Raw genomic sequence first — 67,988 nt, 5'->3', positions numbered from 1 at the left:
CCCGACTGGTAGATACCCTAAGCCTAAAAACTAGCTGATTTTATGCAGCTCCTTTGCATCTTCCTTTTCCCTCTACCCACTCTCCCCATCAATGTGTGTGTGTATACCAAAGAACAAGGTTTTAGCCTTATACAGAAGCAATTTTTTCCAATTTTGGGCAAAACTAGAAGGAGGTATTCAAAATAAATATATATGAAATATTCCTCATTTGTATATACTAAATAAAAATAAAATATAAAATAAATACTAAAGATATAAAAATTGGAGCAGGCATTGAAAATGAGGGAATAGCTATACAACAAAAAGCCAATACGCTCTTTACACTTTATGAACAGCGTATAATAAACTTGGAAACCCACACGCAGCTCTCACAATGTTGGCAGCAAGAGTTGCTCTTAAATAATTTCGAGACACTAATGGAGCTTATCTCTAAACGAAACAAGCAACCGCAAACAAGTCTGGCCAGCACGTAGAAGAAGAAGCACCAGCTGCCGACTGACTGACTGACTGACTGACAGACAGAGTGACTGGGGCTGAAAGACTGCAGACTGCGGAGACTGTAGAGACTCCTGAGACTGGCGCTTGACTTGATTAGCATGTGAGCCCTAAGCAAGACAGTCGCCACAGTGTGTCAAACAGTTGAGCACGACGAGCTGGTCACTTACCCCCCCCCCCCCCCCCCCCCACACACTTCACCTTGACAAACCCCTCGCAGCGGGGGTAGCTGCTGCTGCTGCTGCTGCTGGCCAATTGACCATAGCGGGAAAATCGCACTATCTGCAATTGGGCAAAGCAAGCGCAGCGCTAACTTGATTAGTTCTGGCCAAGCTCTCGGAAATAAAGCCATGAAAGCCAAATAGCTCAAAACATGGCCAAGAGCTGTTGCTGTTGCTGGGTTGACAGTTGCTGACTGAAAAGTTTTTTAATTACCGCCGCCGAACGCAACCGTCAATCACAGTCCCAAACACTTTGTTCAATTGACTCCTGCTCCTGCTCCTGCCTCTGCTCCTGCTGCCTATCCCTGCTTGCTCCATGGCAATAATAAAGTCGTAACGCGTTTACAATTATAAGGCGGTACGACAACAAAGCCAAACGGCACACATTCTCCGCATAGCTGAACGAAGCCAGAGAGCACTTCAGCATTTTTTGAGCAAGCGGCAGTCAAGCTGGAGTGTCTACTGTACACCGACATTGTATCTACACAGTTCGCATGCAATGAATTAATCAGCGCTTTTTTATGATCTGAGATTAGACAAGTGGGAAGAGGGTTTATAGGGGGTAGGTGGGGCTCAACTTCATCCACAGCATAATTGCAATTCGTACAGCTAATTTAATAATTTGCAGCCGAGTCTTACACAAATTAAGTTTGTCAGCTGTCAATGCGCGGAATTTGTTAACAACATTGAAAACTGACAGTGCGAATCATCATAAAAGTTATTAATGATGAGAAATGAGTTATGAACTGACGGATGTGTGTAAAAAAACAACACAAATAAAACAACTACAGCCATGAAAAAAGTCAATTGCAACAACGAATAGCGAGTGCTCTGACAAGGCTCAATCAATATAAGGAAGTGAAAAGTGAACGACAAGGGAAGTTGAAGTAATATATACGATATATATCGATAAAATACATGCTACTATAAAACATTTCCATTTATACTATTCACATTCTAGCCTAAGCTTTGTTTTGGCTCACAAATGGAATTAATTGAAAAGTAAAATGGGTGAATTAAAGTTTCCTTGAGCTTAATAAATTCTGTACTTATCGATATTTCGATATTCGTTACATTTTTTTTTCGATATATTTACTTAATTTATATTTCGATTTTTGTTCAAGTTTTTTTCAGTAGTAAAAACAGTGAATTATTCATGAGTAAGCAAATTAGTCATTTCAAACGTTTAAAAATACTTGGAAACGATAATACTTGGAAACTTGGAATACAAAATCTATCGATAAGTGATGTAAGCATTCGATGAGTTCGAATGCTTATCGATAATTCGTTATCAAATTACACATTACATAAGATTGCAAAGATTATAGCGATAATAATCAGTAACATTACAACACCTATCGATAAATGATGTAATTTAGTCTCAAAATTATGAGAATTTCCAAAGTTTATAAAGACTTGTAGACAAACGATAAAATATGCTAGCAATAAATTGTGCGTAATAAAACTTTTGATGACCCCTGTGCCTATCGATAATCGGCACATGGAGTAAATATAGTTTTGTGTATTTTATTTTTTTTCTCTGAGCTCGATGATTGTTTGCCTATCGATATTTGTTAAAGATAGGCATTATTGCAGAGCTCCTATATAATATATATAATTTTGTAAAATCGTTTTAAAAGTTGAAGAAAAATACAGGTTTAATTGTTATATAAAGGTTACATTGAACTTCGATAAGTTGTGTGCCAACGGAATGGAAAACAATCGAAAGAATAATGTACAATAAGTTTGAGCTTGTGTGAAAAAGGAAACAGAACTAAAGACACTTGGGATATTATATTGAAATGTTCTACTTTTTTACTGTCTTAAACAAATCGGCCAACATAGCTATAATGCCCTTACTTGTAGATCTACCCTGTCAGTGACATGGCAACACAGTTCCTAATGATCATTGTCTCGCTCTGCCGGCTACCCATTAATGATGTTGTCGTCTGGAGCAGCGGTTGCAACTTCATTCGGCGCAAGAATGCAACTAAATCAATCAGAAGCACACTAATTTGCCATTTAACAAGGTATTTGGACAATTTTGATATATGTATTCAGCCAGGCCGAGGCGAAATGTCAACGGTAGCATCAACGACAACGGCAACGACAACGCCAACTTAGGGACGGGGCCATCAATCAAGCAGCCATTGAAGCCCCCGGCACGGCAACGATGGGCACCTACAAAAAGCAGGCAACACACAAAACGAGAAGTCCGAAGTACTTCTTCGAGACATTGGCACTGGGAATGCATTGTGACGCTTACATTTTGGAGCTAACCATTTACTTAATTGTCATTAAAGCGCATTGTATATTAATTAGCAAAACATGAAATTAACAAAAATGTTGGAAAATTACCGAAAAGGTCGCTCGCTGACTGACAGCAGCCCCAACAACTGGCACCTGATACCAAATATATAGTTTTGATCTGAACATGTCAATACATGGTCAAAAGGGGGGAGGAAGCGGGAAGGGGAGGGCGGCAACTCCGGTTGCGGTTGCTACATTGCAGCCGCTGATGATGATGAAAATGAAGTTGCCGCCCAATTTAATTAAAATTCCAAACGATCTGCACATGAAATGGCCAGCAAAATAAACGCAGCTCGTGGAAACGTGTTGATGAAAGATCAGCTGTGCCTCGACTTCGGCTGTCTCTCTAGGCAGATGGCCGATGCCATCGATTTGCATTGAGTACGCTGCTGCAGCTGCTGCTGCCGCTGTTGCCCAGACCAGACCATGGCCATAAGGCACGCGGCCAGACCGCAACACTACGCAGCAGGGTATTAGGACCAGGCTGCTTATTTATAACAGTTACAAAAATGTGGCCTTTCTTAAAAGCTCAAGCACATGCTGAGAGAGAACAACCCGATGTCTTAGAGCTTATTTGGTTCGTCGAGCTTTTAGCTTTAAGTGTGCTTTATTGTTTGTGTTAACGAAATTTTTTGCACTTAAAGGCTTGTGGATTTAAAAGTGAGTTGCTTTAAAATAAGCATATAGCTTATAATTTGGAGCTTTCGACCTAAAATAAATATGTATATATGTAAAATAGCTAAACTTTATAACAAAGCTCATGCATATGCTTATACAGAGAAAAGTATTGTCTCAAGGCTCATTCTGTAAATAGAGCTTTTTAGCTTTCATTGAGCTTTGATGTTATTGGTAAATGACATTAGTTGACCTAAAAACATAGTTGCGTATTCAATGGGCAATTTTGCACTCGCTTATCATAAATAAACTTAGAGCTTTAATGTGCTTGCATAGAAAATAATTAAAAACGTAGCTTATTATTCGAGCTTCAGCATTAGGTGAGCTGTAGCGCTTCATAAAGTTATGCATTATAAGAGTTTTTTTTCTTTTTTAGCTGCAATTAATTGTAATCAAAGCTTTAATGTGCTTTCAGAGCTTTTAGCAATTGATTCTTGAAGGTTTTAGTCTCTGTACCGTTTTTATCTCAATCGATTTTTGACTGTTTAAGTAGTCTCTCGAATTTCTAAAAAAAAATTGATTAAATATCTGTGACTTCAGAGTGTATCAAGTATTTGTTTTGTTTGTTGTCTTGTGTAATTATTAAGCTACAAGCAAAGCGCAACCGCAACAGCTAAGCTCAGTGCCGACTCGGAGCCTTCATGGCTATTGAAAATTATAGAAATTGGCGTAATAAAGTGTACGATAATTGCATGTTTAGTTATGATTGAATTACGAGCTTCTAATGCGAGACTAATTCGCTGTGCATTTCTTTGCCCCTCTAAGCAGCTGCCCGCTGGTAACTCGGCCAAATCGCTGCCTCTTGGATTATGGGCATATCGGAGGAGGTCAAGCTGGAGGAACTACCGCAAGAAGCCAAGCTAGCACACCCACATCCGGATGCCGTGGCCGAACGTGGTGTGGCATCCGCCTCAGTCACAGCTTCTGGTGCGGTGCCCAGCGGCGCCAGCGGCGGCACCAACAGCCCCATCTCGGATCCCAACAGCGATTGCGAGGCGGATGAGTATGCGCCGAAGCGCAAGCAGCGCCGTTATAGAACGACCTTTACCAGCTTTCAGCTGGAGGAGCTGGAGAAGGCCTTCTCGCGCACCCATTACCCCGACGTATTTACGAGGTGAGTGAGAAACCGAATGACAAAAGATAATAACAAAATAAACGAAATTTGCATAAATCGATTTAATAGTCCGTCTGTGGCCGCAAAAGAAAGAATATCCGGCTATAAAATGATATGATATGATACCCCCTGTGAGCTGTTCCAACTATTTGGAGCAGCATGCAGTCTCAAATTACGCTGACAAGATTTTCAAATCGGTGTCAATTGAGATCCCCTAGGGTACAAGTAAATTCAATTAACATGCAGAAATGCAACAAGATATAGAAAACTGCATTAATAATTGCCATAAATTAGAAACACGCCTCTGACGGACCGACCAAACGACCAGAACTGACTGCAACCAGCCGCTAATTGGATTTGCACAAAAAAGCAACAACAACAACGAAACATTTGTAATAACAACAATTAGAGCAACTTTTTGTGGGCACTCGTCGGGTTTTCATTTCATTAATGCAACCAGTTTAAATGCTTCACAATTAATTAGGCAAATAAATCACAGTATCTCTGTTTACACTTACCTCGATTGATTGACATGAGAATCATATAGAGCGGCGACAACGGACAGTTTAGCTGCAATGAGAATCGCAAAGAGAGGCGTTAGACAGAAGTGGTGTAAATTAGAAAAAAAAACATTGAATATTGATTGCGGTGCGATAAATAACTAATTTACATGAAAATGTAATTTCCATATAATTGTATATATTAATTATTTGTTCATTAATTTGATCATTAATTGCAAGCACAGCAATCAAAATGCAATGTTTTTTCTACATAAAAGGTATATCGCTTTACAGTTTTTTGCCTGACCAATTTTTTCTTTCTTTACAGAGAAGAGCTGGCGATGAAAATTGGATTAACCGAGGCGCGGATTCAGGTAAAAGCCCAGCACCCTAGCCGTACAACCAATTGTGGTTCAGTCCGATTAGCGTGCTTTAAGCAAAGTTAACAATGTTGAAAATTGAAAAATAATGGAGCATGTCGCCCCTAATGAAAACGCTTCTAGACATCTTTGGCCCAAAGCCATAGATTGGAGCGAGCGGAAATCTTGCTGCCAATTTTTAGTGCCGAGTCATTATGAGCTGATCCGGTTGGGGCCTGGCTTTGATCTGGTTTTTTAATTACCGCTCATGCTAAACAACATTATTTGTTTACATACATATTCTAGCGGTAATTGCCACTTGAGGCCCCAAAGGGACACAGACTCAGGCTCCAGCTACAGCTTCCAGCTTCCAGCTTCCAACTTCCACTTCAACTTCAGTTTGGACTCGGTCTTGGACTGGCGCTGCAATCAGCCACCGTTCTCGACACGAATTCAGATTGTTATGTTAAAAACTAATTAAATGGGCGTTTTCAATAGTCACGCCCATTAATTGGCTGCCAGTGGCAGGACACAGTAGCCTGTATTAAACACATAACTCAACTCTGGCTCAACTCTCTCCCCTTATTTTTTTTTGCGCCCCACTCGTGTAGGTCTGGTTCCAGAATCGACGCGCCAAGTGGCGCAAGCAGGAGAAGGTTGGACCGCAGTCACATCCATACAATCCGTATCTGCCGAGCGGCGCCGCCAGCATGCAGCAAGTGGTGGGTGCCGCCCTGCCGCCCAATCCATTTACCCATTTGGGCTTCCAGCTGCGCAAGCCATTCGATGCGCCCGCCAATTTGGCTGCCTTTCGCTATCCGCACTTGTCGGCGGCACCAATGATACCATCCGGCTACTTCAATCAGTTCCAGCGGTAAGCGCGACAGTTGATTATTTTTGCTTTTGGTATTTTAGCTAAATGTTTGCTTGTCCCTTTTGCAGTGCACCGCCGCACATGCTGCCGCCGGGCATGGCGTCCATGTATTCGCCCTCGAGCTCCTTTCAGTCGCTGCTGGCCAATATGACGGCTGTGCCGCATGGCCGTGCGCCGCCCATGCCCGCTCTGGCCGCCAAGCCGCCCATGCTGGTCGGCTCACCGGATCTGCATTCGCCCAATAATCATATGCTGGCCTCGCCGCCCAACTCGCCCAGCTCACAGCTGTCGCAATCGCAGTCGCAGTCGCAGCCGCCGCCGACGGGCCAGCTATCGCCACAGCAGCTGGTTGGCATCTCGCTGACGCATCAGGCGCCGCCGGCCGGCTCGCCCACACAGACGGCGCCCGTCGCTTTGACCTTGGCCCACGGCCATGGGCACTCGCCGCAACGGCAGCTGGCGCCGCCGCCAACGCGTGCCGCCACGCCGCCCGAGGATCGACGCACCTCGTCCATAGCCGCACTGCGGCTGAAGGCGCGCGAACACGAACTGAAGCTGGAGCTGCTGCGTCAGAATGGCCACAGCGGCGATGTGGTCAGCTAGCCAAGCAGCTATCGTACAATCCAATTGGTTAACTGTAGTCCTAAGCTCCTAAGTTATTCGAAAGCGGACCTTGCATTTTATGTTTGTAACAGAATTCACGGAATTTCCATTAATAAAACCAAGCACAGACGTCAAAGTGTTTGTGATATACACACAAATAAATCCTCTCTCCATTTTTATTATTCTCTTTTATACCCTCAGTCCATTGAAAATGGGCAGAAATGGTATAATTTGTGCAAATGTATATAACAGGCAGAAGGAAATTATTTCGAAAAAGAAGAGAATATATATATATACTTGGGTGCCACACTTAAACCCTACAATTTTCATAGAGATCGAACTACAAATTTCAAGTTAGTCATGAAAAGGGTTCTCAAGCACAGGGTACCTCCAAGTCGATCACGCCCCACTAGAGTAGTCTTATTTGGTTTTTTAGTGTTTTAGCTGGCATCGAGAAATCACGTAATGCCCACAAATTACATTTAAGCCGAGCCATACAAATGGCCCGGCCCTAATGTGCGTAACAACACCTACTTGGGAGCAAGCGCTAACAGGGCCAGCAACTGATTCACAGCCAGTTGGACAAGCTAACAGGGAACAGCTACTAGCCAGGCTGGTCGGCTGCCATTAATCAGCGGACTGTACATAAATCAGCGCTGGCCAAAAACAAAAACCACAAGCCGAGCGGGTGCTACAAATATAAATTTATGAATAAATTAGAAACAAATTAAGTATGTTAATGAGAGCCAGCCCAAACGAAACGAAGGTACCGAACGCATCTCAAAACGAATCACAAACGAATGTCGAACGAATATCCAAGACATGAAAAAAAAAAGAACGCCGCTTAGCGATTTCTCTCGGTGGTTGTGAATCTCTTGTATACCCTGTAAAATAGCTGAAAAATGGGAAAATCACAAGGCCTAGCATAACTAATTTAATCGAACTAACATGCACTTTGTTCCAGAAGTGCGCTTTCAATCGAAAGACTTAGGCAACGAACTCGACTAAAAGACTTAGGCAACGAACTTGACTAAAATAATTAGGCAACGAACTAACTGGTAAAATTGTTCATGTTTTTAAAATGCAAACAGCATTTCAGAGACGTACCTTTGGTTTTTAGTTCAAGCTATTTGGAATATTTTACTTATAATATTAAGAATTACAATTATTTATATTTTAATCAACGCGATTATTTGAATGATAGAATCATGACAGTAAGTGTACGCATACATTAGCATCTCATAACACAAACCAGAAAACTTAATGGCTTTCGGTTAATTTTTTAATACAATTACATAAGCAAATAAACGATATAGTTAGTGCACGTGAAATGATTATCAAGAAGGGTTTATTAAATTGTGAAGAATATAGAATTTCGATTAGAATATGATATAAAAGAAATACATATAGAGTAAGTCCTAGTCGCGCACTCTCGACTAGCTCATTTTTTTCTCGTTCTCTTTTTGGTTTTCGTATATTTTTGGCTTGAATTATGCGTGGTAATTAATAAAATGGAATATTTATGATAACTTTTATAAAACACGAAGCTGCTTAATTCGATTACCAGATTTTTTTTTTTTTGGTTTGCTCAAAGCTGAAAGATGCGCCTCAAAAGAGGAAAACGGGCCACATTGCCCGGTAATTGCCATCAAAAGGTGGAACTGTGATAATCATGTTTAACCAGGGCCCTCAGGGGGTTCCTCGACTGCCTTGCTTCAATTTTCGATTTGTTGTTGTTGTTGTTATCTTCTTCAGATGTGGCAACGCTTCATGCATTTCAATGAGTTCGTCAAATGCAAAAGCTACCCATTAATTTGCATAATAATCAAGTCTCAGCTTTATGGATGGGGCGGAGCGTGGCGGGGGGCGCTGCGAGACTTATATTTAGCCTGGGGCTGAATAATGTGATACAAAATATCGGGCAACAACCGATATTAATAATCATTAATTAAGCCGACTAATTAACGCTGACATTAAAAGCCTGCATTTTAATTACGATCAAATCACCTAAACCCAACCCCCGCCCCCCTCCCATTGACCCCTCTCTCCCTTACTAACTTGTGTTTGTAAACAAAAAGCAAACAGCACAATCGCTGCAGTTGTTCATGTTTTTTGTGCTCGACTAGTTTATTTATATTGTTGCTGGTGCTTTTTGTTCTGCTTCCTCTTCTTCTATGCGGCGGGGGGGCAGCCCCCGCTTAACATCTCTATTTGCAGTTGCATTTCATTTGCACAAACATTCGTTTAAAACGTTTTTTTAATTCAATTTAACTTCAACACAACTTAATTGTTTTTCATGAGCAATGAGCACTGAACTACAACAACAACAAACATAATAACAACAACAAGCCATAAGAAACGTGAGCTTGACGACGGCAACGGCTGCCGTTTATTTATTTTTTTTTTTTATATATTTTTTGTAAGAGCAAATGTTGTTGTTGCCGCTGGGATATGTAATTGCATGTGAGTGTGCGAGTGTGTGTGTGTGTGTGTTTCGTGTGTCGGCGCAATTAAGTTTGCGTTTAATTTGCAATTATCCAAACGACTCAAACTAATTAGCGCCACTTTGATTAAACTTTGCAAAATTGAACAATTTTTTACAAGGAGAGTAACAAAAAAAAATAAATAAAACAAGTGTGCAAAATTGAATGCAGAGAAAACCACAACGAAAATTATGATGAGAAATTGCACTTTAAATATACTCCACAAAAGAATATCTTATAGATATATACGAATTCACAAGCAGCTCTCGAGGCGGCTTAAAATTTTCATTAGTTTATTCACGAATACCCATGAATATTCCCGGCTGAGCGCTTATCTAACAGATTGCCTGAGATATATATTCTTCGTATCAATACATATCATCATCAACAGCGACAACAACGTCATCGGCGATTGTGAGAAACAACATTAGCTTAATTTAATAAATTCAAACAGCACAAAACAAAAGACTTAGGCAACGAACTTGACTTGAACGAAACATAAGTTAAGCTTAAAGCAGAAAACCAGATATGAAGCTGCGCTTGTTTTTATTTAGTCATTCAGCTAGCGATACGGCAAACTTGTCAATTTATTGATCCTAAAAATGTTTAACTAAATTTAGACAGCTTTAACTGACCCACTTATAAATATGTATTTATATTTCCATTTCGGATTTCCTATTGGTCGATCGCTCGATTTCACTGTCATTCATCTAGTTCGGCTCGCTTTTTGAATGGTGTGCATTTAACTGGACATATTTACGGACTAGAAAACATTTGTGACACATTCGTATGCTCAATGAATGTTGCTCAATGGACATCATTTAACTCGCAAATATATTTAATTGAGAACTGCTTTAACTAAATGTTATATTTAGGGTTTTAGTTGAATAAAACATTCTTTGTTTTTTGATTTTTTTGAAGTGAAACATTCCATTCTGCTTGGATAAAGTTCTGAAACATTCAGCACATTCGCAAATGTCGTTTATGAAGGTGGAATTTATTCTAGTCGAAGCATGTTTTAACTTAGTAAATAAATGAAGTATCTTTGAATGTAAAGCCGTTTAAATATGAAATCCAATTCAATCTAACAAATTTCTCTCTATTCTCATACCAACACATGCTAGAGTTAATGGAACATTTCGCATAATTTCAATAGTTTAGCACATTTTGAATAATGCATTTGCCGTATTTAAATGTGATTGAAAAAGTGGTTTCCTTTTGACACATTCATGGCATTAGTCGAAATTCATGTCCAAATCTTACCCTAAGATTCGTATATAGACATGGGTCAAAATTTACCACTCCCATAACTCGGCCAAATCTCATCCGATTTTCACGAAGTTTGGCGTTTTCTTCATGGTTTTCCCTCTAGATTAATCTGGCATTCAAATCTGAACAACGATTTTTTAGTCGAAATTCATGTCCAAATCTTACCCCAAGATTCGTATATAGACATGGTTCAAAATTTACCACTCCCATAACTCGGCCAAATGTCATCCGATTTTCACGAAGTTTGGCTTTTTCTTCATGGTTTTTCCTCTAGATTAATCTGGCATTCAAATCTGAACAACGATTTTTTAGTCGAAATTCATGTCCAAATCTTACCCCAAGATTCGTACATAGACATGGGTCAAAATTTACCACTCCCATAACTCGACCAAATGTCATCCGATTTTCACGAAGTTTGGCTTTTTCTTCATGGTTTTCCCTCTAGATTAATCTGGCATTCAAATCTGAACAACGATTTTTTAGTCGAAATTCATGTCCAAATCTTACCCCAAGATTCGTATATAGACATGGGTCAAAATTTACCACTCCCATAACTCGGCCAAATCTCATCCGATTTTCACGAAGTTTGGCTTTTTCTTCATGGTTTTCCCTCTAGATTAATCTGGCATTCAAATCTGAACAACGATTTTTTAGTCGAAATTCATGTCCAAATCTTACCCCAAGATTCGTATCTAGACATGGGTCAAAATTTACCACCCCCATAACTCGGCCAAATCTCATCCGATTTTCACGAAGTTTGGCTTTTTCTTCATGGTTTTCCCTCTAGATTAATCTGGCATTCAAATCTGAACAACGATTTTTTAGTCGAAATTCATGTACAAATCTTACCCCCAGATTCGTATATAGACATGGGTCAAAATTTACCACTCCCATAACTCGGCCAAATCTCATCCGATTTTCACGAAGTTTGGCTTTTTCTTCATGGTTTTCCCTCTAGATTAATCTGGCATTCAAATCTGAACAACGATTTTTTAGTCGAAATTCATGTCCAAATCTTACCCCAAGATTCGTATATAGACATGGGTCAAAATTTACCACTCCCATAACTCGGCCAAATCTCATCCGATTTTCACGAAGTTTGGCTTTTTCTTCATGGTTTTCCCTCTAGATTAATCTGGCATTCAAATCTGAACAACGATTTTTTAGTCGAAATTCATGTCCAAATCTTACCCCAAGATTCGTATATAGACATGGGTCAAAATTTACCACTCCCATAACTCGGCCAAATCTCATCCGATTTTCACGAAGTTTGGCTTTTTCTTCATGGTTTTCCCTCTAGATTAATCTGGCATTCAAATCTGAACAACGATTTTTTAGTCGAAATTCATGTCCAAATCTTACCCCAAGATTCGTATCTAGACATGGGTCAAAATTTACCACCTCCATAACTCGGCCAAATGTCATCCGATTTTCACGAAGTTTGGCTTTTTCTTCATGGTACCCCAAGATTCGTATATAGACATGGGTTAAAATTTACCACTCCCATAACTCGGCCAAATCTCATCCGATTTTCACGAAGTTTGGCGTTTTCTTCATGGTTTTCCCCCTAGATTAATCTGGCATTCAAATCAGAACACCGATTTTTTAGTCGAAATTCATGTCCAAATCTTACCCCAAGATTCGTATCTAGACATGGGTCAAAATTTACCACCCCCATAACTCGGCCAAATCTCATCCGATTTTCACGAAGTTTGGCTTTTTCTTCATGGTTTTCCCTCTAGATTAATCTGGCATTCAAATCTGAACAACGATTTTTTAGTCGAAATTCATGTACAAATCTTACCCCCAGATTCGTATATAGACATGGGTCAAAATTTACCACTCCCATAACTCGGCCAAATCTCATCCGATTTTCACGAAGTTTGGCTTTTTCTTCATGGTTTTCCCTCTAGATTAATCTGGCATTCAAATCTGAACAACGATTTTTTAGTCGAAATTCATGTCCAAATCTTACCCCAAGATTCGTATATAGACATGGGTCAAAATTTACCACTCCCATAACTCGGCCAAATCTCATCCGATTTTCACGAAGTTTGGCTTTTTCTTCATGGTTTTCCCTCTAGATTAATCTGGCATTCAAATCTGAACAACGATTTTTTAGTCGAAATTCATGTCCAAATCTTACCCCAAGATTCGTATATAGACATGGGTCAAAATTTACCACTCCCATAACTCGGCCAAATCTCATCCGATTTTCACGAAGTTTGGCTTTTTCTTCATGGTTTTCCCTCTAGATTAATCTGGCATTCAAATCTGAACAACGATTTTTTAGTCGAAATTCATGTCCAAATCTTACCCCAAGATTCGTATCTAGACATGGGTCAAAATTTACCACCTCCATAACTCGGCCAAATGTCATCCGATTTTCACGAAGTTTGGCTTTTTCTTCATGGTTTTTCCTCTAGATTAATCTGGCATTCAAATCTGAACAACGATTTTTTAGTCGAAATTCATGTCCAAATCTTACCCCAAGATTCGTATATAGACATGGGTCAAAATTTACCACCTCCATAACTCGGCCAAATGTCATCCGATTTTCACGAAGTTTGGCTTTTTCTTCATGGTTTTTCCTCTAGATTAATCTGGCATTCAAATCTGAACAACGATTTTTTAGTCGAAATTCATGTCCAAATCTTACCCCAAGATTCGTATATAGACATGGGTCAAAATTTACCACTCCCATAACTCGGCCAAATCTCGTCCGATTTTCACGAAGTTTGGCTTTTTCTTCATGGTTTTCCCTCTAGATTAATCTGGCATTCAAATCTGAACAACGATTTTTTAGTCGAAATTCATGTCCAAATCTTACCCCAAGATTCGTATATAGACATGGGTCAAAATTTACCACTCCCATAACTCGGCCAAATCTCATCCGATTTTCACGAAGTTTGGCTTTTTCTTCATGGTTTCCCCCCCTAGATTAATCTGGCATTCAAATCTGAACACCGATTTTTTAGTCGAAATTCATGTCCAAATCTTACCCCAAGATTCGCACCTAGACATGGGTCAAAATTAACCACCCCCATAACTCGGCCAAATCTCATCCGATTTTCACGAAGTTTGGCTTTTTCTTCATGGTTTTCCCTCTAGATTAATCTGGCATTCAAATCTGAACAACGATTTTTTAGTCGAAATTCATGTCCAAATCTTACCCCAAGATTCGTATATAGACATGGGTCAAAATTTACCACTCCCATAACTCGGCCAAATCTCATCCGATTTTCACGAAGTTTGGCTTTTTCTTCATGGTTTTCCCTCTAGATTAATCTGGCATTCAAATCTGAACAACGATTTTTTGTCGAAATTCATGTCCAAATCTTACCCCAAGATTCGTATCTAGACATGGGTCAAAATTTACCACCTCCATAACTCGGCCAAATGTCATCCGATTTTCACGAAGTTTGGCTTTTTCTTCATGGTACCCCAAGATTCGTATATAGACATGGGTTAAAATTTACCACTCCCATAACTCGGCCAAATCTCATCCGATTTTCACGAAGTTTGGCGTTTTCTTCATGGTTTTCCCCCTAGATTAATCTGGCATTCAAATCAGAACACCGATTTTTTAGTCGAAATTCATGTCCAAATCTTACCCCAAGATTCGTATCTAGACATGGGTCAAAATTAACCACCCCCATAACTCGGCCAAATCTCATCCGATTTTCACGAAGTTTGGCTTTTTCTTCATGGTTTTCCCTCTAGATTAATCTGGCATTCAAATCTGAACAACGATTTTTTAGTCGAAATTCATGTCCAAATCTTACCCCAAGATTCGCACCTAGACATGGGTCAAAATTAACCACCCCCATAACTCGGCCAAATCTCATCCGATTTTCACGAAGTTTGGCTTTTTCTTCATGGTTTTCCCTCTAGATTAATCTGGCATTCAAATCTGAACAACGATTTTTTAGTCGAAATTCATGTCCAAATCTTACCCCAAGATTCGCACCTAGACATGGGTCAAAATTAACCACCCCCATAACTCGGCCAAATCTCATCCGATTTTCACGAAGTTTGGCTTTTTCTTCATGGTTTTCCCTCTAGATTAATCTGGCATTCAAATCTGAACAACGATTTTTTAGTCGAAATTCATGTCCAAATCTTACCCCAAGATTCGCACCTAGACATGGGTCAAAATTTACCACCCCCATAACTCGGCCAAATCTCATCCGATTTTCACGAAGTTTGGCTTTTTCTTCATTGTTTTCCCTCTAGATTAATCTGGCATCCAAATCAGAACACCGAATTTTTAGTCGAAATTCATGTCCAAATCTTACCCCAAGATTCGTATATAGACATGGGTCAAAATTTACCACTCCCATAACTCGGCCAAATCTCATCCGATTTTCACGAAGTTTGGCTTTTTCTTCATGGTTTTCCCTCTAGATTTATTTGGCATTCAAATCTGAACAACGATTTTTTAGTCGAAATTCATGTCCAAATCTTACCCCAAGATTCGTATCTAGACATGGGTCAAAATTTACCACCCCCATAACTCGGCCAAATCTCACCCGATTTTCACGAAGTTTGGCTTTTTCTTCATGGTTTTCCCTCTAGATTAATCTGGCATCCAAATCAGAACACCGAATTTTTAGTCGAAATTCATGTCCAAATCTTACCCCAAGATTCGTATATAGACATGGGTCAAAATTTACCACTCCCATAACTCGGCCAAATCTCATCCGATTTTCACGAAGTTTGGCTTTTTCTTCATGGTTTTCCCTCTAGATTAATCTGGCATTCAAATCTGAACAACGATTTTTTAGTCGAAATTCATGTCCAAATCTTACCCCAAGATTCGTATCTAGACATGGGTCAAAATTTACCACCATCATAACTCGGCCAAATCTCATCCGATTTTCACGAAGTTTGGCTTTTTCTTCATGGTTTTCCCTCTAGATTAATCTGGCATTCAAATCTGAACACCGATTTTTTAGTCGAAATTCATGTCCAAATCTTACCCCAAGATTCGTATATAGACATGGGTCAAAATTTACCACCCCCATAACTCGGCCAAATCTCATCCGATTTTCACGAAGTTTGGCTTTTTCTTCATTGTTTTCCCTCTAGATTAATCTGGCATCCAAATCAGAACACCGAATTTTTAGTCGAAATTCATGTCCAAATCTTACCCCAAGATTCGTATATAGACATGGGTCAAAATTTACCACCCCCATAACTCGGCCAAATCTCATCCGATTTTCACGAAGTTTTCTTCATGGTTTCCCCTCTAGATTAATCTTGCATTCAAATCTGAACAGCGATTTTTTAGTCTAAATTCATGTCCAAATCTTACCCCAAGATTCGTATCTAGACATGGGAGCTTCTGTTTTTGGGCAATTTTGGTAAATTATAAGAGCTAGAGTCACCAAACTTGACATATAGCTTCTAAAAAAGAATATGTATATGCATTTGATGTTGGAAGAAGAGGGTACAGGGTATTCCCTAGTTGGGAGCTCCATACTAGAACCTCTAACTTGTTGTTATTGTTATTTGTTGGTTTGTGCGTCTGCATACATTAAATTAAGTCTGAAATTGGCGCTGCAGCTGCAGTCAATTCCTTGGGGTACATGTGGAGCTTGTCCATCTGCAACTGCTCCTGCTCCCGCTCCTGCTGCTGCTCCTGTTTCTGTTGTTGCTGCTGTATGCGTAATTAACTTGTTGCCATAATTGCTCACTTTTGCATTTGTGTGTTGCATGTGACACGCTGCAACAACATCAAGACCAGGGCTCAGACCCAGAGCCAGACCCTGGCCACAGCCCATTGGCGAGTGCTACAAATTTTCTGTATAAGTCATTACACACCTCAACACACACTTTATAGCTAAGCCACACACACACACACTCAGAGAGAGTCACCGACTGACCCTTATAAGCGACCAAACGGTAACGACGTGACTTTTATTATGCGCACGAGACAACGCTGGCGATTTGGAGCTGGAGGGGGGAGCCTACGCGCTGGAGCTGAAGAGGTGCAGCGAGACAGTGGAGAAACATTTGGCGCCGCAGCAATTAGTTATCAAAGACGTCGCGCATTGACAAGCAAAAGTCAAAGCACTCTTCGAACCACCCAAAAAAAAATCAACAAGACTGCTCTAGTCGGCTGTGCCCGACTACAAGATACCCTGAGCCCAACGCCAGGCGGGCATTACAAGAACAGACATATTCACCTTGATTAGCTTCGGTTCATATAGTCCGATCCTCAGGAAATTTATTGAACAATGGCATATAAAAGTTTGTATATACCAAAGCGCATAGATCTGTCTGCATAATTTCATTTTAATATGAATGTATTCCTATTTAGAGGGAATTGAGCTAGAGTATACACAAAGTGGCATACTCTTTATCTAAGTATGGCATATGAAAGCCTACATAACAAGTATAAAGATCTTATAGTCTTCGAGGTATGCATAAAAAATTAAGTCTCCAAAACGATATATATTGACATTATAAAAATGTAACGAGGTATAAAAGATATATGATATACCTATTCGGCATTTGGTATTCGAGAATATATGTTTAAAATTATCTAGATCTCCAGATTTGGGTTTTTCCAAGATCAACGCGTTTAGACAGACGGAAGGCTCAGCTCAATACTATACATCTAGACTTTCTGCCTGTTACATATATTTGCACCAAAACATTATACCCCTTCCACCCATTTACAAGGACAAGGTATATAAAAAAGAAGAGCAGCAAAGCTATATGCGGATTATAGCTCGTATATATATACAACATAATAAAGGTTAATATAAATGACTCATGTGCCATGCTGAAGACAAGCCTGTAAGCTGAGAGCAGCTCCCGAGCAGCTTGTGGCTGGTCTGCCATCCATCAGTTGGCAGGCAAATGGTTGCCCGATGCCGGGCTCCGGGCAACGCCCCAAATCATGGCAGCGTGTGCCAGAGCGAGACTGAGAAGGGGGCCCTGCTGCTGCAGACATCATATTAAAACGTAGCCCAGCTAAACATTGATCCTTATCGACATGTCAGCGAAGTGACGACAAGAGAAGCTGCAGCTACAGTAGCCACAGCAGCTACATCCATCTGATCCAGCCCAGTCTGCAATTGGCAGCCCGAACAGCAGCGGCAACAACTTAACACGAGGCACAAGCAGCACGCAAGCTGTAGAAAGCGTTTTTGTTCTCTTCTGAGATCAAAGGATATGTGATTGGGTATACGAGTGCGAGGCACTAGTTATACATAGAGCTGTGTATGTATGACAGTTCAGCTGGAACAAAATGTTTTCAAATGAATCTTTACAATCTAATCTACTTTTTTGCAACCCAGATGCTAGACAAGTTGTTAGAGATAGGCATAAAAAACATATTCTTTTTGGAATATCTAAGATATCTAGGGTTGTTATTTTTAAGGAATGTTGTAAGAAAATAGACGCAGCGAAAGCTATAGAGAAGCCTTTTGTTAAAAATGGAACCAGAACTCAATTAGTCTTAAATTTCTAAACTTTTAAAATAAAATTGATTGAAAATCACGACAAAATTATAATAGCCTCTGCATGGGTATAACAAGAAGACAAATGTACTCTACTTATATAGACAGGAAGCAGGAACCAGCGAAAAATCATTCAGAGTATACTTGATGCAGCTTTGCATTGAATAAGTATTGCCTCAAGTGCATGATGTTAAGACTCTCATGGTCAATTTATAGGCACTGTATTTTTCTTTAAAATCTCATCGGAACCTTCTGATCTCAACCAAGCGAAAGTGTAGATTACAGGATTGTGCAACTTTTAGGGTATATACATTGAAAGGATGCTCACAATGATAGGATATGATAGTATAAATGTATCATAATAGAATAAACAATTCAGCCTAGCGTCTGCTTAATAAATACCTTTGTTAGGTGGAGAACGCGTTTGATCTCTCATAAATATGTAAAAAACCCAAAAAGTTCTAAATTTGGAAATTCAGTTCAACGAAATTCGACTAAAGATTTTAATCAGTTCAAAATATGACTTCGGCTACAAATTTGCACATTCACAAGCTGCTAAAAATAGACTTTGAAAACTCAAAAAAAAAAAACATCAAAATGGAAAGCGAAAAATGTGTTTGATCGAATCGAAAAATATTTGAATGCCAAATTAAACGTGAATTAAGACCAAATCGAAAAAGCTTCTGCTTATCGAAATCGCGTTAGTTTTGTCAATGGTTGGCCACATTAGGTGGGAGATCGGAATATATTATTTAAGTAATGTTCGTCTTCGATAAGATCGGTTTTAACGAACCTCGTCTGTTTTAGATGCTTGAATGCATAATTTGAATCAAATATGCACTAATTAAATATATTAAACAAGCATAAAAATCTCTAGAGGGCATTATCTACGCCTCTTTAGCTTATCTATATACAAGCGTAGGGTCTAAACTGTTGAGCCCCTTGGCAATGGCTAAAAAGGTATATTGATTTTTAGGCAATGTATGTAACAGGCAAAAGCATATCCAGGTATATATATATACGTGATCGGGTCTAGCTAGACTTGAAATTTGAAATATATATTCATACCATTTGCATAAAGTGCTCATCATTTTCATTCGATATCTTCTTCTATCTGCATTGCATCGATAAATATCGGTTTTGAGACATGGTTTTTTATGCATAACTCGAAGATTATAAGAGCTATATACTTAGAACTTGGTATAAAGTTCTCGAATAGTATAAACAGATTTAGAATAATTTACTTTTCGTATACTCCCTCCATTCCACACAAAATTCAAAAGAGTAAGCTACTTTAACAGGTAGAGACTTCCTCTTATGTATATACACACTTTTATTAGTTATATTTAAAACCTGAAAATGTATTTAATATCGGGCTGTGAGAACTGGAGCTATGAAAGAACGTATTACCCATAGAGTGTGGCTGGGGAAGAAGTTCAACCGCAGCGAAAGGATTTATGCGTTTGTGTTTAATATAATTAGAAGAAGCATCGATTGCCTGAGGATATCTTCTAGTCGAGCACTGCCCACTTCATGTCAGACCTTTGGCCATTTGCATAGGCCCCTACGCAGCCGCTAATGAGCTGGCCAACAGCTTTTTTTTCTCGTTTTATGCGTAGGTGTTTAGCGTGTAAGATTAGATTAGGCTAATCAGGTAGCGAGATCTCAACTATGGATACGAACATCAAACGCAGCTCCGTCCAGCGCACACACACACACACACACACACAGGTGCACAGATGAGCCGGGCAGATGCCGAGGCGTAGGCCCCAGCTCTGTTAGAGAGTAGAGAGCAGTTGCCACTAATTGCCGATAATTAACTCGACGGCGTTGCAATCGAAATGCGATTTATAATTTCTGTTCGCAACAAATTAAAATTGCCAATGGAAGCATTTGTGGCATGCAACTCATATGAAACGGCGCAAAATCTGACAAGCAAGAACAACATCATAAAACAAGCAGCAATGCACTAGCTGAGCATGATTGACTCAGCGATACCCTGTAGCTAAGGTAGTTTGAGCCAGACTAGCAAGCACTTTAAGCCAATGCAAATGAACAATCCCAGCTGGACTTCTCAGTATAAACGGACTAGCACAGACTTGACCTTTCTATGTATACCCAGTAATATTGCTGGCTACAGGGTATGCTGGAAGAAGAAAAAATAAACAGAATGTGAAATAAAATAGGTTGCAGCCAGCAGCTGCTCACAGAGACCGCTTGGAGACATTTTTAGGCGTGCCCGAAAAAGGAGCAGCCGAGCGGGTCACTAATTTGCCATTTAGGCTGGCATTTGCGGCATTTGTGACGGCCCGAATGGCAACAAGAAAAACCGCTAAAAAGTTCCAACTTAATGGCTTAATGTACACACAATCACAATTTGGCCCAGCAGCAGAAGCAGCAGCAGCAGGAGCTAAACAGAAATAGCCCAACAGCTGATAATTAACAATTTCAGGTGCCATTTGAGGGGGCTTTTTTTTTTTTTTTTTGTTTGTCTTTTTCACAGTTCACAGTTTTTCAATCAGAGGCCAAATTACGCCCGTGGCTGAAATCTTATTAAGTTTTGTTTGTTTTCATCATTATTTTGCACGGTCGGATCGCTGAATCGTTGATCCGTTGATTCGGTTGATTCGCTGCCCATTTTCGGCCATTAAGAGTGAAAATCTTGTGTAAATCGAATTATTTGTAATTTATGGTGTGGCAGTTGTTGAATAAATGGACGTTATTACCAGGCCAGCAACAACAGCAACAACAATAACGGCTGGCAACGGGCCAGGTCTCGCCAGGCATAGCCTAAACCAATAACCATTAAGCGTGCTAAAATCAATCGACCCCTCCCCCGCACACCCGCTGCCCAGCTAGGTGTGTGTGCGAGTGTGTGTGTGTGTGTGCCCCGACCCGGTCCAAGACCACGAATCCTCCGCTCAGTTAGCTTGCGGTTGCAATTTGCAGACGATTTGCGGTTCGACTTGCGGCTGTGCGTGTGTGTGTGTGCCTGTGTGTGTGTGTGTGTGTGTGTGCAACAAAGACACAACATGGCGTACTTGTCGAATGATGCACTCGCAGCCAAGAGCCAAACTGGTTCAAAGAGATTATCGATTTTCAATTACCCGGCGAGTGTGCGGCTAAGTAGTTTGCTTTTTTGTTTGGTCTAGCAATTTTCGTAACTGCAGCCGGGACTTGGACTTGGACTTGGACTCGGACTCGGATTCGGACTCGGGCTTGGACAGCAGCTAAGGCACTATGAGACACCAGGCAACAAAATCTGTAGATAAGCTATAGATAAGCCTTACGAGCTGCTAGACCAATATCAATAAAAACTACTAGAAAACTAGATTCATCAGTAGTTTCGATCGTCTTCCGTGCATTTTCCCCACCAGCATGTGGAATATTCAAAAACAAGTATTCAAGCTGTTCGCAAAAAAAACTTAGAACTTCGCTCATAGAAGGCTTGAAACCCAACCAAGGCTTGTTCAATATATGAAAATGAGCTCAATACCCCAAGGTAGGTTTTTTGAAAAGCGTTTTTAACGCTTCACAAGGATCTTTGAAAGCCAATTTCCGGCTGAGTTCGAGGGGAATTCTAATTATATTCACACCTATCACATAAGGTAACTAGAGTTTAAATTTCAACTTTGTATATCCTTATTTCATATTTTAAAAAATACCTTAAAGCTAAAATGATATACAATTGACTTCAAGCTAAAAAGTAAACTCAGCTGGCATAAAAAGCACCTGAAAGAATCAGGTAACGCTTAATCAAAGCCAGAACCAAAAAAAGTTCATTTGAAAAGCATCTGAAAGCTTTTATATTATAAGCTAAATGCAAGAAAGCTCGCAAAAGGCTTTAATACAAAAATTTGAAAGAACAACAAATCTAAAAGCACATTTGGCAAAGCTTTAATAAAGCGTTGAAAGTACATACATATTAAAAAAGTAGATTAGCTATAAGCTTCTGGAAGCACATTTGTGTTGGAAGCTCTCTAGATGACAAGTGCTTACATAAATTAAGTTAAAAAAAAAACTGAACGTCTGAGCTTTAAAAGCACATAAAAGCACCAAGCACCTATGAATAATGCTTATTATAATAAACTTGTAAAAATATGACTAAATGCTTAACTCTCGAATCGACTCTCGCTTTAAACTTCAACATGCTTCAAACTTGTTACATAGTGTATGAGGCTGTGATTTGAGAGTAGCGAACGTCAAGGAAATTAAACAAATTAAGTGCGACACTCGGCAGCGTGTTCCCAACAGCAAAGAACAGGTACACAAGCACACACTCATATGTACATATATATCTATATATATATGTATATATTCGTAGCTATATCTTATCTATCAAATCGTTTAACATTTATAACCCGTTTGCCGTTGTGAGTTCGTCGCGTCTATCTATGAATGAAAGCGGTTGTGATGCGACGTAATCAGCGAGCTAATCCCAGAGGCAGTTGGACGGACAGACGATGAAAGCGGAGGCAGCTGCTCGACTGGCTTGGCCAATCTTTTTTTGTGGGGAGGACGGGGGGAGCTATGCTAATCGCTTGAGTTATAATTAATTAATTAGCCAGGCGGATGGGCAGGGGCACGAGAGAGTGTGAGAGAGGGAGTGAGAGAGAGAGAGAGAGAGAGAGAGAGAGAGAGAGAGAGAGAGAGAGAGAGAGTGAGAGCGAGTGCATGCACATGCAATAGCAAGTTCGTTGCCTAAGTCTTTTGTATTTGCAGCTGGCAGACGCAAAGCGTCAGAAACTTAATCGAAAAAAACAAAAAAAAATTTCATAAATGCAGCACGAAAATTGCGCTTTTAATGACAATAATTTGCGTAATGGATTTTCATGTTTTCGTAATTGAATTTATTTTAATTTAAGCCAAATTGCGCATCGCCGCAGCACAGCAGGCCGCAGCACAGCGCACCTCAACTCGGCCGTGTATATAATTTTATGCGCTCACGCCGGCCGCTACGCTAATTGATTATAATTCTGTCAGTCGCCACCGTCGATGGTAGCTGTAGCCGGTGACTGGCCCAAGTGCCATGTCCAGGCCAGCTACTGCTCCACATTTCGCGCATTATTTTCGCGCTCGTTAGCCGGCAGAGGCTGGGTCTGGCAGCATCATCTGAAGATGCATCGCTAGCTGGCAGGTGTTTTGGCATCGATCGTTCAGGCTGTTAATAAATGCTTGTATTCGATTTTCACCAAAAGCCAGCCCAGCGAGAGGTGTCTGTAAATTGTTGTTGTTGCTGGCATCAGGGATAATACACGTGCATTATTATGTGAGTCGGCGACTTCCTGAGTTTCTGCTACCCTTCGGGCCAAGTTTGGCGCTGCTGTTGCCGCAATTTACTTTTTATGAATGTCAATGGCTTTTTAATTAATTACATGCAATTGCTTTAATGTGCTTCCCTTTTTTTTGCATACCCAGTAAACATGCTGGGGATCTACCTAAGCCAGAGCTAAAAGAATTGGTCGAAGCGTCAGTTTTAACTCAGCCTGAAAATCATTTGAAAGCTTTTGTATAAAGGGAAAGCTCCTAAAGCTGATTTAGGTTGCTTTTAAAGAAACTGTAAGCTTTAATCCATCCACATTGTGCAATTCACCTGCTTGAAAGCTCACTTATATTGTAAAGCTTTGCGATTTGAAAGCACATGAAAACTCCAAGCAAACTAGATTTAAAAGCTAAATTCAAACATTATTAAAAAAAACTTCTTTAAAGCGAACAACTTATCTTTAAAAACATACGAAAGTTCCCAGCGTGCTTTGTTTTTTCAGATGCGCGCAAAAAGCAACTTAAAGACATAAAAATGCGCTTTGAAACTCTAAGCACATTATATTGGACATACTAAACATGGCTTAGCTAACTGAAATCTATAATAAGCAGATTTTCAAGCTTTAAATAAATGTAAGGCTCAATTTTTAGAAGAAGGCTAAAGCTCCGAGTTAGCTCTTAGTAAGTAACTACAATGAAGCACTTTAAAGATATATTTAAAAATTGTATCAATTTAATTTAATTTAATAAATTAATGTGGAAAAGCTCAACCTTAGCTGAACTAAAGATTGAAGAAAATTGAATCATTAGAGAAAGCGTAAGTCCTTAGCTTCAAAACTATGCAAAAGCTCCAAGCTTGGAAAATCGGATGATTGGTATGCCAAAAAGCTCCCCAAAAGCACAAAATGATATTTAAAAGCTTCTTACGAACTTTGAAAGCACATGCTTTGAAAACACATGCAAGAGTCCACAAATTTTTGTTTACAGTCAAATATTTTGCAACTTATTTATAACTTCCACGGTTTTACCCATATAGATAAAAAAAAAAAACAGTTTGTAATTAAATAAAATACAAAAATATACTAAAACAGAGTAAATGACGTTTTTTCGAATAAAACTTTTTGACTGTTTTTTTTTTTTTATTAATTAAATCAGCTTCTTTGATGTGCATTTTATGATTCCGTATATATCGACTTCTTGAAACGTTCCACATAAATCTCCAATTAATTACAGTCAATTAATAAAAATGCGCTGCGCTCGTAAACTTTAAGCGGCTTTTATGCGCCAATAAATTCTAAGTGCGGCATTCAAATAATTTCAAATTTAAATGAAAACTTTTAAATTTTGCTTATTTTTTTTTTTCATGTGTATTGGCTGTTTTTTATTTTTTTTAACGGCATGCCCGCAGTTCATTAAAGGCGCTTAAATTGTATTTCATTGTGGGCAGCAGGCGTGGCAGGCCGTTGCGCCAGAAGCGCACAAATCCAATTTAAATGCAGCCGAAGACGCGGATCGACCAGATCCACATCCAAGTCGAACCGAGCCGAGACGAGCGGAGCTGAGAGCGACCCCCTGTGCGTCTCATTGTCGTAAATCACACATTAAAATATTTATTTGTATTTTTACTTGTTTAAAAATTAGTTAAAAGCCCGCAGTGAGACGCGGACTGAGACGGAGACTGAGACGGACGGACGGACGGAGGCTGAGAGTTGTCCAAGTGGAGCCCGAAAACTTCTTCGCTTCTTCGCTTTTGTTGTGTGAGTGAATTTTAATTTCCTTTTTATGATATTTTAATTTATTTCAGCGTAAATCAAAACCAAAACGAGCTGCGCTCCACAGTCGGCATACCCCTACTGCCCCAGAGGCTGCACTTTTAATAAATTAGATTACTTTGCTGCGCATAACGGAGGCGGCAGCGGCGACAGCGGCGCTTCCTTCGCACGAACTGCATAAATCTTGCCTGGTTCGGGCCTAGAGTTGGACGCGTCGCCTCTTTAAATGCGTGACACGAGGCAGCACGAGGCAACACGACGTGCTCGTGTCTGGAAAATGTAACCAGCAGCAATTTTTAATTTAATGAATTATTTTTTGTTGATCGACTTCCCCAAAATCAATAAAATATGTATATATATAATATAATATACATATATAATGATAATAAAATAATATATTATATATTATTTGCCCAAGTCATCTTGCACCAATATACCCGTTTACACTCTACAAACAGGGCACACAAAGCTCTGCATGCCGCTCATTATTTACGTGCTTTCTTATAATACGTGTCACGCGCCCATCTCTAGCGGCCGCTGGCGCATTTCCAAGCCGGACTGGAAATGACGCGCAGACCAAAAGATTACTTTTTCACAGCTTGTGGTACGTCCGGCTGTTTATTAATTTGACGTTTCCAGTTGCAGTCGCTGCCCCCGTTGCACCGCGCCCGTCCCGCGCCTGCAACAATTTGTATACATTTTCAGCAGCAGCGGCCATTGGGGGGCGTGTCGCAACTCCCACAGCAATTAGACGACGGGCGCTGTGCATTTAACATAAACCGTTGCCTGATGGCCGCAGCTCAATTTAAAATGCGCTCGGGCTTCATCTAATTACGCGGGCCGCCTCGTTAACGGCCAGCAGAAGACTGACAAAAGGAAAAACAACAACGCATATGATATCGAAATTGGGTAAAAGCTTTGCGTCAAAAGCTCAGCAATGGGCGCTGCTGTGCTGTCGATTGTCGACAGATGGCGCTGCCTTCACTCTTATACGCTGTAAAGTATGCAATGGAACCTGTTGCAAGTCCTTGTCGCCCGCGCTGTTAAGGCACGCAACATGTCCGCTTCAAACCAGTTGCATGCTGCCACTGGAAGTATTCATTTTGAAAACAGGGGCAAACTTAACAGCGCTGCAGCTAAATGAACACACTAACAGTGCTGCTAGGCAGCACTTACAGTGCTGTTTGGCAGCACTAACAGTGCTGTTTGGCAGCACTAACAGTGCTGTTTGGCAGCACTAACAGTGCTGTTGTGTGTCGCTAACAGCGACTGCTGTATGTGTTGGAGGAGGGGCGCAGCAGAGAGGGGTTGGGCGGAATTGTGCACTGTTGACAGCGCATGTTAAGAACAACGCCGGATAAGTTAATGTAAAAAGTCTGTTCGCCTTTAAAAGCATATGAAGCTGTGTTTTCTTTATGCCTGACTGGAAGCAAACTATCCCCCCCCCCCCCCCCACGCACACGCACACACACACACACAATTTGCATTATATTTGAAGGGGGTGGAATTTGCATAAAGGAGCAGCAGGAGAAGACTGCGCTAACTAGTTAGCGGACGGCAGCAGTTTTTACTTGCATATGCAGTGACGATAATGCGACACCACACCCCCCCCCCCTCCCCCTCCGCCCCTCACACATGACAGTGGCGTCGTGTGTCTAAGTGAGCAGACAACTGCACAGTAAATCCATGGGAAATTCTTGTCATGCGTGCGTGAATCTAATAAGTGGAATTCTTGTCCCACATTCCGCACGTTTTCAGATGAGCTTGAGAATAAAATCCCCGTCTAGTTTGGAACCGATATCCTTATTAATAGTAGAGAGCACTTTGCCGCTCAATCAGCAGCATTTTTTAAAAGCATAACAAATTAGGAAAGGAACAAGAAACAATAATATTAAATCTAAATTAATATTAACTATAATAATAAAACTTGTTCTGTTCATACAAAGTTTAGGGTTCGCACCCACGAGCATAAACAGAAGATAATTTAAATAAATAGTAAAATGCGTTTCCCCACTTTTATAGTAAACATTTATTTATTTTGTGTTTTTAATCGAAAGGCCCAAAGCTCACAATTGACATTCATATGCATGAAATACACATGAATGACTTACATGTGCATGACATGCATGTGCATGACATACAAATTCATAGCATACATATGCATGACATACATACACATGATAAACCTATGCATGACATTCATTTGCATGACATACATTTGCCTGACACTCAGATGCATGACACTCATAAGCATGACACTCATATGCCCGACAATCATATGCATGACATACATTTGCATGACACTCAAATGCATGACATTCATAAGCATGACACTCGTATGCATGACACTCATATGCACGACATTCATATGCATGACATACCTATGCATGACATACCTATGCATGACATATATGTATAGTTATAGGAATCGGGCTAAGCAGTAAGTCAGCGAGTATTCGTAGTTTATAATAAAATTTGTAATGTATCCTTGCATGCATTGGATTAGGTATAAAGGACTCCAGTTTTCCATATTCCCACTGATTTTTCTTATAATTACCAAAAGCGAACTTCTCTGGAATCCTGATAGAAAGTCTTCAAGTTAAAATTTGCCTTCCTCTTCCTGCGGCTGCTCCTCCGACTCCTTCTGCGGCTTCTCCTCCGACTCCTGCGGCTCCCCCACCGACGCCTCCTTCGGCTGCTCCTGCGGCTGATCCTGCTCTCCACTTTCGGGCTGCTCCCTTTCGCTTTGAGCGTCTGCTGCATAGGGCAATGCTCGCAGACGTTGCACCAAGTCCTCCAGTGTCTCCGCCTGGGCAGCTGGCACATCCTTGACCTGCTCCGGCTCCGTTGTCTCCTTACTACGCTTCTTGTGGGCATCCTCATGGCGCTTCGCCGCGCACAGCTGCGCTTTGGGTTGGCTTCTGCTTGTGCTCTTCGGTATGGCGCCCGTGGACTGCTGCTGCATGGCCAACTGGCTGGCGATGGTCGTGACCGTCACGCAGCAGGCGGCTTCACTGAGTTCCTGCACGGTGCTAGTGCTGACTATGGGGGCATGGTCCAAGCTGCTGGTTGGCTGCTCCTCGACGGGCAGCGTTTGCTCCAGCAGCTCCGCCTCCTGCCGCCGGCTCGCCTCACGCTTTGCGATGCGATTGATCATCGCGGTGCCGCGCTCGGATGTGTGACTCAGCCGGGCTATAAGCTCATCGCCCTCCAGTTCCAGACGACGCAATCGCTCCGCTCGATTCGCAGACACGCGCTCAATGTCCTCCAGGCGCTGCTCCACGGTCTGCGAGATGCTGGCCGCGGTTTCCTTGACAGGAACTTGATCCTGGTCATCGTGACGTTCGTGCAGCGTGTCCAGCTTGTTGGCCAGATCCTCGCCACGCTCCGTGTTCCGCGCGAGCTGTGTCAACAGCTGCTGGCTCTCCTGCTCCAGACGCTGCAGACGGGCGGCACGACGCGTAGTATAGGCTTCCTCCTCGGCGGTTAGGACTGTGCCGCCTGTCTCCTCCTTGGGCTCCTCCTCGGTGTTGCTCTCGAAGCTGGCCTCGCGACTGGGCGCACGTCTAATCCGATCCAGCGACTTCTTCAGATAGTGTCCACGATCTGTGGTGCGTTTGATGCGCGACAGCAGCTGCCGCGACTCCTCCTCGAGCCGGCCCAGGCGCTCGGAGCGCTTGCGCGTGTACTCCTCCTCGCGAGGCGTCAGACTCCCGCCGGTGGCTGGAGCGGAGCTGGCGCGCGTCAAGCGCTCCAGGCGCTTACGATTGATGAACTCATCGAGCGGCACCGCATGCTGCACGGGCGCAATCTCGTCCTGAAAGCGACACAGCTGCACCTCGAGCCGCTCCCGATTGCCGCTGGTCTCCAGCACCTGCTGTATCAGCGACTGGCACTGTTGCTCCAATTTCTGTATGCGACTGGCCGTGCCCGCATCCGGGTCCGCGTCTGTGGTTGTCGGCGAGGGCGACAGCGAGCTGACGGCGGGCTCCAATTTGCCGCGCTGTCTGCTGCGTGAACTGTGCATGGTTTTGGCCACGGCGCCGCGTGATGTTCCAGCCACAACCAGGTCGTTCTCCTCCTCTTCCGCCTCGTACTCGCTGCCCTCGCGCCAGCCGCAAGTGGGCGGCGCGCTATTCCAACGCAAAATAATCTCCTCATCCTGCTCCGGCTCGGCTTCTGCTGCCGCCGCCGCCGCGGCCTGGCGACCCGGCGATGTGCTTTGCATGCGCTTTATTTTGCGCGTGTGCTCGAACTGATCCCTCAAGTGTTTGCGACGTGGTGCTGCCTCCGCCTCATCAACGCCTGCGGCAGCTGCTTTTACTCCCACTGCTGCATCCTCGTCCGACTGTGGCCCGGAGTCGCTGTAACCACTTTCCGCCGAGTGATTGGCATCCTCGAGTTTGCGTCGCGCGAATTCGCGCCGCCAATCGTTACACTGTTCCTGGCTCTCGTCGTTCTTGGCCCGGGCTGCCGCCCATTTGCGTCGACAATATTCCAGCTCGTCCTTGAGCTCGCTGAGCAGGCGGCGCTTCTGCTGCAGCTGGTAGCGCAATATCTGCTCCTGTGTGTGCAGCTGGCGATGCTGACGCTGCATTTTGCCAACCAGATGCCAAGTTTTCGTCAGCTCCAAGCTGACCGCACTTAAACGCTTCTCCTGCGCGTTGAGCCTGTAGTCCAAGTGACAGTTGAGGGTCTTTAGACGATTCGTTTCCTTAACTAGCGATTTCTTTTCCATAATCAGATCCTAATTTCGTGTTAAGCAGAAAATGTAGCTTAAGTTTGTGGCTTATAAAACGGCGTCAAGTGCTGCGGAGCTGTCGGAAGCGTAGCATAACAACCTTCATAGCGCCAAATAAACATTTCATAGTTCTGATTGAATTCAACTGGTCTCTTTATCTGCTTCCAGTCTTAGGGCTATAAGATATCTAGGAACTCTGAGATTAATGGCCTGCTAGAAGACAACCTTCGTAGCGCCTAATCAACATTCCATACTCTAAAGTCCATAGCCTTAGGATTCCCTTAGGTGCACTAAGAATTTTATCTGGCCTTGCCTCGGTAGACTCTTCTACTGTAGTTTTTTAATTGATTTCAATTCTAACTAACATCTAACTACTCTCCTCCATTTTATTCTCATTCAAAGTTTAGGCAGCACCGAGTGTGCATCTAGTTCACATGTTTATTTAGTTACACTTTGAAACTTTTGCAAGCTTCAAATGCAGTTTTCTGTCTACTCTCCAGAGCTGGTAAGCCTATCAATATAAGCTTCCTATTGAGCAGCATCTTCCACAGCCCCAGGTCTTTGTTCCAACTAGCTAGCCCCAAAATATACTTTCTGTGTTGCCCATCAGGTAATAGATGACGTGAACTTCAAAAGGGGTGTTTTTAGCTTGAAACTTCATGTTGATGGGCACTCACTGGTCTTCCGAAATGGAGTGCCGAAATTGTTGCTCACTGGCTTTGCTAATCCCGTCTATTCCCGCCTGCCGAAAAAGTATGCAACATGTTTTGTGCTCAACCGATAAATTCAATTATGTGCACAACAACTGGCACAACCCACTTTGCTGACTCTCGAAAAGCACAAGCTAGTCCCTGCCCGGACGTCAGCAATAATGAAGCTACGCCTGCTTGGCCTGCACTTTACTAAATAAAGCGCTTAAGTGAATAATGCAAAACTTTGCAACAGCACCAGGACCAGCAGCAGCCAGGACAGACAAGGACACGAACATGGGCTGGCTGGCTAGCTGGGGACGTTGCTGCACTTCATCAGCAAACCGGATGCGACAGCTAACAAGCCCGATTGTCCGCAGCACTTGAGCAGCAGCTCGACACCCGACGCCGCACTCACCTTCAGCTTGATGTAGGTCTTGCTGACGCTCAGCTCCGGCGCTTTGCCCGTTCCCGTTAACGTTCCCGTTCCTGTTGTTGCTCCTGTAATTGTTGTTGTCGCTGTTGTTGTTGTTGTTGTGCCCGCAGTCTTGTGGGCATCCTCAGTGGCTGATGCTGGCTGCTCTTCAAACTGCACGCGCTCGATTTTGTGGTGACTCAAGAGCTCCATCAACACTTTCCAAACTTTTGGCAAGTTGCCAATGATTTCTTGGGCCGTAGCAACTTTTCCCATAATTTCGGGCTCATGGCTTTTTAACGTAGCCGCAGCGCTTGCACCACCAACTCCTCCACTGCGCCTGCGATGCTTTCTGCTGCCGCCGGTCTCTGGCCTCACGGAGTCGGTGATGTCTTCGCTCATGGCCCTGACCTCACTGCCTGCTCCTAGCTCTGGGTTTGGCGTGGGCGTGGGCGTTGCGCTGCGACTTTTGTCACTCTGATGCTCGTCGTCGCCCGATTTGGCCGCCTGCTCGACCAGCTCGAATAGGAGCTTGGGCAGCGTGGCGCCATCGCTGCAGCTGCCCTCCGCCTGGGTCATCTCGTTCAACAGGTCGCGATTCTCCTCCAGCATTTGTGTCAGGCGATCAATATCCAGATTATTCTTGCCATTGAAGCCCATTACCAGCTGGCTAAAGAGCTATCGAAAAAATAAATGGAAATAAGTGTGTGCTTATTAAGATTCCGTTTCCTATCGCTCTTCTATCGCCTTTTTATCCTACTCCGTATAAAATTCCTTACAATATGTATTCCAAGCTATTCGTGACATCGCTCTTCTATCGCTTTCTTATCGTCAATTGAGCGAAAGATCTTTGCCTAAATGGCAGAGAAATTTAAATACTAAAAGCGATGCATTTATTTTCGCATTCCTATTTTCCATTGGGCTAAAGCGTTTCACGTTTATTCCATGCCAGATATCGCGTTCTTATCTTCCGTTAAGAGAAATTGTATTAATTTCGAAAATATGAATTCATTTTGCCGATTGTGAAATTGAATTTCTTAAGTTCCTTTAGGACAAGTCCTTTGCCTAGACAATATATATTATTATTATTATTTTCCAACAAAAAAAGTGAACCTCCTTTGGCAAGACTCCGGGGCAAAAAATCCTTTAGCCAAAGAGATCCTATCCTATCCTATTTCGTTTCATGGCAGATATCGTTTTCTTATCGAATTCCTATCTTCAGTTAAGAGAAATTATGTTGATTTCATTTCGCCAGGAAGATACATTCGCGATAGTATTACAACTTTTTGCCTGGTTCCTTTGGAAGTGCTTAGCCTAGAAAATATATCGCATTCTTATTTTCCAACAGAAATAACCTCCTTTGGCAAGAGTCCTGGCCAAAAAAAATCCTTAAGCCAAAGAGATTCCATCCTATCTTATTTCGCTTAGAATTCACAGCTAGGATGGGGAATGTTTTATATATTTAGCCGAATCCTTCAGGCTTTTGCTTGGTTAACGCCGAACGAAAAACACTTCAAAATGTTACCAGTTTTTTTTTTTTTTGTGCCTACCAAATTGACTGCGCCCACTTGGTCCTTGAGCGCCCGCTTCTCGTACTTGTGCTCGGCACACTCGTCGCGCAGCCTGGCCAGCTGCTGGTTGGCTGTTTCCAGCTCCTTGAGCAGCTCTTGATTGCGCTCCTCGAAGCTTTTTGTTCTGCGAAAAGGGAAATTGAAAGTGGCGCACGGCAAGGCTCGAGGCTAGCACACTTACTTCTCCTGCTCCGCGATGAGCTCATCCTTTTTAATCGAGATGAGACGCTGCAAATTCTCATATTCCGCGGCGGCAACACGTTGTCGCTCCTCGTACAGTTGCCGCAGCTGTCGTATATTGACCAGCTGACGTTCGTACTCCTGGCGCAGATTATTGGACATGATCTTCATTTCGCGCTCACTGAACGAGTTCTCAATCTCCTGCAGTTTCATCTTGAGCTGTGCACACTGCTCCTCCTTGACGCTGAGCATCTGCTTGCAGCAGCAGATGACCTCCTTGAGGGTGCCCACCTGGCGCTGCACCACATCCACCTCGCTGCGCAGCGACAGATTATCCGCGTTGGCCAATTGCAGTGCCAGCTGGGCATTGGCCAGCTCAATGTTGGCATGCCGACTGCGACTGCTAGGATTCTCATCATCGGGATCCAGTTGCTTCTCCAGCTGTTCCTCCGCTGGCGCTGCCGCCTCGCCCTGTGTTTGCCTGCGCAGACGTTGATTTTCCGCCTGCTCCTTGGCCAGTTGCTGGCGCAGATTGGCCAGCTCCTCACGCATATCCTGCACAGCCGTTTGACGTGCCAGCCGCTTGCTGGCCAGCTGCTCCCGGAACTCCTCCAGCGTGAGCTCGGGCTCTGTGCCGGCTGTCTCCGGCTTGGTCTCCATGTTGGCTATGGTTTGCTCCGGCTGTAGCTCCACTTTGGCTGGAAGCTCGGCAGGCAGCTGCTGCAGTATTAAATTCTCGTGCTCGATCTGCTGCCACCAGGGCTCATCGGGCGGGGCTGGCAACGTTGCGCCCACGCTCGCCGTGGACGGCTCTGAATCATGTGCTTCGGGCTGCGTTGACTCGGCATTGCCCATTCTTTTGCAGTGCTTTATTCTTCGCAGCAGGCCAAGAACAAAGAAACGATCGGCTGTCTGCCCTGTTTCTGGTATGTGCCAAATGCACTCGAATTTATTGCAATCGCAGTTGTTGTTGTTTTTCTTGTTATTGTTGCCAGCTATTGCGTCTGTTTACTTTTTGTGGCACTCGTTTAAAATTTACGTTAATGCGACTTTTCAGCTTTTCTGATTTTCTGCTTTTCTTCTAGAGGCACAGCCTCAGAGCACAAAGAACGGTTGAACCGTTTCAAGTTGAACAAAAAACCAACACAAAAACTTGGCACACACACATCCGTCTCTATATATATATATAGATATATAGCTATATAGTTCTATTGCACGCGCGATTTCGCAATTTTTTATTGACTTTCACTTTTAAAGACAAACCGAAAAAAAAAATGTTCTTAGAAGTTATAGAAGTTGTTTGGCTCTATATATTTACCGAAATATATATGCGTAAACTTCTTTGTTCAGCAAAAACTTTATAAAAATAATAAATATATATACTATATAGAAGCAAAGCAGAAGTAAAGTAATTCCCTAGTATACATATGTTGTTGTATGTATTCGTATGGAAAATTTTCGATTTTCTATCCGTCGCGAGGCACACTGTGCGCTTGGCCAGCTCGTGAAAAACTGAGAAAAATCATCTAATGGCTGGCTATTTTTAAAAAAGTTAAGAACAAGTTCTCTTGCTCTCTAGATGCTCTCCCAAAATGCTTTGTTGCATAGAAAATATGCTGGCAGAGTCTGGCACTCGTGCGCGATCAGACAGGATTTTCCCCGAATTCCTTAATTTATATACTTTCGAATGCATTTTAATTAAAATCTATCACATGATTAAGTTATAAATTTAGCTGCGACACGTCAAGCCAGATTATGACTAACAGACGGCAAAGAAAAACAGTTGCCACTTTTGATCAAAACAAAATAAGTAGCGAAGCATTCATTACCTTGGCACTGAAAGGTCTGCACAAAACTTGCACAAATATGGGAGAACAAGTTAGGTTTCGGCTTATTGCAAGTTTAAATACCCTGGGAGAATGACGATCAAATAATAATAATATCACGAATAATAACCGTGGAGGTAAATGGTATTCTAATCCATATTGCATCATACTCCCTTATAGGGAGTAAAACAATGTGCAACGTCAAATTTAATATGAACATATTTGCATATTAAATTGTATTGCAAACCATTTCAAGAAAAACATACTCAAAGGCATTCAATATGATTGGAACTTAAACTAATGTGCAAGAAGCTTATATTTAAAGAAATGGAATCATACTTAAATAATATATATAATATAATGTGAAAGGGTATTTGATACCTAGAGGTATTTTGGAATATGATAGGGTATTTTGAAATCAAATCTTGCTCATAAGCTAGGAGCGACGTTTGTTATATTAAAGTTATGTCCAAAGATATTTATAATTAAACATGTTTTAATGCGAGAAAATTGATAAATAATATATTATATAGTAGTCCGATCAAACCAAATTCGATATATGTATGTGCTGCCTGCAGCAAAAAAAAAAACTCTACCAAAATTTCCTAGAGATAGCTCCACTGAGAGCTCAGTTCACAGAGTTAAATCCAAGGCTAAATAATATTCTCTACGAGCGAAAAGATTGCTCAACCTCATTAAAGGAAAACAAGTAAGAGGTTCTAGTCGGGAGCTCCCGACTTGGGGATACCCTGAAGCCTCTTCTTCCAACATCAAATGCATGTATATATTCTATTTTAGAAGCTATATGTCAAGTTTGGTGACTCTAGCTCTTATTATTTACCGAAATTGCCCAAAAAACAGGATATTGATATCGATTTTTATCGATTGCTTGGAAACGGAGCAAGTTATCGATTATCGGGAACAAACTCGATCTGCGCAGGAACTAGGAGCAACTTACATCTAAAATTTAAAGTCTCGGACGGACGGACGGCTGGACGGACGAACGGACATGGCTAGATCGACTCGGCTATTGATGCTGATCAAGAATTTATATACTTTATGGGGTCGGAGAAGCTTCCTTCTGCCTGTTACATACATTTGGATTTTGCACAAATACCCTTTTTAATGGGTTCAAGGTATAAAAACTTCCAAGTTTATGCCTAATACCCTTGCCCAATACCCTCTCCAACAACTGTTCTTATGAGCTATCATTATGGAATGGGGGTCATAAGTTTCCCCAATGGGGATTTTATGGCAAACCTAACATCTAACTTATTAAGAAAGCAAACAAATGCAAGTGTTTAAATCAGAGCAGCGTATATCTAGTATATTTTTATATGGCGCAACATTTGTGTTTGCATTGTTTTTTCTGTTTTTTTCAGATGCACTCCCACCGAAAAAGTTTTTGGCAAAAGTTTCAAATGAAAATGCATTTTGCAACAGATTTTTCCACTGGCAACGCCAATTTTATTTTCTATTCTTTTTTATTTTTTGTTTTTCGGCTAACTTGGCCATTGTCGACGGCATTTGAAAAAGTGGGAAACACGCAGCAATGACTTTGAATGAGCAGAGCGTGGTGGCAAGGCAAGGCGGGGCTGGGGCAAGGACACACACACACACACACACACACACACACACAGACACATTTGGAAGGGTTTCCTGCTGCTGCTGCTAAGTGTCGCCCTGCAGGAGAGAAAGGAGCGTGAGTGGGCGACACACTCGAAGAGACATTGAGAGCTGGGCGAGCAGCTCAGGCTTGAAAATGAAAATCAACAATGCAATTTGCCATGTTGCCTCTTTGTTAGCCCGGCCAAAACAGAATGGAAAATAAAATGTAAGCGACTAAAACTTGAAGCGCGTTTGCCAAAACTTGCTAACCAGCCACGCCCACCCGCCCGTCCGTTGCCCTCATCAACTTTGGGCGAGATTGCGCGCCAGGCAAATGGGCAGCAGCACAAGTGGGTGGAAGAGAGAGAGAGAGGGGGGAGAGCGTCAGATGGTGTGAGCGAGATAGAGCGCTTGAGAAAATGTGCATTGTGTTCATTATAATAGCATAATAAACCGAAGCGCCTGTGTTGCAGCTGCTTTTGTTGCTATTGTTGTTGTTGTTATTGTTGTTATTGTTGCTGCTGCTGTCGCTTGGCTTCTTGCGTTTTCTCAAGTTTCAGCAGTTATTCTTTGACTGAAGTTAATAATAACTAATGAAACTTTTTGCATCTTCATTATGCCGAACGGCTCATATGGCAGGCAGGCTGCGGCAGGGCCCCTGTGCTTAATTAGCGTAACTTTGACCAAAATATTGTCAGCCCCCCCCCCCCCCTCTCCCTCTCGCACTCACTCACACATACAGCTTAATCCGCAATGTAAGAAGCAGAAGACTAGGCTGCTCTGTCAAGAGGCAAGCTCAGGAGCTGCACATTTGTAAGCAGCCAACAATCGCATACATAACTAATGCAACAAGCTTGTGCATATATTTTGCGGCTGCAAAAACAACAACAGCAAGGATATAACAGGACAAGCAGGCAACTTCATTAAGCAGCAACACGTTGACACTTCCGACTTGGGTTTCATTTCCGTTTATACATACAAATTGTTGCAGGACTTACGTGCTTATGTATCCTTGCAGCTATTACACACGATTGCACACCAGCATTATCTAAGCTTTGCACCTGCAACACACTTTTAAACAACACGGCACATTTAAATAAAAAACAATTTTGGCGCGAAACTGTGCGTCAGCTGCACAAGAATTAACACAAGTGGAAGATTACGCTCGAGTGCCCAAATTGCATTACGTCATTAAGTCCAATAAGCCGTTCACATTGATGCCTATCAGAACGCATGCAGCGTGACGTCACAAAACTGCCGACAAGCTACCTGCTCAGATTCAACATGCTTTGTCTGCAACAGGTTGGCAGCGCCAACCGATAAGTATCGGATACTTATCGATAAGTTTAACAGCACGTGCAACTCGAAGAGCCGTTTAACTTTGTTTACGTTTTTACTTGCTGGAATTCTTGAATAATGGACAACATGAAAGAGTATCCCGTGCTGACGAATTCGCGGCCCGAGTTTAAACAAATACCCGAAAAATTGAATAAGGTAAAGTGTTGCCTGCCGCCAAGCATAATCTTTAATATAATACTTGCAGCATCTGGCCAATTTGGGTGCACCGCATGTGGACTCTTTTGATGAAATGCTCAGCGTGGGCCTGGAGCATGTGGCCAGATATATGGTGCCGCAGCAATTCCAAACACCCGCCGGCGAGCGCATTAGCATAAATATTGAGAGCATTTGGATAACCAAGCCGCAGGTGCCGATGGACGTGATTGATGTGCGCACCCGTGAGATATATCCAACAGATGCACGGCAATTACACGCTTCCTACTCGGGTGTGTGCTCAGTGCGTCTAGGCTGGAGTGTCAACGATCTGGAAAAGACCCCAATCAATATGGACCTGGGTGAAGTGCCGGTCATGCTACGCTCACGCGCTTGCAATCTGGGCAAGGCCACGCCCCAAGACATGGTTAAGCATGGCGAGCACGACAGCGAGTGGGGCGGCATCTTTGTGATACGCGGCAACGAGAAGATCGTGCGCATGCTCATCATGACGCGTCGCAATCATCCCATCTGCGTGAAGCGCTCCTCGTGGAAGGATCGCGGTCACAATTTCAGCGAACTGGGCGTCATGGTGCAAACAGTGCGAGACGATGAGCTGTCCCTGACCAATGTGCTGCACTATCTCAACAATGGCACCGCACGCTTTATGTTCTCCCATGTCAAGCGCCTGTCCTACGTACCCGTCTGCCTCATACTCAAGTGCCTAATGGACTACACGGACGAGCAGATCTATAATTGTCTGGTGCAGGGCTACGAGTCGGATCAATACTATTTGACCTGTGTGCAAAGCATGCTGCGTGACGTGCAGAACGAGGGCGTCTACACATCCGCCCAGTGTCGCTCCTTTATTGGCACCCTCTTCCGTTCGCGTTTCCCCGAAGTGCCCGACTGGCTGCCGGATGAGGCCGTGACCGAGTATATAATGCGCGAGCGCATCATGGTCCATCTGTCGACGAACGAGGAGAAATTCCAGTTGATTGTGTTTATGGTGCAAAAGCTATTTCAGTGCGCACAGGGCAAGTACAAGGTGGAGAACGTCGACTCGGCCATGATGCAGGAGGTGCTGCTGCCCGGACATCTATACCAGAAGTATCTGGGTGAACGCATTGAGATGTGGTTGCTGCAGCTGCGCCGGTGTCTGCTAAAGAAACTCAACGCACCGGATTCGCTGGCGAGCAGCAGCATCATGACGCAGTGCATGCGACAGGCGGGCGGCGTGGGACGCGCCATGGAATCCTTTCTCGCCACGGGCAATGTGGCCTCGCGCACTGGCCTGGGTCTGATGCAGAGCAGCGGTCTAGTCATTATGGCGGAGAACATCAATCGCATGCGTTACATGTCCCACTTTCGGGCCATACATCGTGGCTCCTACTTCACCACGATGCGCACGACGGAGGCGCGTCAGCTACTGCCCGATGCCTGGGGCTTCATTTGCCCGGTGCACACGCCCGATGGCACGCCCTGCGGCCTGCTTAACCATCTGACCCTGACCTGTGAGATATCCAAGCGTCCGGACCCGAAGCTGGTGCAAGTAAGTTACCTTTGAGCACCTAATCTCGACTAGCTTTAATAGATTCTCCTCTTTTCCAGGCTATTCCAGCTATGCTATTGGAGATGGGCATGATGCCTTTGTCGCAGCAGGGCCAGCCGGATGCCAAGCTGTATGTGGTGTTTCTGGATGGCAAACACTTGGGCCACATTTTCCAAACCGAAGCTACCAAAATGGTCGAGGATTTGCGCTATGCCAAGATCACGGGAAAAGTGCCTGAAATGATGGAAATTGGTTTTATACCGTACAAGAAAAATGGCCAGTTCCCGGGTCTGTTTCTATCCACAGGCCCGACGCGCATGATGCGTCCCGTGTGGAACCTGAAATGGCAGCGCGTCGAATACATCGGCACACTGGAGCAGCTGTACATGGAAATAGCCATCGATGAAAAGGAAATGTATCCGGATTTCACCACACATCTCGAACTCTCCAAGACGCACTTTATGAGCAACCTGGCCAATCTTATACCAATGCCGGACTACAATCAGTCGCCGCGTAACATGTACCAGTGCCAGATGGGCAAACAGACGATGGGCACACCATGCCTCAACTGGCCCAAGCAGGCGGCCAACAAGCTGTACCGACTGCAGACGCCAGCGACGCCGCTGTTCCGTCCGGTGCACTACGATAACATACAGCTGGACGACTTTGCCATGGGCACCAATGCCATTGTGGCTGTCATTTCGTATACGGGCTATGACATGGAGGACGCCATGATCATCAATAAGTCGGCCTATGAGCGTGGATTTGCCTACGGCAGCATCTACAAGTCCAAGTTTGTGCAGCTGGCCAAAAAGCAAAGCTACTTTGCCCGGCATCCGCACATGCCGGAGCTGATCAAGCATCTGGACACGGACGGGCTGCCGCATCCGGGCACCAAGCTCAGCTATGGTTCGCCTCTCTACTGCTATTTCGACGGGGAGGTCTCCACATTCAAAGTGGTCAAAATGGACGAGAAGGAGGACTGCGTCGTGGACAGCGTGCGTCAGTTGGGCAGCTTCGAGCTGATGCCCCGCAAGACCGTGTGCATAACGCTGCGCGTGGCCCGACCGGCGACCATCGGTGATAAGTTCGCCTCACGTGCCGGCCAAAAGGGCATCTGCTCACAGAAATATCCCGCTGAGGATTTGCCCTTCACCGAATCGGGTCTCATACCGGATATTGTGTTTAATCCCCATGGTTTCCCCTCGCGTATGACCATCGCGATGATGATTGAGACAATGGCGGGCAAAAGCGCTGCGGTCCATGGCGGTGTCTATGACGCGACACCGTTCCGCTTCTCGGAGGATAACACAGCCATCGATTACTTTGGCAAAATGCTGGAGGCGGGCGGCTACAATTATTATGGCACGGAGCGTCTCTACTCCGGCGTCGATGGACGCGAAATGACAGCGGATATATTTTTTGGCGTGGTGCACTACCAGCGCCTGCGTCACATGGTCTTCGACAAGTGGCAGGTGCGCTCCACGGGCGCCGTGGAGGCGCGCACAAATCAGCCGATCAAGGGCCGAAAACGTGGCGGTGGCGTGCGTTTCGGTGAGATGGAGCGCGATGCTTTGATCTCGCATGGTGCCGCCTTTCTGCTGCAGGATCGCCTCTTCCACAACTCAGACAAGACGCACACGCTGGTCTGCCACAAATGCGGCAGCATTCTGGCCCCGCTGCGTCAGATCATCAAGCGCAACGAGACGGGCGGCTTGTCCTCCATGCCAGACACTTGTCGCCTTTGCGGCGACAGCAGCGGCGTCTCCATGATCGAAATTCCATTCTCGTTCAAATTTCTGGTAACCGAACTGAGCTCGGTCAATATAAATGCCAGATTCAAGCTGAGTCACATCTGAGACTCGTTCTAGTTATTCAATTGTTGTGCATACCTATACCTATTATCGCTATGACTAATCTTTTACATATATTTGTAATAAAGTTACCTGTTGTAACCAAAACCCCATTAGAAATTCTGGAAATTATTCAAATTAAGTGTAAAAATTCAAGTTCCAGACAAGAAGGATATACACATATGCGGGTTCGGCTGTTCGTTGATCACTTATCAGTTATTCAGGTGATATATTGAGATAAATATATAAATATATATTGGAAAAATGTACTTACCTGTCCAACGCACCATTATTTGAGCGGCATGTATCATTAGACGGGAGGCGAAGTTTTATATTAAAACACTGAAAGAACAGAAAAGCATTAGCTTGAAAACTTAGCTTTTTTTAAAATGTAATAAGATAAAGTCAAGTCTATAATACGTACCAGTTTATTTTTAAATTTTTATGCTCAGGCTGCCGCTTCCTTCTGAGCTCAGGCTGCCGCCTCCTTCTGAGCTCAGGCCGCCGCCACCTTCTGAGCTCAGACTGCCGCCACCTCCAAGGCTCAGGCCGCCGCTTCCTCCTAAGCTCAGGCTGCCGCCTCCTCCTAGGCTCAGGCCGCCGCTTCCTCCTAAGCTCAGGCTGCCGCCTCCTAGGCTCAGGCTGCCGCCTCCTTCTGAGCTCAGGCCGCCGCCTCCTTCTGAGCTCAGGCCGCCGCCTCCCCCTAGGCTCAGGCCGCCGCCTCCTCCTAGGCTCAGGCCGCCGCCTCCTCCTAAGCTCAGGCTGCCGCCTCCTCCTGGGGTCAGGCTGCCGCTTCCTCCTAAGCTCAGGCTGCCGTCTCCTCCGAGCCGCCGCCGCCTTTACTTGAACTGAAGCCTATGCGACTTACTTGAATTCATGAGAATCGAGTAGAAGAGCCTTTGTTAAGAATACGTTTTTTTAAATTGCAGCTCAGCTAGAGGTACACTTGGTGTTGCATATACACATACAAATTATATGCATACATTCATTAACATATATAAATGCATACACAATATATACATACACACACACATGCATACATACGTACACACACATTTGAATATATACATGTTTGTATTGTATTTGTTGTATTGTATTGTTATATACACACATGCATTCATACAAACATACATACATACATACTACATGACACACATACATACCCAAACGCATACTCATACGTACATACATACAAATACAATATTGCCTTCATATATATACTTAAATACATTAACATAAATATACACACATTCATACATACATATATTCATACACGCATACATACATACATATATTCATTCACACACACATACATACATACATATATTCATTCACACACACACACATACATACATACATACGTACATACAAACATACATACATACATACATACAAACATACATACATACATACAAACATACATTCATACATACAAACATACATACATACACACATCTATACTTGCATGCATACACATACATATATACACATACATACGAAACATACATACATACTTACAAACATACATATACAAACATGCATACATATGCACATATTTATGCATGCATACATACACACCTACATGCATGCATGCATACAGACATACATACACACATACACATACACGCTATTTATACAGGTAAGATAGCATTAAAATGTTTGTTAAATTAGATTTAAAATCAGCTTTCTCAGCATTCCACCGTCTTTTGTACTTACAAAAACTGAATAGATATGCTTGTGAGTTACACTTTTCAAATTTCCATAGACTTTTATTTATTTTAAATACATATTTCTTTATGTTTACAGTTAAATTCCTGCTTTTGCTATCTGTAGTTTGTTGTTGTTGTTTTTTTTCTTTTTTTGTTGTAGTTGTTGCTGTTGCTATCTTTTATTGTGGAATTCGTTTAACAATTTAACTATCGCAGCTTTAGAATATGAATTTCCAAATAGCCAAATAATAGCTTAAAATGTGTGTATATTTTTGTTTATTCACTTCTTTTTCAAGTTTTTTATTTTAATTATTTGTTCTTGTGTCTCTTTGACTGCAACATTTTATGGCGCTTCAGATGCACATCGGGGGAATAGTTAATACTTGCTGATTGATATCAATGTACTTAATATGATTTTGTCCAAACAAAATTTCAACTTGATTTTGAATTTGAAACAATTTCTATATAGTTGCTTTACTTTTTCTTTTTCGTTTTTTTTTTTTTGTTTTTGTTTTTTACATACATATCTATGGTACATATACGAAATAATACATAGTACATGCTCAGGATCAATCGAGAATTTTTGCTATACGTTTATAATAATAAGTTGTTGTAATGGTTGTCCTTTAATATATATGTACTTGTAGTAGTATTTGTAGTATACTTTATTATATTAGTTTGTTCAAGTTCAACAATGTTTAATGTAATGTTTGTATGTGTGTTGTGTGTGTGTGTATGTGTGTTAATCGAAAAAATTTGTTTGTGATTTTCACCATCTAATTATTTGTCTATCATTTAATGAGATTTACGGCGCCAGCTGCTACTTCTACTAATTCCTCAAGGACCTACGCACTTGTCTCCACAATCTCACAATCTCACAATCAAAAAACACTAAACATTGAATTTATTTTCTTTTTATGCCTTTATGCGTAATAATTTGTTGTTAATAACATAACGATTTTTGTATTTATATCATTCCATTTATAAATTGTTTATAATTTGTTTCTTTTGCTGCTTTATTACAACAATGTTATATATATATATGTATATATATATATATATATATGTGTGTGTATTTATATATATATACTAGGTATATGCATGTATGCTTGTATGAATCTGTTTTATATATATAAATATATATATAGTAATATCCAACTGCTAATGCTTGTCATACAACATAATCTAATTATGTTTTACTAATGAACTTTTTGAGCTTAACATTTACAAAGAATTCTCTCTCGTTAGCAATTACAAAAAATAATAATAAGAATAATAATAAGTATATTGAAAATGGAAAATCAGACGCATTTTAACAACTAGCGCGTTAAGAAATATATAAAACATGTGAAAAATTGCATGCGCTGAAAATGGGAAAACAAAACTCACTGCAGTATAGTATAATAGGTGTGTGTCTATGTGTGTGTGTGTGTGTGTATGTGTGCTAGTAGAGGAGGTAAACATGTGAAGAGGCGTGGTCGTGGGCGTGGGCGTGCCATACAAATACGTAGCACAATTAACGGCTTAAACATAGCCCGCATTTAGGTTCGAGGAAACATGTCATTATATACTTTGATTTGATATCATTCTCTAGGTGATTAGGATTGTGCATTCTGTAAATGTGGTTTGCTGCAGTAGCTCCCTAGACATATCCCCCACTTAGACGATTGTCTGCCTGATTTAAAACTGATCCGACAACAGATCGCATATCTCTCGTGTCACTGTCTCCTTGCTGGCACGTATGGTTAATCGGAACATCTACAAAAGGTATAAATATATTAGAGTTGAGTATGCAAAGTTAAGGCTAATTATGTTTCCTCACCTGTGCCTGTTTATTGGGCTCCAGTCGCAGCAGGCAGCCCACCTGCTGTGATTGCGTATGTATGATGCCCGCACATACCATATTGTCTGGATTGGGATCAACCTGATCGAGCAGCTGCATGCCAAAGCCCATTAGCTTATTGCGTGCACCAGGCAAATCCAACGGCTGTGCGGCCTTGAACACCTTCTGCGACCGCTGCTGTTCACTGTGGGTGTGGTTGGCAAAGTAAAAGGATTAGGTATACATTTGGATAATTGGCCAAAGCGTTTGGTTGGTTACTAACCCGCTGAGATTCTTCCATCGCGCAAAAAATGACTCGGCATTCATTTCGGTTGGCTCGAAGAATTTATTCACGGTGAGCGGTAATTTGATGCTAAACTTTTGCTGTGTGCCATTGTAGCGGAAACTGATCTCAATGGTGGGTGCGTCGGCATAATCCTCGATGCATTCAGCGGTCAGCAGCTGCTGGATTTGTGCGCCAGCCTCAAGCGTTGGCTCCACGGCCTTCATTTGCACATTCAACTTGAGCGTGTCCTCGGCAGACCATTGCAACACGGGATTAAAGTTCTAAAATACAAAAGGAATTATATATATATTACTATATAGATTCATCCGGACCATCCGGATTACTCACCGTCAGCGGCACTTGCGTCTTGTTGCCATAGAACAAGCCCAAACGACCGAGATTCTGTCTGAACTCGGACTTGACGCCAATCTGGAGCATCTCGTTCTCGAAGAGCACACCGTTATTTTTGAACAGAAACTTCTTGGTGTTGTAGACGGCGGCATTGTTGTTTCCATAGATGTCGCCCAGCACATCGAGCAGCGTTGAGTTGTTGCTGTTGTTCATGTTGTTGATGTTGTTAGCGGGCGGCGTGCTGAGGCCCAGCAAGTCGGCATTGGCATTGGCATTGCTATTCAGTTTGTTGTTATGATTGACGTGCGCATTGTTCTGCGTGATGGATGTGGGCGCTGGGCTCTTCGATTCGCGTATTTCATTCTCGGGCACGCGGCCGGGCTTCTTCTTCTTGAGCACCGCCAGTATGGAGCTCTCACGCTCCGGGAATGAGGGCATCTCCTCCAGCACTGTGGCCAGGACATCGGTTGACGCCACAATGCTCAGCTGCAGATATTCGCTGGCGCGCTGCTGCAGCTCCGCGTCGGCGGAACGCAAATTGCTGTGCTGCCTGAACACCTCCTGGATGTTGGTGCGTATCTCGGGAAACAGATTGATGAACTTAATATAGGTGGAGAGCAACAAGGCGCGCGTCATGGGCGAGCACAAATGATACTTGGAATGCAGCAGCTTGAACTGCACCAGCGGCGCCGACCGAGAATCGCCCGCAATCAGATTGCCAAACTCGCCCAATATATAGCCGCCCACCTTGACCATGTTCTCGTGACAGGCGGGCGCCTGCAATGCCTCGAACACGGTCTTGGCGGCATAGCCCTGCACCTCCTCGCGATTGATGACAATCTGTATGACACGATACCAGACCTCCTCCGACACATAATCGCCGGCGATGCGTATTAGATTGAGAATAACATCCACATACCTGAAACACAAATGTAGGTTGGAATCATTAGCAACAGGGTGAGGAGTGGGAATAAAAGTGCAGTCTTACCAGGTGTAGTCCGTGGCATATTTCTCAGCCAGAATGGCCACCTTGAGTACCATCTCCTCACGTATGGAATAGTCAGCCGTCTCCAGATAGTTGAGCATCTCTTGGACAATCTCCTCGGCGTTGCCGCGATCGCACATGGCATAAAGCAAATCGACAGCCATTTGGCGCACCGAAACATCCTTCTCCATTTTCATAGATAGTATAACCACCTCCTGATGCTTCTTGACCTCCTCGTGCGAGAACTCCGACGTCGCCAGATGGCACATGGACTCAAGCGCCAGATAGCGCAAATTGGTCTCCCGATTGCTGAGGAACTGGCCCAGCTGATTGCAGGCGCGCACGAGCAGATTGGGCTCACTGTCGCTATGTATAATCAGATTGATGGCCTCGAAGAGTACAGCATTTTTGGCATTCGAATGCTGAACCTTCTTGCTCTTGGGCGGCTCCTGCGCCTTATTCAGTATGGTCTCCAGCGTCTCGTTGAGGCGTGCCCGCACGCCGGCCTCCTCGGTGACCGGATTATAGTTCTGCAACAACCGCAACAGTTTCACCGATAGCCACGGTGCCGGCACAAAGTAATACGTGTAGTCCTGCAGATCCGTATAGCTGGCGGTGACAATGCGCGACAGACGCGACACGGCCAAATTAACGCAGCCCTTATACTCGTCCGGATTGCGCTTGACCAGGGCATCGATCAGCGATGTAGCTGCCGTTACCACGCCCATATGCTGATCGTTGAGCAAGTGTATGATGCGTGAGGTCCACTCGCCGCCGGGTATAATATCCGGCGAGGAGCGAAACAGACGCAGCAAGCACAAGGCCGCCGACTGCTTGACCACATCCATGGTATCGCCCGAGACGAGCAGCTTGGGTATCTCATTTGAGAAGGACTCGGCCATGTCACGGCTGCCAATGTTGGCAATGCACTGCAGCGCCAGATTCACGTGCACCGGATTCCGTGATTGCAAATCATTCTTGATCGACTGAATGATCAATCGGATCAGATCGCTGTTCGTATTCACCAGCACCGAAATGAACAGATAGCCCTGCAAAAAGTAGCATCTTATGAGTATATTTAAATAACAATTAGCCAAGTTCGTATTACTCACGATCTGCTTCTCTGAGTATTTGTTGGAGGACAGCAGATTGACCGCCTCCATGTGGCCAAAGTCAATGTCATGGCCCAGCAGGAATATGAACAGCAGCTTGCACACATATTTCTTCTTCTGATAGCCATCGAGCGTTTTATCGCCTTTAAATTTGCTACGTATGTTGGCCAACTCTTTGTTTATGCGTTTCACTTCCGCTTCTTTGCTTTTACCTGTGAAATTAAAGGAAGATGAGTAAGTTTGTGGGAGATAAAATAAATGAATTTAGTTTCCACTGAAGGAGGCACATTTGTTTATAGCACAAAAGGTATATACATATATGTATATCTGAATGTCAGCATCAACCGCGAGTCGAATTAGCCATATAAAACTGCCTCTAGTTACCCGTACTAAGCTCTTAGCTAAGCTATCTTGCTGAAGCTTCTTGTAAATGCTTTAAAATATACTATCTTCAACATTCGGCGATATTTATTATCGTTTAACTACTAGTTCATATTAATATAGTTTCTAGAACTGGAATTCTTGTTTGAAATCCTTTTTGGTTTTCTAATTTCTTTACAGGATAGGATAGTCAAGTGTGGGTCAAGGTTTGTGTTGTGTTTTTTATTTATCTTTCTATGAGTCAGGGGGTTCATCAAGCCGGAAACTCACAACTCTCCCGCTCAGTATACACACACTCTCTCTCTCTCGTTCGGCAATTAGTACCAGTCACCGATTTGAGCGATCGGGAGAACGGCCACGCAATAGATATGCTGGCGAGTTGACCAGCAAATGGGCCGTTATATGTCTGTGCGATAAACGAATGGAAGAGCGTCGGGAGTGAGCGCTGGGCAAAGCGACTAGTTAAGGCTACAGAGTACAAACAATTTGCGGTACATACACACACACACGCACACACACACACATACACACTTGGACACAGATTGATATGAAAGCCGCCCCGCTTTGCGACTGCCGTTGTTCTCGTAATTGAACAAGAAATGTCGACATTGACGCCCCTATGAGAGTTATGAATATATTTGGATAAGAAAAGCGCTGATAAATTGAATTAAAAATTAAAAATAAAATAAAATCAAGTGAGAGTGCACTCGACTAGAAAATACCCAGAAGCATATAGTTCTCTTCCCTAAGTCATACAGCATGAAAAAAATCAAAACAAACTTTAATAACTCGGAAGTTCATTATCCGAATAATTTAAAAATTGCTGTGCTAAGAGATGACCTTTAAATGTGGGCGTATACCAAAGATCAAGGATATACCTCCAAAAATGTAGATTTCTTTTCATGATTAACCTAGGAAAGCCTATTCAATAAGGTACATGTTCTTGAGCCGTACATTTTTGATAAACTAAGTGTTCAATTTTGTTTCTCTAGCTTGTATAATTAAATAGTATAAAACGAAAATTAATGATAATTTTGAAATAAAATCTTTCTAGAGCTTACATAAGAGCATTCAGCTCGTATAGCCTTATGGATCATCTACATAGCTTTTGATACTGCTCAAGAATATATATATATATATGCTCTATGTGGTCAAAATTGCTCTCTATGCTTTTTTTATATTTCCTCAAAATCAATATGCCCATTTTCGGTGCGTACAGAGTGTAATAACAGTCTATTACTGAGTTACGTATGCAATAGCTATGTCTACTCATGTGTTTACTTACAATTTCTTATATCCGATATAAACACGGCCAGGCCTCTCATGCCATCCCCCCTCACCGGCGCCATTGTAGTTAGCTTGTTAATTTTCGCTGGTTTTATGCAAACTCGGGGCGAAGAAAGATCTGTGCTCGAGCGCTCGAGTCGATGCGGCGCTCTTATCGCTCAGGCTCCAACGACAACGACAACGACAACAACAACAGCAGCAAAATGGCAGCAACAACAACCGCAAGAACAACAACAACTAACGGGTAGCTCGAGAACTGTGCGACGTTGCCACTTGCTGCAGTCCGTTGCTGAGACTGATGAATGGCAAATTTTGATTTGCTAGCGAAAACAAAATAATGTTCTTTTCTCCTGCTCTCACGATCTCTCGCTCGCTGTGGCTCTCTCGGCAGCAGAAGACCTGTTGAGAATATAATATATATATTTGTTTAACAATCAATTGATATCGATAACAGTTTTGTTATTGCCTATTGGCATATTTGGCGCAATTTGAACTTTTGACATTTGGCGAGCAAGCATACGCCCCCCCCTCCCGCACACACACACACTGCTCCGCAGCCCGCCCACTCGTTTATATATTTGGCAAGCGCGTTGGCAGCACTTGCAATGTATATATATACATATATGTATACATGTTAATGTGTGTGTGTATTTTAAACAGCAACAACAACGGCAACGGCAGCTGCAGGCCTGATAACGCTTTGGTTTTGATGACCTTAATGCAATGTTTTATCACAATTTGCACTTGTTTAGGTAAATAAATGTATTATTAGTGCACGATCAGTGCCACCGGCTGGAGCCCTTTGTTGTTGGCAGCGCTTATTTTGCTTTCATGTCACGTCTCGCAGTCGTCGTAGTCGACGTCACTTTTTTTTTTTTTTCTTTCTCTTCACATGAACCACAGCCAACGGGCCGCAAGATGACGAAGTCGTTTTATTTGCACAGACCGCAAAAACAGCACCACGAAACGTTCCGAAATTTCGTTTTTCATATTTTTTTTTTATGCCATAACACACACACACGCAATTGCTGTAAGTCGCGACTCAAATGCGAATCGAATTTGGTAGCCGCTGGTGCTTACTTTTTGAAACGCTGCAGCCAAAATGTTTTTGCAGAGAGTTTGCTGGAATTTGTGTCGTTTCGTTTCGGCTGCGGCTGCGGCTGCTGCTGCCTTTTCGGGGTTTTCGGGTTTTCTGTTGGGTGTTGGCCGCGGAATGTGTCGATGTGTGTGTGTGTGCTGGCGATGCAGCACTTTATTTAACCCGTGTATGAATTTGAATTGCGTTCAATTGCTGTTATTAATTGTAAACTAACGCAAAACAAGCAGAGCAGCCAGGCATTTCACGAACTGAAAATTTCTATTGATTTTTCCTCTACACTCCTCTCCATGCAACAGCCATCTAGCGGACACAGTGCTGTTAAACGTCAGCAACTGGCGCGTTTCGCGGCAAGTGCTGCATAATACATGTAAAAGCTGCACACACTTTCCAGCACTACCACTTTACAACTCCGCCATTTTTTGCGCTACAGCGTTGCATATGCCGAATGGTCGTCGACTATTTGTAGTACTCTACGTTTTTTATACTCCAAGAAAATAAATATAAAATGCTAGCGCATTTGAATGTGCACTAAGCGACCCGGCGAGCACAACGATTGCATATACAAGGACAAGTGAACGGTTAACAAGCAATTACGCATGTGTTACGTACTGCCAGCGCCGTGTTATCATCAGAATCAGCGCAGCCGCCATAAAACTGGCTCGAGAATTGCAATTAATTGCGGAATCAATAGGAAACAACAGCATCCAGAGCCGCAAACAAGGCCGTGGGCGTGCTTGCCAAGCGTTCCAACATGAGTTTTTCCAGCGACGAGGTGAACTTTCTAGTTTTCCGATATCTACAGGAGTCAGGTGAGTGGAGGAGGAGAACATTGACAGACGGCCCAAAGCTAACTCTCCCCCCTCCCCCTTCCCCATGCTGGCGTGTTCTTTTCCAACGACAGGCTTTCTACACTCCGCCTATGTCTTTGGCATCGAGTCTCACATCTCGCAGAGCAACATTAATGGTGCTCTCGTGCCGCCCGCTGCCCTGCTCACCATACTGCAGAAGGGTCTGCTCTACACGGAGGTGGAGTGGAGCGTGGGCGAGGATGGCGAGATGGCGCGACCCATTGAGGGCCTCAGCCTGATAGACGCCGTCATGCCGGAAGTCAAGCCACCGAAGCCGACAGTCAAAACAGAACCGGGCAAACCGGCCGTCGATGCCAGCACGCCGGCCAATGTTAATTCGAATAGCAATGCGAAAACGGAAATCAAGATCGAGCCGGGCACAGGCAATACGACTGCTGGCGCTGCCGCCAAGGGCACCAATGCCAGCACCGGCACCAGCACGCCCACCGGCAGCAGCGGTGCCGACACCAACGAGGTGGACTCCAGCGGCAATGCGGCATCCAACAACAGCAATAACGCCGCCGCCAGTGGTAACAATGCCAGCGGCACAGCTGCCGGCGCTGCTGCTGCTAACTCAACGACAGCTGCGGCCAGTGGCAATGCGGACAGCGCTGGCGGCGCAACTGCGGCGGCTAACAAAAAGGCGGGAGCTAATGAATCTGGAGCCACCAGCAGTACGGCGGCCTATCCGAATGCCACAAACGCAGATGATGCCGCCTCATCTACGTCCACAAATGGCAACAGCAGCAACGCCAGCAGCGTGGAACAACCAGCGGCAGGCGGCACGCCCGCCGTGCCAGCCGGTGCCAATGCGGAGGCTGGTACAACGGCTGCGGGAACTGCTGCAACGGGCGCCAAGGCGGCCAGCGGTGCAACTAGCACGCCGGCAACCCGAGTCGGCGCTCAGGGCAATAATGTGCAGACCACCTGCTCGACGACGGCGCAAAGTGCAGTGCCCAGCAGCACCACACCGGGCAATGGTGGTGGCGGTGCTGGAGGAGGAGGAGGAGGCGCTGGTGGCAATGGCGGAGGCGGCAGCGGTGGCACAGGCACGCCCGGCAGCACCGTCGTCGAGGCAATGGACATTGATCAGAGCATAGAGATACCTGAATCAAAGGCCCGCGTGCTACGCGGCCATGAGAGCGAAGTGTTCATCTGCGCCTGGAATCCCAGTCGAGATCTGCTCGCCAGTGGCTCCGGCGACAGCACCGCACGCATCTGGGACATGTCCGATGCGAACGCCAACTCCAGCCAGCTGGTGTTGCGGCACTGCATACAGAAAGGCGGCGCCGAGGTGCCCAGCAATAAGGATGTCACCTCTCTGGACTGGAACGTGAGTAGCCAAGCATAGTTGAATGCTATCGATATTTGATATGTCGCACATATCGTTATCGATATCGAATGATGCTCACGAGCAATCGCTCGACCTGCAACACTGAAATTATTTTCAATTTATATCGAAAATATTTCCAATCGGTATTGTTTTTTTGTTGCAGTGCGACGGCTCGCTTCTGGCCACGGGCAGCTACGATGGCTACGCACGCATCTGGAAGACAGATGGTCGCCTGGCCTCCACGCTGGGCCAGCACAAGGGCCCCATCTTTGCGCTCAAGTGGAACAAATGCGGCAATTACATTCTGTCCGCGGGCGTGGACAAAACGACAATCATCTGGGACGCATCCACGGGCCAGTGCACGCAACAGTTTGCGTTCCATAGTGCGCCCGCCTTGGACGTCGACTGGCAATCGAATCAATCGTTTGCCTCGTGCAGCACAGATCAGCGAATCCATGTGTGCCGGCTGGGCATGAACGAACCGATCAAAACGTTCCGTGGGCACACGAACGAGGTGAATGCAATCAAATGGTGTCCGCAGGGTCAGCTGCTGGCTTCCTGCTCCGATGATATGACACTCAAGATCTGGAGTATGACGCGCGATCGTTGCTGCCACGATTTGCAGGCGCACTCCAAAGAGATCTACACGATAAAATGGTCACCCACCGGACCCGGCACAAATAATCCCAACACGAATCTGATACTCGCCTCCGCATCGTTCGATTCGACGGTCCGCTTGTGGGATGTGGAACGCGGCAGCTGCATACATACGCTTACCAAGCACACGGAACCCGTCTATTCCGTGGCCTTCAGTCCGGATGGCAAGCATCTGGCCTCGGGCAGCTTTGACAAGTGCGTGCACATCTGGAGCACACAGACCGGACAGCTGGTGCACAGCTACAAGGGCACGGGCGGTATTTTTGAGGTCTGCTGGAATTCCAAGGGCACCAAAGTGGGCGCCAGTGCATCCGATGGCAGCGTTTTTGTGCTCGATCTGCGAAAGTTCTGATCCGCAGCAGCAGCAACAGCAGCAGCATCAGCAGCAATAATTGATACATCTGCCAACTCCCAGCACCTTTTAGGTTATGTGTATTGACGTGACCTGGATTCTAATATGCTTTTCGCTTCTGTTTTGAATGTTAACTTCAATGTTCTGCCCACTGTCCATTTACTGAGTTTTTCTCCCTCCTGCCGCCTCCCTCACTTCGAGTCAAGACACGTTGCCCCTGTCTGTGTGCTGGAAGTGTCGCTCGCGGGGCGTGACAAACCGAGTTTAAGAACGCCTCGCGCAGCGATTTCGACCAGTCGTCAGTCGGCGGGAAACGCGCTTTTAATTTAGCCGTAAGCTCCATATGTTTCTAAGTATTCATTTTTATACACAGATAACTCGTTTAGTATATAACTTGATGCATTTTATTGTTATTTTGTATACATGAGCGCAGTCTGGCCCAGGCCCAAGCCCAAGCCCAATTAAGTCTTAATCGAGCAACCTTTTATCGTTAGACCTAAGCATTATAAAGTGCATGCAAAAAATAAGTTAGTCGCCGGCAAACGGAGACGGAAACAAAAACGAACACGGATCCAAGCTAAATGGATGACAACCGGCTCACGCTTACATTCGAACAGTGTAACTGCATCCCAACGTAGTGTGTAAACGATACTAATTATAAAGAATGGCCTTAACAGCGGCTACAATTAATTAAAGCTCCAAAATCGAACTCGAGCTTTTCTTTTCTGGTGCGCAGGCACGCTAGAGATAAGGGGACCATTGCAGCAAGTTTGAATGGGAATATAAAATAAAGCAATAAAAATTGCAGTCTCCGGTAAGCCGGAGATTGTATATAGCATTTAATATGTGGTATTGCATCATTGTTCTGCTTATTCCAATGGGAGTTGATATGATAAAACAAGCTGATAATACGCTCAGCGGGTGCTGCCAAGCAAAACTGGCAGCACTGGTTCTTTAAGGCGGTAATACACAGCCAAACGGTGTAGGTAGCACTGGTTCCTTGAGGCGATAATGTACAGCCAAGTGAAATTGGCAGCACTGTCTCTGCAGCAGCCAGTGCTGCCAATATCATTTTCACGCAAAGTAAAAATCTGGACCATTTTTATATCGCTTAACTACAAAATATATTGGAAACATTTCTAGGGTATAAATAGTTGGTATAAAGTCTAAAATTCGGTTACATTATCCAGGTGACACTGTTTGAAGAAGCGGCATTCCTCGCGCTTCACTTCACCTGTTTTGGTGGTGCCCTTGAAGAACTTGGTCAGCTTTGTGCCCGCATATTTGGGCTTCTCCGAGTCGGGCTCATCGAATTCCATGTCGTATGCCTTGTCCGCCAGCGCATTCTCCGCCGTTGACCAGCTGAAGCGCACCAGACGCGGGAAACCAAATACCAAATCAATATTCTCGGTAAGGAATCGTTTGGTGACAGGATCACCGGGGTAGCCGCTGCCAAATGCATTGTCCTTAATGATCAGGCCCTCGGGAAACTGCCAGACCTTCAGAGCATGATCGCGGGTTACCTTGGCGCATATACTGGCCGCCGAGACAATCGGATAGGTGGAATCGGCCTTTTTGGCCACCGTTATTTTGAAATTGGGAAACCGTTTGAGCAGCTTCTCCTGATACTTCTCCGGCGGGCCCACCGTGTCCACATAAACTTCGGCTATATTGACGCCCGCATCGATGGCTTCTTGTATCAGACCCATGGCCGAGTCCATGGAGACCTCATTCAGCGAGCACTTGGTGCGTCTATACATGCTGCTGCTGATGACATTAGGTGAAATGATTTCCACGGCCCAGCCAATGCAGCTGTTCGCATACTCCAGCGTGTTCAGATCGTTGAAGATGATCTCCCGCTTCTCCTCGGTTAACTGCTTGGAATCTGCGCAGCCCAGCTCGACCAGAGCGCTTTTACTCTCCAGCGGGCAGTAGGAGATGCCGTATACCATGGGGCCCAGCACGGGACCACGGCCCGCCTCATCCACGCCCAGCATGCAGGGCTGCTCCTTGCAGATTGCTGGCACATCGCTCAAATAAATTGTATTTTTGCTGTTTTCGCGCGCAGCAATAAACGGGCCGAGTGACTTCAGCGAGCTTATCCGATTAATATCACCCGTGGGCTCTTCATCCTGTATTATATTGGGTTTTTCTTCACTTTCATTCTTAATTTCTATATCTTCCATTTTACGCGCGGTTTTTATTGTTTACCTAATCGATAGGCAAGAATATATGGATCGAACATTGTTTACGTTTTATGGCAGTGTTGGTAAGCGCACGCGCTGCCATTCACAGCGACGCGACAAAAACACTGCTAGACGCAGCCAACTTGACGTACATCGTTCTTTCCGGTTTAGGATTTTGTTCCGTGTGCTTGTTCTCTTTCGAGCTAAGGCCGATTATTATAAAACCTTAATTTTTGGCAACTTGCACCAATTATTAAATAAGCAAACAGTTTAACAATGTCGACAAAAGCTGAGCTCGCATGCGTCTACGCCTCCCTCATCCTGGTTGATGACGATGTCGCCGTCACCGTAAGTGAAACATTGAAATTTCGAAACGAATCGGCAAAAATTGCTACAATCCCAATGGATTGTTTGCTGATTTGCACATAATAATATTTATATAGGAATTGTGGACCTTATACTAATTGTATTTATTGTTTTCGGCCTTTTGCAGGGTGAGAAAATCTCGACCATTCTGAAGGCCGCCAATGTTGAGGTCGAGCCCTACTGGCCCGGTCTGTTCGCCAAGGCGTTGGAGGGCATCAATGTCAAGGACTTGATCACCAACATTGGCTCCGGCGTTGGCGCTGCCCCAGCTGGCGGTGCTGCTGCACCCGCTGCTGCCGATGCGCCCGCCGCGGAGGCCAAGAAAGAGGAAAAGAAGAAGGAGGAGGAGTCCGATGTCTCCGACGATGACATGGGCTTCGGTCTGTTCGACTAAGCCACAGCAGCAGCAGCAGCAAGAATCATACAACGCCAACAACATCCGTCGCGTGTGTGAAGTGAAGTTTTTATTCTCCCCAATTTTCGTACACGTTTTAATGTACAGATGCGAGGAAATATAAAATGTTAACTACAACTGATTGCCATATTTTTCTGTATTTTATTGGGTCTCAAAATATGCCGTTTTTCAACACTTGCGCTATGGCCCTCAGGCCGGCTGTGTCCAGCCGCTTCAGGCCCAGCCCAATTAGCAGCTCGGTGGGGCACTTGTTGAGCGCCGTCTTATTGATCAGGAACTGAATGCCGCCGCGTATCTCGTCCGAGTCGATGCCCATGCAACAGTTAATTGTCACCGGCACCGAAACATGAAACTGCGGATCGTCCACGGGGCCGTGCAAATAGGGCAGCACCCGATGCTCGTGCTTCACATCGAACGTCACATTGTAGAGCGCCGGTATTTTGCCCAGCTGTGTAACCAGCAGCATCCATTTGTTCTGGAAGTCGTGGAATACAAACTCTGTGCTTATGCCATTTATGTCTATTGCAAATTGCTTATCAAAGCCACATTTATCGTTTTTGGTTTCAAACTCGCACATTTCGAAGCTAAACAAAAACAAAATGTGCTGTATAATTTTTTTGTGTGTTGTTTAAGGTTTAAAAAAACATATGATTCCAGAGACAACTGTTGCGGAACTGCTGCTCAACAGCGTGGCACACTTTGTTCTACGAAAGCCTCGCTTGTGCAAGTATAAACGTTTTTATTTTTGCGCAAATTGCAAAAAATAACAAACGAAAGACAAATTTGAATTTTAGCAGCAGCCACTTGCATTGGGCAAAACGATAACAGAGTGAGTCGGCGCTTATTCTCGGCAGTTGCGCGTTGCCCAACACTAAAACTATTGTAACGAAAACACGAGTCGCCAATTTTTTGCACAGCACTAAAACTATCGCTCTTTTAAATGCGGCAGCTTCGTTTTTAAGCTGACAGAGGGCGCCACAATGGGTCGTAACGTATTTTTAAAACTGGTTGCCAAGACGAATTTGTTGTTAAATCGATAGATATAGATGTAGAAGCGGATATATAGTTCTCGCAATGTCGTGCATCTGCCTTGGACCCAAGCGTGCTGGCAAAACACATCTGCTCAAGGCGCTGCAGGATCCGGAGTCCATGGATGAGACGAGCTACTCCATGCCCACCATTGGCACCGGCATCTTTCGCATCGTTTTCCCCGAAAAGTCATCACATGCCGACAGGCACAAGCCCCCGCCGCCACCGACAACTGATGCAGCCGCAGCCACGCCGCGTGCCGGCAAACATCTGGCCAAGTTTATACAAGTGCTCGAGATTGGCGGCAGCATGGCGCCGCTCTGGCGCCAGAGCCAGTACTTCGAGGATGTCAAGAAGCTCATCTATGTGGTGGACGCGTCCAATCTGTGTCAGATATCAGCTGCAGGTGCGTACGGCACCAATCCAAAGTTAAGGCTCATTCCAATATGTTTCATTTTCAGGCGTGCTCTTCTATTCGATTCTCACAGAGCCGCGCCTGCAAAAGGTGCGCATCCTTCTGGTGCTGACCAAAATGGATTACTCCTATCGCCAGATGCGCAACGAGGCGCTGCTCATGCTGCAAATGTCCAAGCTACAGAAACAGATACGCCAACAGGTGACCATCGTGGAGGCCAGCGCCGTCACCAAGGTGGGCCTGAACAGCATCTACGAATGGCTCCAGAGACCCTAAGGGGGATTATTTTAATGTATTGATATATATTTGCAAATAAACCAAGTTGAAACAGTTCCTCTCTAGAGTTTGTAGTTGAGATCCATGTACTGCAGATTGGCGTTCACCTCGCCGGCATCGGGCAGCACGTCCTTGGCGGCATTCAGATAGGACTTGGCGCCCATAATGTCGCCGCAGTGCGCCGCCAGCACGGCCAGATTGTTGAGAGCAGCTCCATCGCGTGCGTCGGCGGTGAGGCACAGTTGCAGGCAGCGCTTGGCCAGGTTGAAGTCGCCCGATGTCTGTGTAAAATATTGCTTCAGTTGAGAAATGAATACAAGAGAATGCTTCTGTTGAAATTAGTCGACTAGTAGATACCCTGTAGCCAGCTCAGAGCTGTCAACATGATTGGTTTGGGGCTAAAATATTACTGAGCTGTGCTGTGTCAAATTCTGTATGTAATGGACTAAGGGACGAGGCAGCGAATCGATATTTATCGATTTTGGGTTAATGTCAGAAGTTATCGCAAGCACAAAATGAACTTGATCTGTTCGTGCCTTACGTGAGCTTTCTCTTCAGATTAAATTAATACAAGTTGAAGTTTGTTTCTTCAAGATATGATCAATGAAAATGATGAAAATTGGCCTATTCAGAACCGATATTTATCGATTTCGAGAAAAGTAGTGAAAAAGTTATCGACATTTGAAAAAAGTTTGATCTGTATAGGCTTTAAAGAAGCCAATATATATTCATTACAAATCAGAAAGATAAGGATAAATCCGAAAAAATAAGAGAAATAATCGATATTTATCGATTTTGGAAAAGTGGGCAACAAGTTATCGATTAACACAAAACTTGAGCTGTGCGTATTTTGTGATCTAGCTCTACAGACTCCGAGAAGAGTAACGCACAGATGGACTGGATGCTGATCAGGAATATATACAGTAAATTTGTAGATTCGTTCTTCGCATCAATATACCCTTTTTCAGCTAGTTTTAATGGGAATCATGTTTAAAGATGTACGATATACTGACCACGGCCACAAAGCTGAGGTTATACCAGACGTCGGCCTTCTGCTCCGGCTGCGTGGCCATCTGGAGCGCGCGCTGAAAGCAGGGCAGGACCAGATCAATCTGGCCGCCATAGAGACAGCAGAGGGCAATGTTGCAGTAGAGCTCGGAGGTATGGACGCCGAGGGAGAGGATGCGTCTGTAGTACATGAGCGACATTTCCGGATTGTTGTCGTAGAAGTAGCCGACGGCAATGCTGGCCAGCGCCTCGACATTGATGGGCTGCAGCTTGGCCGCCAGCCGATAGAGCTGCAGTGCATCCTCCTGCTGCAGCATGGCCGCATGGATGCGCGCCTGCTCCAGCCGAAAGGCCACATCGAACGGCTGCCGCTCCACGGCCTGCCCGATCAGCAGCAGGGCACGCTCCGGCTGTCGCAGGCGCTGATACAGGCGCGAGAGCAGCAGATACGTGTCCGGATGCGGGAATGCCGCCAGCGATTGCTGCAGCGCCGGCTCCGCGCGTCGCGTATAATGCAGCGCCAGCAGGCAGCGGCCCAGCTGCTGTTGCCACCACCAATCCGTGCGAGCGGCATCCGCGGGCGTGGCCAGCGCTCCCTGGGCGTGGCCGGGCCGCTGCTGGCGCTGCACGTCGAGCACCGCCTGGCAGAGCGAGTGCGCCTTCTGGACGTCCGCCTCGTGGTAGTAGAGGAACTGGAACAGCGCCTTCACAATGGCCTCGCGCTCCGCATAGATGGTCGGATTGAGACGCGACGCCTGGTACAGCGCGGCCGTCGCATCGCCCACATTGAAAGCCGCCGCCGAGGTGGCGCGCACCCGGGACGCGGTGCCGCAGCGCGAGGCGGGACGTGCGCCCAGCGCGGAGCCCGGCCGGCTGACGGCCGTGCCGGGTCGTGTCTGTGCCGAGCCGGGCCGTGCGCTGTCGCTGGAGCGGCTCAGGCCCGTCGCCAGGCGTCGCTGGCTGGTGCTGGGACGCGGCAGGAAGGCGGTCTTGATGCTGCTGCCGGGTCGTGCCGCTGTCGCGATCCGCTCGAATTCCACCTCCTCGTTTGCTGTGGGTCGAAGGCGGGCTCAGGTTGTAGTTGGTTCACCTTAAGCTAGAGATGGGCGCGTGTCGCTGTTTTCTTTGAGCACGACATATCGATATGTCGGAAACACGGCTTTTATGATATAGTAGGTAATGCCCGACTAGGAGATACCCTAAGCACGACCCAGAAATACCCTGAGCAATATATATCGATATAGTGCAAAAACTACTGTTCTAGTCGGTAATGCCCGACTAGGAAATACCCTCTTCACGATTCAGAAATACCCTAAGCACGACATATTGATATATTGCAAACAGGACTTTTATTATGTAGTCGGAATTCCCGACTTAGAGATACCCTCTGCACGACATATCGATATATTGCAAACAGGACTTATATGCGATAATGTCCGACTAAGAGATACCCTAAGCACGACTAATAGATACCCTAAGCACGACATATCGGTATACTGCAGGCCCGACTTTTATGCTATAGTAGGTAATGACAGACTACGAGATACCCTAAGCACGACTTGGAGATACCCTATCGATGCATTGGAAACACGTCCTCTAGAGCATTTCTAGTCTAGTAATGGCCGACTAGAAGATACCCTAAGATCTTAATGTAATTTGAAAAACCCAAAAAAGGGCTAGAAAAATGAAGTGTAACTAGGTATCATAATTTTCAAAATCGATATTTATCGGTATGAGAGGAACAGGCGGACGAACTATCGAATCGATTGTTGATACTGATCAAGAATATATATATACTTGATGAAGATGGAGATAATTTCTAACAAAGTGAATATAACATATATAAACATACATATAGCTAACTTATTGAACTTTTTGTGTTTTTTTTTTGCTACAAAATATGCCTCACGTCGTGTCACGACACGCGCCCAGCTCTAATTCTGGGCTATAATTGATGCTGATCAAGAATATATATCTGATTTATGGGGTCGGATATGTCTCTCACATTTCTCTAAATGAACTTTTTGGGATACCGGAAATATGTCCTAGGTCGTGTCACGACACGCGCCCATCTCTAGAACCCTAGACTTAGCCTTGCTTAGCTGTCACTCACCCGCATCGTCCGCATCGTCCACGTCAAGATCGTCCAGGTAGACGCGCTGCGTCAGGGCGCGCATCTTTAATTGCCAGACGCCCTCCATCAGCCAGGTGGGCATTATGGAGGCTGCGGATGAGGCTGAGGCGGCGACTCCATCGTGTACACGTCGCCTGGGGCCAATGCGCTGCAAATTGCTACCGTATCGACTGTGGCTCGACTCGTGCTCGGCCAGCTGCTGCTCCCGCTGCTTCCGCTGCTCCTCCTGCTGCTGCCCTTCCTCCGCCTGCTGCGTCGGCTTGGCAAAGATTTGCACATTGTTGTCATGGCCGGCTTGGAGCAGCGCATTGCATGCCTCGGCGCATCTCTCGTAGCTGCGCCGTCGATAGAGCGAGATGGCACGGAAATATTCCAGCTCCAGTGTCGCCAGCGTTGCCGTCGCAGTCGCCGGCGCAGTCGCCGTCGCCGTCGCAGTCGGCGTCATCAGGCTGGCCAAGTGTTTGAATTCCTCTCTGTCGCGGAGCAGCTGCTGCGCCTCCTGCTTCTCGCTCCCGTCTCCTGCTGCTGCTCGTTTCTGTTGGAATTTTAAAACCGGATGCGTGTCATTCCTTGGCAACGCCCCTGCCCCCGGCACCCGGCCCCGCCCCCGCCCGCACCACTTCCTGCCCGCCTGCTGCTAATGTTTTTTAGTGGCTGCTTCTTCTTGTTTGTGCCCGCATATTTCTGATTTTTTTTTTAATTTGTTCGCGTCTCTTCTAATTTTTCTATGCCCATAATTTGTACCTACCTTGATTTATCTCTTCTTTTTTTTTCGGCCCTTGATGAGTTTTAATTTGTGAAATCCTTTCGTCTTGCGGTTTGTTGTGGCCCGACGACTTTTTTCTGTTGGATTTCCGCCTGGCTCTACTGGGAATTGCGGTTGCCATGACAGCTTTTTAATAGGCCACAACAAATTCAATTAATTGTGACTCAGTTGTTTATTCGAAAAAAAAATAAATTAAATATTTTTAACAATTTTTCAACATTTTTCTTAACGCTGAAAAACTTCTTGGTATAGAGTTTACTTTTTAAATTATTTACCAGTTCTTTTGAGGGCTGGAAACACAAACATTTTCATTGGTTCGGTTCACGCTTGGAACCAGTTCTCTGCCTTTCGGTTCCTTAACTTATCCTTAACTTAATTTTAACTTTATTTTAAATGTTCACTCTAGAAAAAAAGTAATTCTGGTATTTTAGCTATTTTATGGCTAAACTGCAAGAGCTAGAGAATTTAATAAAATTCCGTTCGCTAGAAATCCTTCTATCTATAATCTTTCATCTATAATAAAGGACATTTTTGGCACGTCGCTCTTGTGATATGTTAGACAGAGACATCTCCGATCCCATAGAGTCTATATACATTCCAGATCAGGATCAACAGGATCAGGATATATCCCAGTCTCTCCCACTGTCTGTTTCTATGCGAACTAATCTCTCAGTCTTAAAGCTATTGCCTTGAAATCTTAGGCTCGTATTTCTCTTATGTCGGAGCTGGTCGGATCGGACCACTATAACATATAGCTGCCCCAGGAACGATCGGAGTGAAATTAGGTTCTGGTATATAAAACTTTTTTGTTTGTCAAGATATCTAAACCAAACTGGGCATTTATAACTTTTGCTATGTTTCCCATATATATGCAAAATTTGATCAATATCGGACCACTATATCATATAGCTGCCCTAGGAACGATCGTTACGAAATTAGGTTCTGGTATATAAAACTTTTTTGTTTGGCAAGATATCTTACCGAACATCGACATTTATAGGTTTAACTATATCCGCCAAATGTATGTTAAATCTTGTCAATATCGGAGCACTATATCATAAAGCTGCTATAGGAAAGATCGGTCTAAAAGTTGTTTCTTATGTGGTACTTTCATCAAACTCCGCATTTGTGAGCTTCACTTTTCGCACATATCTGTAAAAGAGGAATGTCTGCAAGGGCAACAAATCTTCGGCGTGCCAATTAAGCCTGTGTCTTTGTGTTTGCAGCCCTGGCACAGAGTTTCGAGTTTGTATTGAAGTCGAACATTTCAAAATAAAATTCTTTGCCTAGCCTTATGGCTTGCAAAATTGTTCAATTTGATGGCATATTCATGCTTAGTTCTATGTAGAACATTTTGTAATATGCTGACCCCTCAACCCTCCCCTCTGCACTCCACAGCAATTAGCAGCGACAGCAAAAAAAAAAAATGCAAAAGCAAGATTCTGTGAGCTGCTGAGCAAACGTTATGCAAAATTTGACACAGAATCGAAGTTGAGTTGGGGTAGGGGGAAATGTGGGGAGTGCGGGGAGAGGGGGGCCTTGTCAGGTGTTCCGCTGATGATCAGCAGCATCTGGTGCGGCTAACAGAGGAGATGTGGAGGGGGCAGAGGGTAAGGGGGGGGGGGGGGGGAGAGTGTGGAGTTGCTCAGACGCCGTCTCAAGCGCTGCTGCTGTTTGGCTCGAACAAATGATAAGCGCCAAATATTTGTTGATAAATGTTTGGAAATTAAATGAGCGGCAACAACAACAACAACAACCGACAACAAGTAAGAGTGCTCGAGGGAGTATCCGACTGGGAGATACCCTACTTTTGCTGAGCAGCTCGTTCAAACATTCCTTTATACCCTATAAAAAGCACACGTATGCACACACACACACACACACACACACATGCAGGTCGCTAACTGCGCAGCGACTGTGCTTCTTCTTCTTCTTCAGCCTCCCAAATTCACGTCTCATACCATAAGCATCCTTTTTTAACTCGAGTGTTTACAGTCCGATCTTTATGAAAATTTCAGGTATTAAATATGACATACAAAACTGCGTACATGCCAAAGCCCTGAGCTCTACCCGAAAAAATGTTTTATTTTCCAATTTTCTGGGTATTGGAGAAAGATATCCAAGAAGTGATTTATTTTTAATCTGTATATACTATACTATACCTACATCCCAAATCTTTCGTGTGTAGCTCTTAGAATTCTCGAGTTATGCCAAAAAAAATCATGCTCTAATATCGATTTTTAAAGATATTATGGAAATTACTGGAAGATATCGAAAGAAAGAAATTAGAAACTCATTCAGGATTTGGTCTGGGAGAATACAGATTTCAAACATCAAGTCTATAGCTACTGTAGTTGCCAAGTTCGGAAGAGTTTTGAGGGAAAGGCGTCCTGCTAATCAAGTACCTATGTACCTTATGGCCCCGCAGATGCTTCCAAGTCAAGTAGTTTGCTTCTATAGTTGCCAAGTTAAACCCATTTAGACGGATGGACTCTGCTCGTTCTGATCAAGAGCCTGTAGACCTACTGCCTTAACATACATAGGCAACAAATCTATATACCCCGTGCTTGGCCATTATCAATGGGTTCGGGGCGTGACAAGCGACGGCAACGTTGACGTACACGTTGAACTCATCGCGCTGGCATGCAAAAGCTAAATATTTATCAGCCCCAAGTATATGTTTGTATATATGTACCCCAATCGAGTACATATGTATAGATTGACAAATATTCTATGTAAATGTATCTGTATCTGAAAGTCTGTAAGTTAAGCTTTGGCTCCCACGGCTCGCCGCGTTTGAATAATTTTCAAAAGAGGCTCTAGAAATATTTCACTTTGAATGTTAACGTATATGCAAAAAGATATGAATACTGATATGAATCAAGTGGTGAATACAGTTGTGAATCAAGTTGTGAATACAGAAATGTTTAGATTTGGCAAAAAGTTTTATGGCTCATTATCTCGACTGACAAGATACACATGTTGCGCGTATCTTGTATCTGATATCTTGGCGCTTGTATCTTGACTTTGGAGACATCCTCCCATCACAGACTCAAAAAGCTGTGCTCGACTGGCATAATACCCTGTAGTCTGTGAAGTTAGAAAAAAAAAGGAAATGTGTATCTATCCAAATCTCTAGAACTGTAGAGCATCAATTATGCGAACCTATTGATTTTAAAGCAAAAGCTTCCTTGAGTAACTCTTATATATATTTATGAATCGATCTTGATAGAGGAAATACTATAAATAGCTGGGTTAGGGGATTATTTTGTGGGTGTATAAAATCGATTTGAAAGAATTTATATAAAAAATTTATAACTTTAAAACTTATAGTTTGTATACTCTACCCTGTTACATACACTTCCAGCAGTGCATCATACCCGCTTGCACACTGTTTGCGTTTACAGGGTATACAAAATTTATGGTGCTGCATTTGTACTCTACCCTGTTACATACACTTCCAGCAGTGCATCATACCCGCTTGCACACTGTTTGCGTTTACAGGGTATACAAAATTTTTGGTGCTGCATTTGTACTCTACCCTGTTACATACACTTCCAGCAGTGCATCATAGCCGCTTGCACACTGTTTGCGTTTACAGGGTATACAAAATTTTTGGTGCTGCATTTGTTTTGCTTATCAGTTGGCCAAAATGCGTCAGCATTGGCAACTTGACTTTTATCACAAGCTCACACACACACTTTGTTTTTTTTTTTTGCTAATTTTTGTCGTAGCTGGCATTAATCATACGCCCCGTAGAGGACGCGACGAGGCACATCTCCAGCTCCACGTAACGAGCTCCACGTAACCCGAATCCCAACAGCCCATCAGCCGGGCCCAGCTGTCAGCCGGCCAGATTTTTGGAGCGAATCGCGCAGCTGGCGCTAGTCTAGCAATAAAAATGCAATTATATATATATATATATATATATTCTCTACTCGTAACGAATTCCACACACAAATATTTGGCCGGAGACACACATGTGTGCAAATTGGAGAGCTGACAGGCGGGCTAAGCTTTCGTAAACACGGGAATATGTTTTGGGTAAGGCTTTTCGCTTTTCGGGGAATAAGGCAAAAACAAATGTGCACTGAGGAATGCCAAAGAATAGTTGGAAATGCTCGCAAGGGTTGGATTTTGCGAAAAGTGTGAAACACATTTCGCGCAATTATGAAGAAGATATTTAAAAAAAATTCTATAAAGACGATCAGATGTTAAACAATATAGTTTCAGGCAATACTACAATTCTTAAGATTCGCAATCCAAAAAAATATGTGAGGAAATTCAAGCGTATTCGGAATGCCAAAGCATAGTTAGAAATCCCCGCGAGGCGTGGATTTTACGAAAAATGTGAAATACATTACGGGGAATTGTCAAAAATATCTTTGAAGATGTCTATCAAGTCGATCATAACGTAAGTAATATATACAGAACTTCGATAAACTCTGGGAGCACAGAAAACGTGGCTGGAAATTCATCGATATCGATATTTTTATCGAAGCGTTGGAAAAGTAACCTTTTGTAAAATCTGGCAACTCTAGCTCCTAAGGTATCAGCATATATGAAGAATATACACATCTATATGGCATATGCCCAGTTTTTTTTTTAAATTTACAGGGTATAAAATGCAAGTCTCATATCTTCAGCGCCATTTTTTGCCATTGACTTCATATGATGGAACGTGTTTTTGAAATAATTTTCACACATTTTCGTCTAGTACTTTGAGCTTTTTGTTAGTTCATAACAACAACAACAAGAACAACAACGTCAACGTCATGATCATGAGAATCTTAACTATTGTGAACGTATTGATTATTTATACAAGTGTTTGCGGTTTGCAAAACTATTCAGAGTTCCCGCATAGTTTCCGCAAAGTGTTGCCGATGTGCAAAGAAAATTTCGCATTAATATTTTTCAGTTATGCAAAGGGCAGGCGAGACTAGGGGCAGAAGGGGGGGGGGGGGGGAGGGGGGCAGCAGTGAATGCCCAAACACTGGCATTCCAATCCTGCGGCTGCCGTTTTGGCCATGTGGCCGCCTGTGCAATATAAACGATCATTAAAAGCATAAGAGAAGAAAAACAAAAAAAAAACGGCAGCTACTGTACGGCAATTGGTTGATTTTTTCGATTTTTGCAAGCAAAGGCAGCAGCGAGAGTGAGAGGGAGAGAGAGAGCGTGAGCGAGCGCGAGGCAGTGCGAAAGAGAGTGGAGAGCAAGAAAATGCGCAAGAAAGCTGCAGCTGAGGTTTACAGCCTGCAGCCTGCAAACAGGTAAGCAAGAAATTGCCAAACCAACAACAACAGCAGCAACAACAACAACAACACTGGCCCAGACATCCGCTGAGACTGCGCACGCGCGACGCTGGCGTCGCTGTCGCGGCCAACGCGCTTTTGGGCCTTTGGGGGCCGCTGCGACTGCGACGCGAGTCCCGTGCCGCGTTGTTGTTGCTGCTGCTGCTGCTGCTGATGACGATGCTAAAGATTGCAATCGCGCTGCGCAGCACAGAATTTGTATCGGCGAGTGAGTTACTTGTACATCTGCGCCCCCAACCCGATTGGCGATGGTCGCGTGACACGAGGGCACAATATCTATGGAATTCAGCACGCGGTAATTCGAATTTGTATGAAACATGCCATTGTCCGAAAAGTACTTATGCATAAGAGAGAAAAACCCTTTGAATAACAATTAAGTATTTTGGTATTTTTAAGAGTGTGTCACACGCTCAGCTTCGATTAATTGGAATTTATTTCGAACACAATAATCGGCAATTCGAATTTGTATAAAATATGCCATTGTCCGAAAAGTACTTATGCATAAGAGAGAAAACCCCCCTTGT

The 67,988-nt window shown here is 44.0% G+C and overlaps 11 protein-coding genes across 14 annotated transcripts; 5 read left to right on the top strand and 6 right to left on the bottom strand.

Moving 5' to 3' along the window:
- The first annotated feature begins 4,264 nt into the window (after positions 1–4,264).
- On the top strand, positions 4,265–7,283 carry LOC115765932 (homeobox protein aristaless). Its single transcript, XM_030709678.1, has 5 exons — positions 4,265–4,380; positions 4,470–4,815; positions 5,644–5,689; positions 6,286–6,548; positions 6,617–7,283. Exons 2-5 carry the CDS (start codon positions 4,511–4,513, stop codon positions 7,149–7,151), a joined length of 1,149 nt encoding a protein of 382 aa, XP_030565538.1. The 5' UTR covers positions 4,265–4,380; positions 4,470–4,510; the 3' UTR covers positions 7,152–7,283.
- A 20,150-nt stretch (positions 7,284–27,433) lies between these two features.
- On the bottom strand, positions 27,434–34,488 carry LOC115765973 (protein MLP1 homolog). The gene is made up of 4 exons (XM_030709726.1): positions 33,007–34,488; positions 32,805–32,949; positions 31,258–31,932; positions 27,434–30,156 (listed from the first exon to the last, which is right to left on the bottom strand). The coding sequence occupies exons 1-4, from the start codon at positions 33,858–33,860 to the stop codon at positions 28,009–28,011; spliced, it is 3,822 nt and encodes a 1,273-aa protein (XP_030565586.1). The 5' UTR covers positions 33,861–34,488; the 3' UTR covers positions 27,434–28,008.
- Positions 34,489–37,816: 3,328 nt separating this feature from the next.
- Positions 37,817–41,423, top strand: LOC115765984 (DNA-directed RNA polymerase I subunit RPA2). The gene is made up of 3 exons (XM_030709745.1): positions 37,817–37,933; positions 37,983–39,482; positions 39,542–41,423. Exons 1-3 carry the CDS (start codon positions 37,856–37,858, stop codon positions 41,339–41,341), a joined length of 3,378 nt encoding a protein of 1,125 aa, XP_030565605.1. The 5' UTR covers positions 37,817–37,855; the 3' UTR covers positions 41,342–41,423.
- A 346-nt stretch (positions 41,424–41,769) lies between these two features.
- On the bottom strand, positions 41,770–42,213 carry LOC115765864 (glycine-rich protein 23-like). Its single transcript, XM_030709594.1, has 2 exons — positions 42,204–42,213; positions 41,770–42,152 (listed from the first exon to the last, which is right to left on the bottom strand). The coding sequence occupies exons 1-2, from the start codon at positions 42,211–42,213 to the stop codon at positions 41,770–41,772; spliced, it is 393 nt and encodes a 130-aa protein (XP_030565454.1).
- A 1,918-nt stretch (positions 42,214–44,131) lies between these two features.
- Positions 44,132–50,632, bottom strand: LOC115765853 (AP-2 complex subunit alpha). 2 transcript variants are annotated; one of them, XM_030709581.1, is made up of 8 exons: positions 50,349–50,632; positions 49,267–49,667; positions 47,601–47,812; positions 46,492–47,537; positions 45,501–46,422; positions 45,150–45,433; positions 44,867–45,071; positions 44,132–44,802 (listed from the first exon to the last, which is right to left on the bottom strand). In XM_030709581.1, exons 2-8 carry the CDS (start codon positions 49,328–49,330, stop codon positions 44,725–44,727), a joined length of 2,811 nt encoding a protein of 936 aa, XP_030565441.1. In that variant the 5' UTR covers positions 49,331–49,667; positions 50,349–50,632; the 3' UTR covers positions 44,132–44,724. The 2 variants fall into 2 exon arrangements, with proteins under 2 accessions (XP_030565441.1, XP_030565442.1); XM_030709582.1 differs by having other exon boundaries at positions 50,582–50,629.
- Positions 50,633–50,827: 195 nt separating this feature from the next.
- On the top strand, positions 50,828–54,350 carry LOC115765854 (F-box-like/WD repeat-containing protein ebi). Its single transcript, XM_030709583.1, has 3 exons — positions 50,828–51,176; positions 51,269–52,548; positions 52,712–54,350. The coding sequence occupies exons 1-3, from the start codon at positions 51,119–51,121 to the stop codon at positions 53,555–53,557; spliced, it is 2,184 nt and encodes a 727-aa protein (XP_030565443.1). The 5' UTR covers positions 50,828–51,118; the 3' UTR covers positions 53,558–54,350.
- A 329-nt stretch (positions 54,351–54,679) lies between these two features.
- Positions 54,680–55,843, bottom strand: LOC115765889 (ribonuclease H2 subunit A). Its single transcript, XM_030709630.1, has one exon. It carries the CDS (start codon positions 55,741–55,743, stop codon positions 54,724–54,726), a length of 1,020 nt encoding a protein of 339 aa, XP_030565490.1. The 5' UTR covers positions 55,744–55,843; the 3' UTR covers positions 54,680–54,723.
- A 77-nt stretch (positions 55,844–55,920) lies between these two features.
- LOC115765893 (60S acidic ribosomal protein P1) lies at positions 55,921–56,641 on the top strand. The gene is made up of 2 exons (XM_030709635.1): positions 55,921–56,091; positions 56,237–56,641. Exons 1-2 carry the CDS (start codon positions 56,020–56,022, stop codon positions 56,501–56,503), a joined length of 339 nt encoding a protein of 112 aa, XP_030565495.1. The 5' UTR covers positions 55,921–56,019; the 3' UTR covers positions 56,504–56,641.
- Positions 56,450–57,281, bottom strand: LOC115765892. The gene has a single exon (XM_030709634.1). The coding sequence runs from the start codon at positions 57,099–57,101 to the stop codon at positions 56,676–56,678; it is 426 nt and encodes a 141-aa protein (XP_030565494.1). The 5' UTR covers positions 57,102–57,281; the 3' UTR covers positions 56,450–56,675.
- LOC115765890 lies at positions 57,282–58,290 on the top strand. Of its 3 annotated transcripts, none has more exons than XM_030709632.1 (3): positions 57,282–57,353; positions 57,474–57,959; positions 58,015–58,290. In XM_030709632.1, the coding sequence occupies exons 2-3, from the start codon at positions 57,599–57,601 to the stop codon at positions 58,242–58,244; spliced, it is 591 nt and encodes a 196-aa protein (XP_030565492.1). In that variant the 5' UTR covers positions 57,282–57,353; positions 57,474–57,598; the 3' UTR covers positions 58,245–58,290. The 3 variants fall into 3 exon arrangements, with proteins under 3 accessions (XP_030565492.1, XP_030565491.1, XP_030565493.1); XM_030709631.1 differs by having other exon boundaries at positions 57,305–57,353; positions 57,442–57,959; XM_030709633.1 differs by having other exon boundaries at positions 57,337–57,406.
- LOC115765888 (tetratricopeptide repeat protein 8) lies at positions 58,245–62,200 on the bottom strand. The gene is made up of 4 exons (XM_030709629.1): positions 62,135–62,200; positions 61,366–61,921; positions 59,258–60,303; positions 58,245–58,525 (listed from the first exon to the last, which is right to left on the bottom strand). Exons 2-4 carry the CDS (start codon positions 61,829–61,831, stop codon positions 58,307–58,309), a joined length of 1,731 nt encoding a protein of 576 aa, XP_030565489.1. The 5' UTR covers positions 61,832–61,921; positions 62,135–62,200; the 3' UTR covers positions 58,245–58,306.
- Between the last annotated feature and the right edge of the window lie 5,788 nt (positions 62,201–67,988).

Source organism: Drosophila novamexicana, unplaced genomic scaffold (genome assembly GCF_003285875.2).
Source record: "Drosophila novamexicana strain 15010-1031.04,08,12 unplaced genomic scaffold, DnovRS2.1 tig00001059-arrow-arrow-pilon, whole genome shotgun sequence".
In the NCBI taxonomy this organism is placed as follows: domain Eukaryota; kingdom Metazoa; phylum Arthropoda; class Insecta; order Diptera; family Drosophilidae; genus Drosophila; species Drosophila novamexicana.
The sequence above is the reverse complement of the archived record's forward strand: the minus strand, read 5'-3'. Positions and strand labels throughout refer to the sequence as shown.

What these genes read in the sequence shown, in the direction of transcription:
- LOC115765932 (XM_030709678.1), top strand. Translation starts at nt 4,511, where the DNA reads ATGGGCATATCGGAGGAGGTCAAGCTGGAGGAACTACCGCAAGAAGCC. An exon ending in TACCCCGACGTATTTACGAG is followed by an intron (nt 4,816 to 5,643) that starts GTGAGTGAGAAA and finishes CTTTCTTTACAG; the next exon opens with AGAAGAGCTGGCGATGAAAA. An exon ending in TACTTCAATCAGTTCCAGCG is followed by an intron (nt 6,549 to 6,616) that starts GTAAGCGCGACA and finishes TCCCTTTTGCAG; the next exon opens with TGCACCGCCGCACATGCTGC.
- LOC115765973 (XM_030709726.1), bottom strand. Translation starts at nt 33,860, where the DNA reads ATGGGCAATGCCGAGTCAACGCAGCCCGAAGCACATGATTCAGAGCCG. An exon ending in CTCATCGCGGAGCAGGAGAA is followed by an intron (nt 32,950 to 33,006) that starts GTAAGTGTGCTA and finishes CCCTTTTCGCAG; the next exon opens with AACAAAAAGCTTCGAGGAGC. An exon ending in AGACCTACATCAAGCTGAAG is followed by an intron (nt 30,157 to 31,257) that starts GTGAGTGCGGCG and finishes ACACGAAATTAG; the next exon opens with GATCTGATTATGGAAAAGAA.
- LOC115765984 (XM_030709745.1), top strand. Translation starts at nt 37,856, where the DNA reads ATGGACAACATGAAAGAGTATCCCGTGCTGACGAATTCGCGGCCCGAG. An exon ending in TACCCGAAAAATTGAATAAG is followed by an intron (nt 37,934 to 37,982) that starts GTAAAGTGTTGC and finishes TAATACTTGCAG; the next exon opens with CATCTGGCCAATTTGGGTGC. An exon ending in CGGACCCGAAGCTGGTGCAA is followed by an intron (nt 39,483 to 39,541) that starts GTAAGTTACCTT and finishes CCTCTTTTCCAG; the next exon opens with GCTATTCCAGCTATGCTATT.
- LOC115765853 (XM_030709581.1), bottom strand. Translation starts at nt 49,330, where the DNA reads ATGGCGCCGGTGAGGGGGGATGGCATGAGAGGCCTGGCCGTGTTTATA. An exon ending in AATACTCAGAGAAGCAGATC is followed by an intron (nt 47,538 to 47,600) that starts GTGAGTAATACG and finishes TACTTTTTGCAG; the next exon opens with GGCTATCTGTTCATTTCGGT. An exon ending in TATGCCACGGACTACACCTG is followed by an intron (nt 46,423 to 46,491) that starts GTAAGACTGCAC and finishes TTTGTGTTTCAG; the next exon opens with GTATGTGGATGTTATTCTCA.
- LOC115765854 (XM_030709583.1), top strand. Translation starts at nt 51,119, where the DNA reads ATGAGTTTTTCCAGCGACGAGGTGAACTTTCTAGTTTTCCGATATCTA. An exon ending in CCGATATCTACAGGAGTCAG is followed by an intron (nt 51,177 to 51,268) that starts GTGAGTGGAGGA and finishes TTCCAACGACAG; the next exon opens with GCTTTCTACACTCCGCCTAT. An exon ending in TCACCTCTCTGGACTGGAAC is followed by an intron (nt 52,549 to 52,711) that starts GTGAGTAGCCAA and finishes TTTTTGTTGCAG; the next exon opens with TGCGACGGCTCGCTTCTGGC.
- LOC115765889 (XM_030709630.1), bottom strand. Translation starts at nt 55,743, where the DNA reads ATGGAAGATATAGAAATTAAGAATGAAAGTGAAGAAAAACCCAATATA.
- LOC115765893 (XM_030709635.1), top strand. Translation starts at nt 56,020, where the DNA reads ATGTCGACAAAAGCTGAGCTCGCATGCGTCTACGCCTCCCTCATCCTG. An exon ending in ATGACGATGTCGCCGTCACC is followed by an intron (nt 56,092 to 56,236) that starts GTAAGTGAAACA and finishes GGCCTTTTGCAG; the next exon opens with GGTGAGAAAATCTCGACCAT.
- LOC115765892 (XM_030709634.1), bottom strand. Translation starts at nt 57,101, where the DNA reads ATGTGCGAGTTTGAAACCAAAAACGATAAATGTGGCTTTGATAAGCAA.
- LOC115765890 (XM_030709632.1), top strand. Translation starts at nt 57,599, where the DNA reads ATGTCGTGCATCTGCCTTGGACCCAAGCGTGCTGGCAAAACACATCTG. An exon ending in GTGTCAGATATCAGCTGCAG is followed by an intron (nt 57,960 to 58,014) that starts GTGCGTACGGCA and finishes TTTCATTTTCAG; the next exon opens with GCGTGCTCTTCTATTCGATT.
- LOC115765888 (XM_030709629.1), bottom strand. Translation starts at nt 61,831, where the DNA reads ATGACGCCGACTGCGACGGCGACGGCGACTGCGCCGGCGACTGCGACG. An exon ending in GGACGATGCGGACGATGCGG is followed by an intron (nt 60,304 to 61,365) that starts GTGAGTGACAGC and finishes TTCGACCCACAG; the next exon opens with CAAACGAGGAGGTGGAATTC. An exon ending in ACCTCAGCTTTGTGGCCGTG is followed by an intron (nt 58,526 to 59,257) that starts GTCAGTATATCG and finishes TATTTTACACAG; the next exon opens with ACATCGGGCGACTTCAACCT.